The 59974-nt window shown below is 50.8% G+C and overlaps 1 protein-coding gene across 4 annotated transcripts; it reads right to left on the bottom strand.

The window, feature by feature from the left end:
- Positions 1–3893: 3893 nt before the first annotated feature.
- On the bottom strand, positions 3894–59253 carry AKT2 (AKT serine/threonine kinase 2). 4 transcript variants are annotated; one of them, XM_066348210.1, is made up of 14 exons: positions 59065–59253; positions 39554–39683; positions 32571–32699; positions 30901–31012; positions 14127–14280; positions 13576–13707; positions 12041–12106; positions 10960–11028; positions 10105–10227; positions 8903–9031; positions 8508–8722; positions 7926–8013; positions 7713–7815; positions 3894–6626 (listed from the first exon to the last, which is right to left on the bottom strand). In XM_066348210.1, exons 2-14 carry the CDS (start codon positions 39597–39599, stop codon positions 6397–6399), a joined length of 1596 nt encoding a protein of 531 aa, XP_066204307.1. In that variant the 5' UTR covers positions 39600–39683; positions 59065–59253; the 3' UTR covers positions 3894–6396. The 4 variants fall into 4 exon arrangements, with proteins under 4 accessions (XP_066204307.1, XP_066204308.1, XP_066204309.1 ...); XM_066348211.1 differs by lacking the exon at positions 59065–59253 and adding an exon at positions 58746–58849; XM_066348212.1 differs by lacking the exon at positions 59065–59253 and adding an exon at positions 58689–58819.
- Between the last annotated feature and the right edge of the window lie 721 nt (positions 59254–59974).

Genomic DNA, 59974 nt, shown 5'->3' on the forward strand with positions numbered 1-59974 from the left:
GAGTCTGTGTCCCTGCTTCTAACTTTGGAAAAAGTACAAAAATAAAAAATAAGGAAGGCCTCTGTGTTCCATGCAGTGGCGATTCTGGAGTAAGCAAATCCCCTGTGGCCGCTGCCTTTACACCCAGAGCTGGGCCAGTTGATAGGGGCAAGTCACCAGTGATTAGGTCTGTCTGGACTAGTGCAGCAACCTCCTCACTGCTCTCCCCGCTCCTACCCCCTACAGTTCGTTCCCTTCACACTGCCAGAAGGGATCCTGTGCACACCTAATAAGTCAGATTGCACTTAACCTCTGCTCAGAACTCCATTGCAGCTCCCATTGCCCTCAATGAGAAAGTTCACAAGGCCCTATATTATCTTCCCACCCCCACCCCCCGCATACACACCTGTGAGGTCTCCTATCCCAATCTTCCTCCCTCACTCCTTCCTCTCCCAATACACTGGCCTCCCCACTCATGCTCACTCACAACTGCCACGATCCTACCACAGGGTCTTTGCACTGGCTGTCTCCTCTGCCCGATATATTCTTACCTCAGATATCCCTCAATTCCTTTAAAGTGTTTACTCAGATGTTACCCTCTCCATGCAGTGTCATCCTGAGCACTTCCTGTCCCCATTCTCCGTACTTACTCTCGTCTTAGCACTTAACTGCCTCACTTATTGTCTTCCTCCTGACTAGAATGTGAACCCTGTGAGGGCATGGCTTGTATGTGTTAATTGCTGTATTCCCAGTGCCTAGAACAGGGCTGAGCACATAGTACTTAGAAAAATATTTGTTGAATGAATGAGTGCAAGGGCTAGATTTGTAATTTAGAGGTAGTAGTCCGGAAGGACCTCTCTGAGGTGACACTGGAGCTGAAACCTGGAAAAAAAGGAGCCAGGAAAGCAAAGACAGGGGAGAATATCTCAAGTGGAAGGAACAGCCTGAGCAGAGGCCCTGAGGTAGGGAAGAACTTGCTATTTTCAGGCATTGAGAGGTCAGTGAGGCTGAAAGTGAGCAGAGGAGTGAGATGTGACCAAATGCTTCCTGCCACATTTCCAGTAAAGCCTCTTTATCACAAGGCCTCGTTGTCCCATTGTTCCCTCTAACCTCATTTCCTTCTGATCCCCCCTCACTCCACTGACACTTTGTCCTCTAACTCATCCTTTGTCCCTAAACTCATCAGGCACCAGCCTGGCTGAGTTGCACTTGCTATCCCCTTTTCCTGTGCACTCAGTGAGAATCTGGATATTGGATACCTACATTATCCAAGTATCTCTACATGAGATACTAAGTACAAAGATGCGGTAACTTTATAATGGAGAAACCTGACAGACACCATCTTAACCAAGGGATCAGTCACCAGCAATGGGATGTCTGGAATTCTCCTGATAAGTTGCACTGAGAAGGGCACATCATTTCTGGAAATTCCTGCCAAAAATAGCTTGAATGTAGCCACAAGGAAACATCAGGCAACAATCACTAATTAAGGTACATTCTGCAAAATAACTGCCCTGTAAGCTTCAAACCTGACAACTGAATTCAACCTGTGAGCTTAGACTGAACCACTAGCCAGGAAATTGTTTTCTATTTTGTATACAAGGATATTAGTGTGACCATTATAAAACCTGATTATGGTCTAAGAAGGGCATCACTTCAATGTTAGTTTCCTGACCTTGATCACTGAGCTGTGGTTAAAGAAAAGAATGTTCTCATTATAGGACAGAAAGTAAATTATAGGGAAGAAAGTCAATGTAAAAATTGTGGGGAACTTGTGTGAAGGGGAAATGAGAATTATTTCTTAAATTAAAAAAAGTTTAGATTCACGAGAAGTTGCAGAAATAGTAGAGTTCCCATGTACCCCACACCCAATTTCTCCTATCAACATCTTATAATTAGTGTGGTAATTTGTCACAATTTAATGAACCAATAGAAATATGTAATTAAAGTCCATGCTTTATTTAGATTTCCTGACTTTTTAAAATAAAGTTTGGCTCCTGGTTTCTTTCTTTTTTAGATTTTATTTATTCATTTTAGAGAGGAGAGAGAAGGCGGGCTGGGGAGGAGCAGGAAGCATCAACTCCCCTATGTGCCATGACCAGGCAAGCCCAGGGTTTTGAACCGGCGACCTCAGAGTTCCAGGTCCATGCTTTTATCCACTGCACCACTATAGGTCAGGCATAGATTTCCTGACTTTTTATGTAATGGCCTTTCTCTGTTCCAGGACCCCATTCAGGATATATTATAGTCCCCAGGCTTTCCTTGGCTGTGACAGTTTGTCAGACTTTTCTTGTTTTGAACCTCGACAACTTTGAGAACTAGTGGTCAGAATTTTGCAGAACATCCGTTGGTTGAGATTTGCCTGATGTCTGTTTTCTTAGACTGAGGGCATCTGTTCTGGGGAGGATGGTCACAGAAATAAAGTACCGTTCTAACTGCATCATATCAGGCACATACTGCCAACATGACTTACCACTGTTGATGTTGACCTCAATCACTGACTGATGTAGTCTTTGTCAGGCTTTGCCTCCTATCTATACTGTACTCTTTGGAAGAAGTCACTGCAGCCCACACCTAGAGTAGGGGATATATGCTACCCCTCCTTGAAGGAGAGTACCTAGAGAAGTATCTGGACTTCTGTACAGATGTCTGTTCTCACCATTTATCATTTATATCAGCACAGACTTTTTTTTAGCGAGACAGATACAGAAGGACATATAGGGACAAAGATGAGAAGCATCAACTCATAGTTGCAGCACCTTAGTTGTTCATTGCCTTCTCATACGTGCCTTGATCCGGAGGCTGCAGCTGAGCCAGTGACCCTTTGCTCAAGGCGAGTAACCTTGGGCTTTAAGCCAGAGACCTATGGGCTCAAGTCAGTGACCATGTGGTCATGTCCATGATCCTACACTCAAGCCAGCGACACTGTGCTCAAGCTGGTGACCTTGGGATTTCAAATCTGGATCCTCTGCATCTCAGGCCGACGCTCTACTCACTGCTCCATTACCTGGTCAGGCTGGACTCATTCCTTTTATACCTTGGGTATAACAAATATGCTAGTTATTTGGCACTCAAATTGCATTCAGCTTTGAACACTAGAAGCTCTTCCCACTGACTCCTATGTCCCTTTACATGCCATTAGTGAGGTGTTTTTGTTTTTAAGCAGGTCCTTACTTCCAGGCATAACCAGATGTTTCAGGCTCATCTTGTGTAATTCCTGCTCCAGTCCTAGAATGATTTCAGCACTATTTTCTTTTCAAAGTTTTCTACCAGTCTGCAATTATTTCAAATCCAAGTTAAAAATATGTTGAGTCACACTTTTTTGGAAAGCTATCTGACATGTTTAAAATGCAGCAACCCTGGAATGTAGGCCACAAAAATATAAGCACAAGCACAGTAAAGATGGGTTGTTAAGGATTACTACAGCAGGAAAAGCAAACAGAAAAGCCTGGAAACGAAGTAAATCCTTGTCCACAGGGGGCAGCTGAATCAGTTGAGGTCCGTCCACCCTGAGGAACCTTGTGAAGCGACTGGGAACCATGACAGTGATGGCCATGAGCTCTCCAAAAGGCAAAGAAGTGGCTTAAACAGGGTCTCATTTTTACATGATCCAACACGCCCTCTGGGTGCACACATGGCGGTAGGAGTGTGGGGAAGACCTGGCAGGTCATTGCCCAGGGGCCTGGCATAATTAACTGGGAAGAGAGAATTGTGTGTAAGAGGGACCAGCCTTTTCATGCTGCCATGTCCATTTGCAGGGAGGTCAAGTGAGCACCAAATCAGGGCCTTGGGGCCTGGGATCTTGGTAATTTTTACTTTCTTCTGCATATTGTTTTGCTTATTATTCTTTACATAAACACATTAAAATTGTGACACTTTCCACATGCACATGACAAAAAACAGGTATACCAAACTTAATTTTTCTAATTGGTAAAGTTTTATTATTAAAATTCTTCCACCTAAAATTCCGTTTGGAAAAGTTCCACAGAAATTAAGAAGCACCACTGCATCTAAGGACATTATGTTCAACAGAGGAAAACAGTTGATTAATCTGCGGAAGCCCATCTGAGGAATGTGAGAAGAGGTCCCCAGGGACAGACCCACACAGGAGAGCTGAGTGACCGTGTGATGTGAAGAGACTCTAGCGGGTCACCTCTGGGCTGTGACTAGAGGGGAGTAAAAGGCTTTTCTTTATAAGCCCATATGCTGTTTACCTGATTCCCACAGGACATGCTTTTGTAATTTAAAAAATAATATCCATATAAAATTAGAAAAAAAAAATCCCAAAATTCCTTGAGTCTTGGCCGCAGGAACACAGATCTCTAGAAACCGAATTCAAATTTTCTGCTAACCTCACATAAGATCTCAAAAACTCCATGAATGGGAAGCCCTCTTCTGACAAAATCAGATATTAAATTCACCTGTGTGCAGCAGGGCAGTCATGGTCCCAAGGTCTGGGAGGAGTGATTCGGGCATGGGGACGTCAGGGTAGAGGGGACAGCAATCAGGGGATTCCCAGAGCTGTGAGGGCTGCAACCCAATCCGAGATGCTCCCAGCTGACAGCCACCACAAATCCCAGTGGTGAACCAAAGAATCTGTATGGAAATCGGGCCTCAGGTGCCCCAGCTTAGCATAAACAAGTTGGAGGGATGAGCAGCAATGCTGGCTCTAGGGCTCAAGCGCCATGGGAAACACCGCCCGCCATGGGTTCCCTCACTCCTGCCAGGGCCGTGACACTTTACTCACCCTCCTTGTTCAGGGCCACCCAACTCTCCCACCCCTGGCCCTCCACCCCACCTTTCTGCCTAAGCAGCTTCTGAGGGCCTGGGATGGTTCCTGTCCACTAGACCACCACCCAGGCATCTCCCGGACTCCTCAGCAGCTTCCACCCCCAGCGGCCCCTCCCACTCCAGCGTGAGCCCGACATCTTCACCCAGGACGCCTTCTCTGCCTCAATGATTTGAAGCACTCTACCTAATGGAGCAATAGGAGGCGGCGGCTGGTATCTGGGGCTGGACACTGTAAGTAAGGGAAGGCCCAGGGTGGTGGGCCCCATTCTGAAACGAGTGTCTTTATTGCTTGTACCGTACAAATACGAGGAACAGGGAAAGGCCAGTGGAAAAGAGAATTGTCAGATAAAGGACATACACACACAAAAAGGAAGAGACTCCCACCCTCCCCCAAACCAACCCCCCATGTCTCTCTGTGAGCTACCTAGTACAGGAGATGGGGTCTGGAGATCAAAACCTCAGAAACTACATTCCAAACACCAGAGATGTTGGTGGGAAGGGGGGAGACAGGGCAGCAAGTGGGCCTCAGCTGTGACTTCCCACTAGGCCAGCAGCCCTTCCCCTGGGATGAAACGCCAGGGCCAGGGCTGGGGGCCCAGGCCACAAACACCACGCATACTGGAGGCCGGGACACACTTGCCCTCACACACATACCCGACACACATGCACACATTCCTGCCACATGTCCGTGTCTCAGACACACAAGGACACCGACAGAAACACACAGTCCAAGGCACGCACGCACACACGAGTGCCCACAGCACTGACCCATGTTCACCTTAAGGCTGTAGAATGTGGGGCTGCAGGAGGGGAGGGAGGGGGCCTGGAGCCTGCCTTCTCAGAGGCCCCCACCCTAGCACGTACCGCACCGTACCGTACCCAGACACCCACCCTGCTCCCTCCTCAACCCAAGTCCCCAGGGCCCAATACTGTCTTGGTGTGAGCTGTGTAACAGCCGAGGCTGCGCCCTTCCACCCCCGGTAGAGAGAAGGGGCTCCCGGCTTCCATCCTGGGAGGGTCTGGGGCCAGGCCCAGGACCACATGGGAGGTAAGGCTGGCTGGAAGGAAGCCCTGGTAAGGCACGGGGCTGGAGGGCAGGAAGGCTAGCCCCAAATGTTCCTCCTGCCTTGTGCACAGGGTCAGGAGAGCAGCACGGGGTGCAGGGAGACAGTGCCCACCTCCTTGGCCCCTCCAGGTTCCCACTGAGCAACTGACCCCAGCCTCATGACGGAGCCCTAACCTCTGCTCCCTCCACTCAAAAAGTCCCTGTCTGGCCCTGGACATTATTGCTTTTCTGCCCCTGTGGGGGAGGGGCTGAACTGTCCCCTCACCAGGCCATTCAGAGCCTAATGACAGGCATGGAAGGCAGCCCCAGGGTGCTGTCCACCCTCCGAGGGCCGCACAGAGCAGAGGCAGGCAGCTGTGGGCCTCCAGTTGGAAATTCAGGCAGGCCCCCAACTCTACCTTCATTCCCCACTGGGGCTCGTGTTGATTAAAAACCAAAATCTTCCCAACCACCCAGTCTTGCGGCAGGTGGTGGAGTCTCCCCAGTCCTGATCTGGGCACAAAAGTGAGGGCACGATGGGACCCCGGAGGCCCGGGCTGCAAGGGCCGCTGAGGGCAGTTTCACAGAGGGCTGAAGAGAAAACTAGAGGTGGAGGTGAAGGGGTGAGGGATGGAGATGCAAACAAAAATGGCCAAAAAAAAAAAAAGGACAAAGCCCCCCGGCGGTGATGGCAGCCATGTGTGTCCCATGGTGGTGGCGGCGGGCGGGCAGCACGGCTCACTCGCGGATGCTGGCTGAGTAGGAGAACTGGGGGAAGTGAGTCCGCTGGTCCAGATCGAGCGAGCCCAGGCTGTCATCTGTGGGGGTCAGTGGAGGTGGATTGGGGAGAACGGGCCTGCAGAGGGCCCCGCACCCTGCCCAGGCTCCTGGCAGGAGGCAGAGGGAAACCAGCCCCAGGACTCTAGGCAGACACTGCAGCTGATGAGGTGTCCACAGGACATCCTCCCTGACAGAGGCCCCTTGGTCACAGCCCCACCCCAGGCCAGAGACCTGGCCTCAGGGAGCCAAAGCTGCTCACTCAGCCACCTGAGCATCCCGCCAGCTCCCCTGCTCTGTCTCTCCTCCCCTCCCACACCTCAGTCCACCTCGAGGTCCTCCCAGAACTCTCTAGCCCAGCTGTTGCCCTGGCCACTCCTGCCCCCAACAATCCTTCCTCCACATGCAGCCAATGGTCTTCTAAAGCTGTGATGCAACCCTGTTCCTCCTCTGCAGAAACCCTTCCACAGCTCCTCACACAACTGCCCACTCCACCCAGCAGCCCCCAGGCCTCCCTGCCCTGGCCCTCATGCCCTCTCCTCCTCCTCTCTCCCATCTGCTCTGACCTCTGCAATGCTCCCAATTCTAGGCGTCCACATGCAATTCCTTCTGCCAGGACTAGCAACTGCCATGTCTCCCCCTCCAGGAAGCCCTCCCTGACCTGCAGGTCCAGCCAGGCATTTCCTCTGGGCTCAGTCCCCGTGCTCCTGTGCCCTAGCACTGACCACTCTGGGCTATCACCCTACCTGGACTGGGAGCTCCCTGAGGCCAAGGCCTAGGCTGTCTCCACTACTGCTAAGTCTCCAGCAGAGCCCAGCACTGTTTGCATAAGAACTCAAACAGCTACAGTCAATGAACTAATCCAGCTCCAAAGACCTGGGCGGTTTGGGAATACAACGATGGACTTGCCAACTTAGTACTGACAACTCCCCAGTGTGTCCTGCCTAGACTCTGCCCAGAGCACTGGAATGTGCTGTACCCAGTGGCTTTTAGTGACCCTCACTGGGTCTGCAGAGCCTAAGAGCAAAAGCCCGGTAGGCGTCCTCCTGGAGGACTCTGTCAGGAGCAGGCCCCTCCACCCTTGGCCTGGCCCACTGGGGTCAGGGCCTCAGATACTCACAGCGGTCTGGGGGTGTGATTGTGATGGACTGGGCAGTGAACTCGTCGTCAAAGTACCTTGTGTCAACCTCAGACGTGACCTGAGGTTTGAAGGGTGGCGGGAGCTGTGGAGGAGAGGAGCCCAGGCTCAGGACCCTGAGGACAGGAAGCTTTGGCCAAGGTCACTCACAAGGGGCCAGGCTCCTGCTGAGAGCAGGTGAGTGGTGGCACTCACCTTCTTCTGTACCACGTCCTGCCAGTTGATGCTGAGGAAGAACCTGTGCTCCATGACCTCCTTGGCGTCACTGGGCCCCCCGCCGAGCCTGGGCAGAGACGGCCGTAAGCACCCGCCTCCCGGGCAGCCAGGTCCTGGGAGACACTCTCAGTGCAGGCCCTGCACACCCTTTAATAATCCTGTCCCAGCCACACAACCACCACCTCACAGAGGAGGAAAGCGAGATGAAGAGGGAGCTCACGTGCCCAGGGTCCGAGCCAAAGCACTGCAACCTGGCCGCCAGCCCAGAGCGAGAACTGAGAGGGCAGATGACCACCTCCCATCCTGGCTCTGCCACACATGGCTGGGCCACCCAGGCCAGGCAGGGCTGCCCCTTTACTCCTCAGTGTCTCATAAAACACGGTAGTGCGGGCTGAGGCCTAAGGACAGGCCTGGCCTCCAGATGCCAGCTCGGGGATGGTCAGAGGCTGTGTGGGGAGCACACACTACACACCCAGCACATGTGCCCGTTAACGCTGCCTCTCTAGGTCGGGGGGAGAGTGGGAGTGGGTGGTGCTGGGCAGGGCAGCGGCCAGCCCTCACCTCTGCTTGGGGTCCTTCTTAAGCAGCCCAGCAAGCAGGGACTTGGCCTCGGGGCTGAGTGTGCGTGGGAAACGGATCTCCTCCATGAGGATGAGCTCAAAGAGGCGCTCGTGGTCTTGATTGTAGAAGGGCAGGCGGCCGCACATCATCTCGTACATGACCACGCCCAGCCCCCACCAGTCCACAGCCCGGCCATAGTCATTGTCCTCCAGCACCTGACGGGGAGGGACAGGGAGGAGTGATGAGAGGCCTGGCCCACCCCCAGGGGCGACAAGGCCCGGCCCAGGGCTGGGGTGGGCGATCTAAGGAATTGGAGCCTGGTCCTCAGAGCAGCTGGGTGGGGGAAACACAAGGACCCAGGGCCCCTCCTCCCTGGGCATTACAGTCCCAGACACCTCAGGTGCCAGATATTCAGGGGTCCCGCAGAAGGTTTTCATGGTGGCCCCGTCACTGATGCCCTCTTTGCATAAACCAAAGTCAGTGATCTTGATGTGGCCATCTTTGTCGAGCATGAGGTTTTCCAGCTGCAGGAAGAAGTCAGTGTATCAGGTCATGTACTCCTGGGGCTTCCTGTCACCTCCCTGAAACCCCAGAGGGGACTATGGCCTGGGACGGCAGATATCACATCAGGGGCTCCAGGCTGAACCATGGGGCAGACCCGAGCACAGGGTTAAGCCCTCACCCTCTGAGGGTCAACATCTCCCCAGTCCTGGCCGCCCCTCAGGAAAGCTGGAGGAAAAGCAGGGCGGAGAGGTGGAGCCCGGCCTTGCCCCAGCCTGCCCCCACTGTGCACTGCAGTTTCCATCTTTGGATGTAAGGGTCAGTATCATTCTATTTTTTCCTAAACCTCACATAAATGAGCCATTTAGTGGGCCTTTGTATAACCTCCCCCAGGTAAAGACAGAGTATTTCCAGGCCCTCAGATGCCCTCCCACCATGCGCCCTTTCCCTGTTAGTAACCATCGCCCTGCTCCCAACAGAGAAGTAATTTGACTTCCTTGCTCTTTTTTGCAGTTTCCCCCCCCCCCACACATACACCTGTAAACAGAGCTGTCCTGTCTGTCCTGCCTTTTCCCCTCCACATCAGTGTGTGAGATGTGTCCACACTACTGCGTGTGGCTGGAGTGCGTTCTCTTTCACTGCTGTGCCATCCCAGTGTATGAACACGCCACACAGACGTTATCCACTCTCCAGCAGCAGACACTTGGGTTGCTCCCAGGCTGGGGGTGGGGTGAACAGTGCTGCTAGGAGTGCATGTCCACATTTTGAGGTGCACACAGGTCCCTGTTTCTATGGTGCATACGCTCGAGTGCGCACATGTTCACTGTTGGTGAATTCTGCACACTGTCGTCTAAGGTGCCTATACCAATTCTTTGCTCACAAGAGGCTCAGGTGGGCCCTCATGCAGGGCTGCTTGCTGTGGGACTACCACCCGGGGCCAGAGTGGGAAGATTTAAGACCCAAAGGGAGCTGGTCACAGGCACACAGACAAGACAGACCCTCCCTGCAGTGCGGAGCTCAGCCTCCCTGGTGCGAGTCCTGTGAGTGTAGCAAGGGGCCAGCCTGGGCCCTGGCCAGGCGGCAAGCGCACACTCACCTTGATGTCGCGGTACACCACATCCCTCGAGTGCAGGTACTCCAGGGCCGAGACAATCTCTGCGCCATAGAAGCGGGCTCGCTCTTCTGTGAAGACGCGCTCCCGGGACAGGTGAAAGAACAGCTGCCGGAGGGAAGGAGGCGTCAGACCTCTGGCCAGAGAACCCAAGGACCCTGCCTGGCGCCCCAGTGACAGCGTCACACCTGCTCCATAAGCTGGCAAGTGAAAGCAAGGACCAACTGAGAGAAGAGTTCACGTGAAGGACTGACAGTAGGCGCTCAGGGGAGAATCAGAGGGGCCAGCAGGAAGGGGACGGTGAATGGACTGACAGCAGGAAGCAGAGGAACACAACATCTTGAGCAAGTGACAACAGCCTGAGACCAAACGGGTTTCAGATGAAGCCCACAATAATGAGCCAGTGAGTTACATCCACGTGAGACAGAATGTGGGGGAAATGGAGCAGTGACAGAAAGTGGCTGACTGTTCCGCATCAGGAGGGCTCGGGAGAGCAGAGGACTGGTGGCCCTTGACCTGCACATGCTTTCTCTGCAGGTCACCCTCGAGAACAACCTCTGCAGCACGGCCGTCTGGCCACCCTCCCAGCCCTCTCCACACCGCACTGGCCTTGGCTTGTACCCTGCCCAGGAGTTCACTAGCTGTGTGCACCTGGGCAGCCACTTAACCTTTCTGAGCCTGTTTCCCTACCTACAAAAGGAGACGAGGATGCCTGCCTCAAGGGGCGAGACTATGCACCAAGCTGGCGCCTAGTATGTCTCCCTCTGTCCTCCCCTCACTGCCCCACACTGGGAATGGGAAGGCCAGAGCCAGGCGGGAGTGGGGGGGAGTGTGGCTCACCTCCCCACCGTTGGCATACTCCATCACGAAGCACAGGCGGTCATGGGTCTGGAAGGCATACTTCAGGGCCTGTGGGGAAGGAAGGTGGCGAGGTATGCTGACTAGCCTGGACGCTCCCCACCCTGGCCCAGCTGCGGGAATCAGGCAGCCAGATCCAAACCTCAGCTTTGCCTTTTGGGGTATGTGAGTGGGCTCATGGCTCTGAGAGTCAAAGAGGGTTCCTGTGCTGAGCAATCTGTCCTGCCTGCCAGTGAGCTTCCAAGAGGCATGGCCAGGACTATACTCTGAGCAACCAGAGCCATTTCACATCTCTCTTCCTCCTCCTATTTTACAGTCAAATGTGTTCCACTCTCCCTGCCCCCCCCCCCCCCATCTCAGGCACAAGAGGTTTGTTTGCTGGGAGATGAAGCCAACCTCAAAGACAGCTTGGATAAGGGATCTGCTAGCAAAGAGTAGTTCTCAAACTGTACTCTACAGAGGGTGCCTCAGAACCCTTCACTGATCCCTCTGCTCACTACTTCACTGTTCTGTCTTCTCCATGGAAGCACCTTGTGAGATTTTCATTTGAACAAGTACAGTGGTTTTATAAAACACCCGGACAGCAACTGTGGTAAAGAAATGACATGTAAGCCATCCTCAACATGGCCCATTTCACTGATGGCTGTAGCCCAAAGAGGTGTCTGCTCAGCCTCCACTGACAGGCAAGCATAATACATCTGCTTCTAGAATTACATTTTAAAATAAAAACAAAACAAAAGAATAATGTCCCCACTTTGACCAGCTGGGCTAAGTGCCATAAACTCATACAGACAGCAGCACTGCCCTCCTGGGCCGTCCTGTGACATGATTTCATTGTTGGCTGAGGTGCTGACATGAAGCCACTGTCTACGAAGAAGCTGCCACCACTGGGGTTTCAGTTCAGGCCACCTGAGGAGCCCAGCAACACTTGGTCCCAGCCACTTGGGCGACACTAAGTCTGTGCTTTGTAGTGGCAGGGTTGGGCTCATTCACTGAGCTCCGTCCAAAGGAGCTGGCCAAGAGGCCCCACATGGCACACAGGCCTGAGGGGAGCGCCACTTACAGTGAGGAACGGGTGCCTGGTGTTCTGGAGGACCCGGCTCTCAGTGACCGTGTGGGCAACTTCATCCTGCAGACAAAGGCCAGGTAAGAGGCTAGAGGGAGACAGCAAGCCTGCCGACCCCCCAGGGGTGGAGGCAACGTCTTGGTGAAATGCAATTTCATCCCTACTTGATGCGCAGAGAGAGAGAGAACAGCAGAATGGCACATTGCCATCTACAGCCCTAATGAAGTAAGGAACCCAGGTAAGAACATTCAGTGGTTTGATCTCAAGACCATGACGTGAGAAGTTGATGCGGACTTTACAATGAAGGGATCAGGCTATCACCTCCCGAACCCACAGGCCAATTTTTAACATCCCTAAGAGGGAACAAGCAGACATTATGAGACCTGAGATGATGCCATAGGCTGTGGAAAGCACCACCTATAAATATTCTCACCAGAAGAGGAAATTGGATCTAGAATCAGGACTAGTATGTGGAGCTGCGGTTCTGTGTGTGGTCCCCACATGGGCAGCACCAACGTGACCTGGGAACTTGGAGAAAAGCAGATTCTCGGGCCCTTCCCTGAACCCACCAAAAACAGGAGTGGGTCCAGCAGCAGTTTCACAGGTCCTCCCACTCTCTCTAATGCGACTCTGCCATCTGAGCGCACTGCAGTCATGCAAGAGCTGCTGACAATCCTGAACCACCTGCAGATCCAAACACTGGCTCTCCTCCAGGGCAAGTCTATCCCCAGGGGACATTTGGTAATATTGCCTGAAGATACTTTTGATTATCACAACTCGGGGGAGGTGAGGACCTTGCTCCACATCCTCCACTGCACAGGATGCCCCACAGCAGAGAACAATCTGGCCCAAATGTCCAGAGCTGGGGCTGAGAAACCCTGCCTCGGACCAATGACATTGGCACTGTTCATTTTGTTGGATATGATCACAGTACCACAATTATAGTCTTTAAAATCTTTGCTTATTAAAAATACATATCTAAGTAGGTATGTGTAAATTATACGCTGTTTTAAACATGCCTTAAAATACTCCAGAAGAAAGAAGGGGGAGGGCAGAGCTAACAAAACCAGATTGGCCAAATGTTGACAATTGTTGATGCTGAATGATAACTACATGGAGTCCATTTATTTTTCTTTTCAAAACTTTGCATATGTTAGAAATTTTCCATTTAAAAAGCTTAAAATAAAGAAAAAATAAAAAGGAATAAAATTCCATTCCTGGCCCAGCCTCCTACTGAGACACCCTGAGCCACGCCCCCACCCTCACAGCCTATGAGACCCCTCCTCTCAGGTCCTGGACAGTGCCAGGCGGGGGCTCCCATCACTCTCCACCTCCCTCCTAGGTGCCCGGAGGGTTGGGTGGGGCTCAGCATGTAGGCGGGTCAGCCTGGGGATTTATAGGACTGAGCCCAGGGGGATGCCTTTGGTGGGAAAAGGAGACATTAGCAAAGGAAGACAGAGTAGGTGTCCCAGCCCTGTGCATTTCCCCACACTCCCCAGAGACCAGCCCACGGCAGCCTGGGGAGCACCCACCTTGGCGATGATAACCTCCTTCCGCAGGATCTTCATGGCGTAGTAGCGGCCGGTGGCCTTCTCCCGCACCAGGATGACTTTGCCAAAGGTGCCCTTGCCAAGGAGTTTGAGATAGTCAAAGTCATTCATGGTCTGCCAGGCATGGGAAGAGAGCAGGGCCATTAGCACAACTAGGCACATGGCCCGTGGGAGAAAATTTTCACAAAGAAAATGGAAAATCAAAGGACACTGTTGCCAAAAGGCTCTAGTATGAGCAGGAAGGGAAGCTCTGGGCAGCAAGTGCTGGTTCTGAAGTGGCCTTCAGACCAATGCTTTCCCTCCCACCACTTAGCTCCCCTTGGAGGGCTCAGATATGGGAGTGGACGGGTCTTGACAACCTCTCAGGAGGAGGTGAGCAGAGCCATGCTGGGCATATACACCAGGAGATCCCCCACCTACGGGGAAGCACGGCAGGACTGGGCACCTGCACACCGCATGGAAACTAAGGGCAGCAGGGTCAACGCTGTAGAGGAGTGCTCACAGACTGGCAGTCCTGCCCCCCAAGCACTTACCACCTTGGCCCGCGCCTTGCTAACCGCCACTTCCATTTCCTCAGCTGCAGAAGAGTCACTAGGGGAGCCACACTTATAATCCATGGGGTCCTCATTCGGACCCCGCTGCTTGAGGCTGTTGGCAACCATCTGGATGGCCCGCATCCATTCCTCCCTGTGTGGGGACAGATCAGGGGAGCCATAAGTCCTGGGTATAAATGGCTGAGCCTCACCCCTCAAACAGCTGGGCATTTTGGCAAGATCTGTCTGAGCTGGGGCGGGGGGGGGGGGGGCGCTGATGAGACTAAACTGAAATTTTACAGGCCCTCGGGGTGGGAGAGTGCAAGAGTGGAATAAGGACAAAGACCATCCATGTCCCAGGAAAGGGCCACTTGAAGTCAAGCAGCAGTTAAATAATCAAAGAGGTGGCAACCACCTTTCTTAGCCTCTTTTTCTTTTTTTTTTTTAGCAGAGAGGGGAAAGGAAGAGCGATGAGAAACATCAACTTGTAGTTGTGTCACTTTAGTTGTTCACTGTTTCTCACTGTGTCTTGACTGGGAGGCTCCAGCCAAGCCAATGACCCCTTACTCAAGCCAGTGACCATGGGATCATGTCTACAAGCCCATGCTCAAGCTGGATGAGCCTGCACTCAAGCCGGCTATCTTGTGGTTTTGTACCTGGAACCTAAGTGTCTCCGGTCAACTATCCACTGAACCACCACCAGTCAGGTTCTTCTTAGCCTCTTAAAAATGAGCTGCCACCCTTGGCCTTGAATGAAGAAGAGACAATGCTCCTCCAAATTCTTCCAAAACAAATGACAAGCTCAAGAGTGCAAGTGACCAATGTTTTCATAATGAAAACCAAGAATAAAAGAAGGATTCATTAGCCAGAGGAGCTTAAGATCTTAAGAGGCAAGTGCCTCCAACATAATCACTCCCTGGAGGGGCAGTCTGCCCAGAGAAAGGGTCAGGGACAGAGGTGTCCAATGGGACTGGGGCAGAGGCCGGGAGGAGGGTGAGGACGTGGCGGACAGGGAAGCAGGTCCCAGCAAAAGGGAGTCTGGTTGCAGAACAATAAGTCAGTCTGGCCTGTGGTGGCGCAGTGGGTAAAGAGCCAACCCAGAATGCTGAGGCTGTTGGTTCAAAACCCTGGGCTTGAACATATGGGAGTTGATGCTTCCTGCTCCTCACCCTCCTCTCTCTTTCTCTCTCGCTTCTCTAAAATGAATAAATAAAATATTTTTTTTAAAAAACAATAAGCTAGTCTGGCACTCATGATTTAGGATTCGCTGGGGAAAAATTTGCTTCTGATACTTGCAAGCTGTTGTTGGGAGAGAGGGAAAAATAAGTAAATGTGACCAGACCAAGAAAAAAAAAACATGAAGCTGAATGATATGAAATTGCTCATACCTCTCATTTTTGAGGCACTATGCAATTTTTTAAGTGGTTCAACCCACTATCTGTTGAACCCCCTGTGGATTTTGCTGATATGCCTCTAAAACAGGCATGTGAACAGTGGGAAAAATAAAACATTTGCTAGGAATAAAAATTTCAAAGAGTGTAAACAGGCAACTTCCAAAATCACAGCAATTTAAATAAGCCCCAGTGAGTACAGTGTCTTCCAGAACTGCCCCAGCCACAGGCATCAGAGTTATTACTGTTTTACATTCCTGAGGCCCCTATTCAAGTTCACACAGGGAACAAGTGGCTGGGCCACCCTGCTGTACCTCCGAGTCTCCATTTCCACACACACCAAATAGCACTGCTGTTGACTCTTGACTGACATGTGTGTGTGAGGGGCACCTCCTGAGCAGTTGAAAATCTGTATATTAACTTTTAACACCCCATAAACTTAACCACTAATAGCCTATTGTTGACCAAAAGCCTTACTAATAACATAGTTAATTAAAACCAATTCTGTATGCTAACATGGATTACAAAAATTAGAGGATCAGGGAATGTGCAGATACTCCAGTACTTTCAGCCTTTTGTATAGTGCATTTTCATCAATGAAATGAAACTTGGTTTTGCATCTCATTTGCAGAATCGAACAACTTTCTTTGACTTGTCATTTGCTTTTCTGATGTTCTTGTTTAATAAAAAAATCAAGTGCTTTTATTGCTTCGTACTCATTTTGAAATATCCCCTAATTTTGTGAGCAGTATATATTCATACAATAAAGTAAACTACAGAAAGAAAAATATTAAGAAAATCATGCCCTGGCCGGTTGGCTCAGCGGTAGAGCGTCGGCCTGGCGTGCGGGGGACCCGGGTTCGATTCCCGGCCAGGGCACATAGGAGAAGCGCCCATTTGCTTCTCCACCCCCCCTTCCTCTGTCTCTCTCTTCCCCTCCCGCAGCCAAGGCTCCATTGGAGCAAAGATGGCCCGGGCGCTGGGGATGGCTCCTTGGCCTCTGCCCCAGGCGCTAGAGTGGCTCTGGTCGCGGCAGAGCGACGCCCCGGAGGGGCAGAGCATCGCCCCCTGGTGGGCAGAGTGTCGCCCCTGGTGGGTGTGCTGGGTGGATCCCGGTTGGGCGCATGCGGGAGTCTGTCTGACTGTCTCTCCCCATTTCCAGCTTCAGAAAAATACAAAGAAAATCATGGCCCTGGCCAGATGGCTTAGTGGATAGAGCATCAGCCCAGTGTGCAGATGTCCTGGGTTCAATCCCCAGTCAGGGCACACATGAGAAGCAACCATCTGCTTCTCTTCCCCTCTCCCTTCTCTCTCTCTTCCCTTCTCTCAGCCAGTAGCTCAACTGGTTCAAGCATAGGACCTGGTGCAGATGATAGCTCAGTTGGTCCAAGTGTAGACCTCAGGTGCTGAGGATCACTCGGCTGATTAGAGCATTGGCCCCAGATGGGGGTTGCCAGGTTGATCCTAGTTGCAGCACATGTGGGAGTCTATCTGCTCTCCTCTTACTTAAGAAAAAGAATTAAAAACATTTTTTAAAAAAATAGATAATCATAGCCTGACCAGGCGGTCGTGCAGTGGATAAAGCGTCGGACTGGGATGCGGAGGACCCAGGTTCAAGACCCCGAGGTCGCCAGCTTGAGCGCGGCTCATCTGGCTTAAGCAAAGTTTACCAGCTTGGACCCAAGGTCGCTGGCTCAAGCAAGGGGTTACTCCAAGGGGTTACTCCGTCTGCTGAAGGCCCGCGGTCAAGGCACATATGAGAAAGGAATCAATGAACAACTAAGGTGTCGTAACGAAAAACTGATGATTGACACTTCTCATCTCTCTCCGTGTGTCCCTATCTCTCCTTCTCTCTCTCTGTCTCTGTAAAAAAATAAATAAATAAAATAAAAAATAGATAATCATAAAGAAGAGAAAAACACTTACAAATAGTATTTACTGGGGAAAAAAAGCATGTGAGCCCTGGCCGGATGGCTCAGTGGATAGAGCGTTAGCTGGGCACGCAGGTGTCCCAGGTTTAATTCCCAGTTAAGGCACATATGAGAAGCGACCACCTGCTTCTCTTCTCCTCCCTCTCCCCCTTCTTTTCTCATTCTCCAGCAGTCAGTAGCTCGACTGGTTTGAATGGCAGCCCCAGGTGCTAAAGATAACTCAGTAGGTCTGAGTGTTAGCCTCAGGCACTGAGAATAGCTCAGCTGATTTGGCCCCAAATGGGATGCAAGACGGATCTTGGTCAGGGTGCATGTGGTAGTCTATCTCCCCTCCTCTCACTTAAAAAAAGTAAAAAGAAAAAAATGTGTTTGTGGAACCATGCTGTTCCAAGCCATGCTGTTCAAGGGTCAACTGTACTTCTGTAATTCCTCAGTCCTGCAACACATGTCCTGATTTAACTGGGCACTGCCTTTTCATGGTATTATATAAAATAATGGTGTGTTTACAGGTGATGGTATCTTAAATTTGAGGAAACATGGCAAGAGCACTGAGCTCACAGAGCTCTGTGAGGTCCAGAGGGGATAGTTTGCAATGGAAAGAATGAGGCAGATCTATTTGTGGACTTGGAATGATCTGAGACATCTTAAGTGAAAAAAGGAAGGTACAGAACAGAGCACACTATCAAACTATCAAAGTCAGAAACAACAGGAATTTATGCACACTCAGATAAGCACAAACACCTCTGAAAAAGATGGTCTTGACACAGGGCCCTGGTGGCCTGTGGGGAGAGGGACTGGAGTCCGAGGCAAAGTACAGTCTAATTACACTATCCTCTAATAATATTCACAGAGCACTTAACCCTCCTCCTGCATTACAGATGGAGAGTATACCAAGGCCGCACACACAGTCAGAGGAAGCACACTGAGGCCTGACACACAGCCAGATGGAGCACACCGAGGCCCCATGCAAAACCAAATGAGAGCACCCAAGCTTGATTTAGCACACTGAGGCCTGGTGCACAGCCACAGGGAACACACCGAGGCCCGGTGCACTCTCAGAGGAACACACTGAGGCCCGGTGCACTGTCAGAGGGAACACACCGAGGCCCAGTGCACGGCAGAGGGAACACACCGAGGCCCAGTGCACGGCAGAGGGAACACACCGAGGCCCGGTGCACTGTCAGAGGGAACACACCGAGGCCCGGTACACGGCAGAGGGAACACACCGAGGCCCAGTGCACGGTCAGAGGGAACACACCGAGGCCCGGTGCACGGTCAGAGGGAACACACCGAGGCCCGGTGCACGGTCAGAGGGACACACCGAGGCCCGGTGCACGGTCAGAGGGACACACCGAGGCCTGGTGCACGGCAGAGGGAACACACCGAGGCCCGGTGCACGGCCAGAGGAACACACTGAGGCCCGGTGCACGGCCAGAGGGAACACACCGAGGCCCGGTCAGAGGGAACACACCGAGGCCCGGTGCACGGCCAGAGGAACACACTGAGGCCCGGTGCACGGCCAGAGGGAACACACTGAGGCCCGGTGCACGGTCAGAGGGAACACACCGAGGCCCGGTGCATGGCCAAGCAGAACAGCAGTGGCTTCTTCCCTCCGTGATCCAATGCCTCAGGCTAGCATTACTCAACTTGTTCTACCCTGCGCCCTCTTTGGAACCAATTACAACATAAATCCCTGTGCCTACATTAATATTCCTGTATTTCAAAAAATGGGGATGGGAGCACATATCATGATTTACTATAAATGTCCTAGAAATTTTTTAGTGCTGACTTTGGGTATAAGACGACCATAGATTTTAAAAAATTTAAAAGTCACCTATCTCCTAAGGGATATGCTAATATATTAAAAATATATACATACCCTAGCTAGATAGTTCTGGTTGGTTAGTGTCGCTCAGAAGCACAGAGATTACCAGTTTTGATTCCACAATTAATGTTCCTATCTCTCTCCCTTCCTCTCTCTCTCTCAAATCAATTTTTAAAAGTATATAAACTATATCTCATATACTGAGGCTATCACATGAAAAACAGCAAATTGCAGACTAAGATGCATGGCATGCTCTCATCTTTGTTTACAGGGAGAACAGTCCATCGACAGCAGCCTGAATAGACCAACGCTGGTGCACCCCCACCCCGGGAGCTCTGGAAGCAGCTCCAGGGGGCTCTCTGGAGCAAGCTCTCTGGGCCACAGAGCTGCTGATCAGGAGCATGGGCACCAGGGCCACGTCAGCTGGGGCTAAAATGGCACCTCTATCAGCTTGGCAAACTCACCACCTCCTCGGTAGGGTGGGGACACTGTGATGCTGGTGAGCTCCTCTGTAAAAGCACCTCATACATAGATAGTGCCCCACTCAGGAAAGATGTTAACAACACTGGGGGAGGCCTGCGCCTATTCTATCCACCTTGACTCAGGTGCCTAGACCTACGGGCATGTGCAGAACCTGCAGGGATGCCACAGGCTGGATGGGGGTAACTAGGACTCTCCTAACACCTGATAAGCCCCCAATCCTGTTCCAACTGGACCAAGGTTGCAAGGTTGCAGCACTCAGAATTCAGAGAAAAAGCAAGGGCCTCAGTCCAGGATACTCCTCAAGGGTTTGCAACATGGTGTCTGGGGCAGAGGGTAGCTCCCACCCAGAGCTGGGGATGACATGCCTTCCATGCCTCAAAGGGGAGCTCCCAAAGCAACCAAACTCTTTCCCCACAAGAGACACAATGAGAACAGTAACAGCTCCACAGATACTACCTCATTGCATCTCCCTTAAGAGCACGGGAGCACGGGAAGAGGAGCGGGTTTCTGATGTGGAAACTGAGGTGTAGTCCCCTGTGGTGGTCACACAGCCAGGCCGTGGTGGAGCCACCTGACTCCTGGCACCCCACCACCACTCCCTGATGCAAGCTACAGCTTCCTTCCCAGGTGAGGCCCAGGAAGATGACGCAGAGTGCTCTTCCAAAGGCTCAGGGAGTGAGGACTGCCATACCACACAGCCCAGGAGCCAAGTGAAGGACAGCATCCCCTTGGGAGTTGACCTTTTTCAGAGGGACTCCCCCTCTAAACAGCAACACCAATGCCCTCCATGTGCACAAATACAGTCTATTTCTCTAATCTATGGTCTCCCAAAGTTAGTATTTAAAAATTTTATTTTAAAAGAACTTTTTTTAAAAATTATTTTTATTTATTTATTCATTTTAGAGGAGAGAGATTGAGAGAGAGACAGAGGGGGGGAGGAGCAGGAAGCTTCAACTCCCATATGTGCCTTGACCATGCAAGCCCAGGATTTTGAACCAGCAACCTCAACATTCCAGGTCAACGCTTTATCCACTGCGCCACCACAGGTCTGGCTAAATTTTCTTTTTTCTCTCTCTTTTTTTTTTATTCAGTGAGAGGAGGGAAGGGAAGGCAGAACAGACCCTTGCATGTGCCCCAACTGGGATCACCCAGCAAGCCCACTAGGGGGTGATGCTCTGCCCATCTGATGCATTCTTAGCGCCTGAGGTGGAGGCCATGGAGCCATCCTCAGCATCCAGGGCCAACTAGCTCCAATTGAGCCATAGCTGGAGGAGGGGGGGAGAGAGAGAGAGAGAGAGAGAGAGAGAGAGAGAGAGAGAGATATGGGTGCTTCTCCTGTGTGCCCTGACCAGAAATAGAACCCAGGACATCCACAAGCCAGGCCAATGCTCTACCACAGAGCAAAACGGCCAGGGCTGTTTTAAATTTTCTAAGAGGACAGTTTACTCACATAAAGTAATCAGATGCTTTACAGGAGGTAACCCCATGAGTCCTCCTGACAACCCTATGAAAGGTAGCTATTTATGTCCTATAAACAAGGAGACTGAGACACAGGCAGACACGTCCCCAGGTACACAGCCAACAAGCAGAGGCCCAGAGAACCAGGTGCACGTCCCCAGGTACACAGCCAACAAGCAGAGGCCCAGAGAACCAGGTGCACGTCCCCAGATACACAGCCAACAAGCAGAGGCCCAGAGAACCAGGTGCCCCTATGGTGTAAACCACTTCTTCCCTGAGGGGAACTTTCAGGAGCCTTCCTATCCCTCACTTGGGCTCCAGGGCCAGGAAGGCACATTTGGTGGAGCCATGCTCCCCCAGACAACACCAGGTTGAGCATGGCACTGGCTCAGGAGCCAGAACCTGGAGCTCAGCCTCACTGGAAACTGGCTGTGAGGGGTCTGGGTGGCCTCACAGCTCCAGCCTCTGTCTGCCCCCCACATATACTGGCCATCACAGAGTGGCTGGTGCACACGCTCTGAGTCAGGTAGCTTGGCATGAATATTAGCTCTGTCCTTCCTAAAGACAATGCTGGGCAGGTGATATAATTTTCCTGTGCCTCAGCTGGCTGCCACATAGAACAGGGACCAGAGAGTCATGTAAGGGTGAAACGCAACCCCAAATATAAAGCATTCAGGGCAATGTGTGGCACAGAGTGAGCACCTCAGGGGTGGTTGTGAAAATTCGCCCGCCTGCCCGCCCAGCCAGCCAGCAATACTTCCCAAGTACCTCCTGTGCACCAGGCCTGGGTCTGGGCACTGAGGCTGCAGCAAGAATGAAGCCCTACGGGGCTCCCAGCCTAATGGAGAAGGTGAGTGTGTAAAGTTCCCAAGGCAAGGATTGGAGCAGGAAGCCCCTTCTCAGAGGATGGTCTGAGGGGGCCTCTCCAAGGAGGTAGCATGTAAGTAAGGATTTGCAAGATGTCCCTGGAAAGTGGACTATCCCCAGCACCAAGAACAGGCACTTGGCACACGGCTGTGAAGTAAAATGAAATGAAGGGGAGGAGGCAGCCATGCAAAGTGCTGGGAGGAAAAGAAATCGGGCAGGTTTTCTCTCAGCACAGCAAAGGCCTGAGCAGCAGGGATCCTGGGTGTCTGCAGAAGGCCCAGCGGGTATACTGGAGCCAAGTCTGACAGAGAGAGGAATGGAGGAGATGAGGGTAAGAGGGAGGACAGGCCCAGGCCACACTGGGCTGCATGTTCCACTGAGTTAGGGATTTACATCTTAACATCACGGGAAGTCACTGAAGGATTTACATAAGGGTGACAGGATGCTATTTCTGTTTCAATTCAGCAGCTGCTGTGTGGGGTATGGACTGGGGGCAGCGAGAGGAAGCAGGATGAGACACTGGCAGTCCTCCAGGCAAGAGGTGCTGGTGGCAGAGAAGATGGAGGAGAGAAAAGGTGCCAACAAGCAGGATTCTATGGGGGGCCAGACTAGCACTTTCACATTTACTTCCTCCTATGTTCTGCGTGACAGTCAGGGAACTGAGCTCCAATGAGAAGTGGCACAGTGTCTGTGACTCCAGAGACGGGGACCCAGCTCTTAGGTACCTTGCTAAGCAGGACCACATACACCCCAGAGGGAAGCCTGGTAAACCAGAGGCAGCAGGGTTGTGCTCGATGCATAGGCCTGTCCTTGTCAGCTTCAGGAGTAACAAGTGACTGCGGGTCTGATAGCAGATGGGGGACCTTTCTCTGTAATCAGGGCTGTCCTCCAACCCAGAGGACTGTTTGCAGCTGGAGGGCATCTGAGGTTCCCCTCTGTTCACAGATACCCTCGGATGGCTGACGCAGACCCAGCCTGCCTGGGGAAGGAACCCCCAGGCCCTTCAGACCTTTCTTTTTTTCTATACTTCCTGTGCCTCTGTTTCACTGTGTCATCCCCATTTAACAGGTGAGGAACTATCTCCTAGAAATACTGTGACAAAATTAGAGTTTATATATACAAAGATCTTAGAGCAGGGTCTAGCCAACAGAAGAGTATTTTTAATTATTCTTTTATTCATTCAACAAACATTCACTGAATATCTATTTATGTTACCAGCACATATAAAATGTCACAACTGGTCAATAGATGCTATGAAGAAAAATGGTGCTATGGAGAAAAATAAGCCAAGATGAGAGTAACAGAGATATGGGGACACAGCAGAACACTCCAAGAAAGTGACATTTGAGCAGAGCACTTCATGAAGTTAAGTAAAGAACCATAATAATGCCTGACCAGGTGGTGGCGCAGTGGATAGAGCATCAGACTGGGATGCCGAGGCCCCAGGTTTGAGACCCGGAGGTCGCCAGCTTGAGCGCGGGCTCATCTGGTTTGAGCAAAGAAAGCTCACCAGCTTGAGCCCAAGGTCGCTGGCTCAAGCGAGGGGTTACTCGGTCTGCTGAAGGCCCACGGTCAAGGCACATATGAGAAAGCAATCAATGAACAACTAGGGTGTTGCAATGTGCAACGAAAAACTAATGATTGGGCCCTGGCCAGTTGGCTCAGCGGTAGAGCGTCGGCCTGGCGTGTGGGGGACCCGGGTTCGATTCCCGGCCAGGGCACATAGGAGAAGCGCCCATTTGCTTCTCCACACCCCCCCTCCTTCCTCTCTGTCTCTCTCTTCCCCTCCCGCAGCCAAGGCTCCATTGGAGCAAAGATGGCCCGGGCGCTGGGGATGGCTCCTTGGCCTCTGCCCCAGGCGCTAGAGTGGCTCTGGTCGCGGCAGAGCAACGCCCCCAAGGGGCAGAGCATCGCCCCCTGGTGGGCAGAGTGTCGCCCCTGGTGGGCGAGCCGGGTGGATCCCGGTCGGGCGCATGCGGGAGTCTGTCTGACTGTCTCTCCCAGTTTCCAGCTTCAGAAAAATACAAAAAAAACAAACAAAAAACAAACAAACTAATGATTGATGCTTCTCATCTCTCCGTTCCTGTCTGTCCCTGTCTATCCCTCTCTCTGACTCTCTCTCTGTCTCTGTAAAAAAAAAAGAAAAAAAGAACCATAATGATATCTTGGAGAAGAGAATTCTAAGCAAAGAAGACAGCAAGTGCAAAGGTCCTGAGGTAGAAAGTATGTTTGGCATGTTTAAGAAACAGCAGGAGACCAGAGTGGCTAAAATGAGGAAACTAATGGTAAGAAATGATTCTGGAGGGGAGGCCACACCATGTAGAACTTGATAATCAAAATTGACTTTGGAGTTTACTCCCAAATGGGACTAAAAGTCACTCAGAATTCTAAGCAGAGATATTACGAGATTTACATTAATAAGCTCACACTAATGTAATACAATATTAAGTATACCTGCCAAGACCAGAGGTTTGCAAACTTCTCCTATAAAGGACCAAACAGTAAATGTTTTAGGCTTTGCAGGACACAGGTCTCTATCACAACTACTCAACTCTGCCACAGTAGGGAAAAAATCATCATGGGCATGGTCATGTTCCAATAAAACTTTATTTAAAAAACAGAAGGCTGGGCTATAGTTTGCCAACCCTGCTCTAGATCTAATTTCTGGTTTATAGGAAATACAGGCACAGAAGACCAAAGTATATAGCCACCAAAAGGCAGTAATATGATTCATCAATAGTGTGGAACATTCTATAGGACAATTAGTCTGGTATATCTAAAAACCAATCTCAGTCCTGGACAGTTGGTTCAGTGGATAGGGTGTCAGCCCATCATGTGAACATTCCAGGTTAATTCCCCGGTCAGTACACACAGGAGACGTGATCATCTGCTTCTCTTCACCACCCACTCCCCATTCTCTCTCTCTTCCCTTCTCACAGCCAGTGGCTTGACTGGTTTGAGTGTCAGCCCCAGGCACTGAGGATAGCTTAGTTGGACTAAGTGTAAACCCTAGATGGGAGTTGCCAGGTGGATCGTGGTCAGGGCGCATGCAGGAGTATCTCTATCTCCCTTCTTCTCAAAATAATAAATAAATAAATCAGTCTCATGGTGGTGGTGGGGAGACAAAGAGCTGAAGTAGATTAAAACAGGCCAAAGAAACAACATGTACCTTGAATAAATTTTGGTTTGCAAAACAGCATTTTGAGGACAACTGGGGAAATTTAAGAATGGCACAGGTATGGGGAGGAAGTTACTAAAGATGTATTATAAAGAATCACTTCAAGTGTGATAATATTACCATGATTTAGTAGGAAAAGTCTTTACACTCAGGAGATGCCTGCTGAGGTATTAAGGAGGTAAGTGTAATGAATACGAATAGAAGTTCAAAATTCAGCATAAAACACAGATGATGAGGCAAACATGACAAATGCTGAATTGCTGAATGGCTGGATCGGGGTGTGGGAACCTGGACCTTCATTTACTATACTACATGTATGTTGGAAAGAAGCTGGCAGGACGGAGGTCAGGGAATCCCTCTAGCTGCCTGGGAGAGCCTACTGGGCAAGGAAGGAAAAGCTACTAGGAGCAGCGAGCAGGCTGCTGCAGCATCTAGGCAAAGACCTGTCACCAGGGTGGCCCCCGTCAGCCCTCGCCCCCCATCCCTAGTCCTGGCTCAGGCCTATGTGGGTCTCTGTGGCTCAGGGAGATGAGGACAGCCCAGAGCAAAGCAGGCTTCCTCTTGCTGAGTGTCTAGCTCACACTTCCCTGAGGTGAAGGTCAGGAAGCTGGCATCAGCCTCAGAGCAGCCCTTGCAGATTTCTCCCTAGTGACAGTGGCAGCTGCTAAAAAGAGATAGAAAGTGGGGCTCACTAGTCATCCACCCCCCTCCGCCAGTCTTAAGAAAGGGACTCTTGCCTGACCAGGCGGTGGTGCAGTGGATAGAGCGTCAGACTGGGATGCGGACGACCCAGGTTCAAAACCCCAAAGTTGCCAGCTTGAGTGCAGGCTCATCTGGTTTGAGCAAGGCTCACCTGTTTGAGCCCTAGGTCGCTGGCTTGAGCAAGGGGTCACTCGGTCTACTATAGCCCCCGGTCAAGGCACATATGAGAAAGCAATCAATGAACTAAGGCAGGGGTCGGGAACCTTTTTGGCTGAGAGCCATGAACACCACGTATTTTTGTTGTTGTTGTTGTTTGTTTGTTTTTTACAGAGACAGAGAGAGTCAGAGGGAGGGATAGATAGGGACAGACAGGAACGGAGAAAGATGAGAAGCATCAACCTTCAGTTTTTCGTTGTGACACCTTAGTTGTTCATTGATTGCTTTCTCATATGTGCCTTGACCGCGGGCCTTCAGCAGACAGAGTAACCCCTTGCTCGAGCCAGCGACCTTGGGTCCAAGCTGGTGAGCTTTTTTGCTCAAACCAGATGAGCCCTCGCTCAAGCTGGAGACCTCAGGGTCCCAAACCTGGGTCTTCCGCATCCCAGTCAGATGGCTCTATTCACCGTGCCACAGCTTGGTCAGGCCAATACCACGTATTTTAAAATGTAATTCCGTAAGAGCCATACAACGACCCATGTATGTTATGCATTATCCAATAAAAATTTGGTGTTGCCCTGGCCGGTTGGCTCAGTGGTAGAGCGTCGGCCTGGCGTGCAGAAGTCCTGGGTTCGATTCCTGGCCAGGGCACACAGGAGAAGCGCCCATCTGCTTCTCCACCCCTCCCCCTCTCCTTCCTCTCTGTCTCTCTCTTCCCCTCTCGCAGCTGAGGCTCCACTGGAGCAAAGATGGCCTGGGCGCTGGGGATGGCTCCTCGGCCTCTGCCCCAGGTGCTAGAGTGGCTCTGGTCGCAACAGAGCGACGCCCCGGAGGGGCAGAGCATCGCCCCCTGGTGGGCGTGCTGGGTGGATCCTGGTCGGGCGCATGCAGGAGTCTGTCTGACTGTCTCTCCCCATTTCCGGCTTCAGAAAAATACAGAAGGAAAAAAAAAAAAAATTTGGTGTTGTCCCGGAGGACAGCTGTGATTGGCTCCAGCCACTCGCAACCATGAACATGAGCAGTAGGAAATGAATGGATTGTAATACATGAGAATGTTTTATATTTTTAACATTATATTTTTCATTAAAGATTTGTCTGCAAGCCAGATGCAGCCATCAAAAGAGCCACACCTGGCTCACGAGCCATAGGTTCCTGACCCCTGAACTAAGGTGTCACACGAAGAACTTATGCTTCTCATCTCTCTCCCTTCCTGCCTGTCCCTATCTGTCCCTCTCTCTGTCTCTGTCACAAAAAAAAAAAAAGGGAGGGAGTCCTCAAGGAGCCGAAATAGCTCAGTTGGAAGAGCGTTAAACTGAATAAAGGGACTCTCCAGCCCTGGCTGGATGGCTCAGAAGTAGAGCATCAGCCTGGCATGTGGATGTCCTGGGTTTGATTTCTGGTTAGTGCAAACAGAAGAAGTGTGGGTCTATGTGGCTCAGGGCAATGAGGCCTACCATCAACTTCTCCACCCTTCCCCCTCCTCTCTCTATCTCTCCTCCTCCTACAGCCATGGCTCAATTGGAGCAAGTTGGCACCAGATGCTGAAGATGGCTCTATGGCCTCTGCCTCAGGCACTAAGAAGAGCTTGGTTGCAAGCATGACCCTAGATAGGCAGAGCATTGGCCCCTGATGGGGGTTGCCAGGTGGGTTGCCAGTCAAGGTACATGCAGGAGTCTATCTCACCTCCTCTCACTTGGAAAAGAAGAAAAGAAAAAGAAAAAGGGATACTTCCTCACACTGAAGGACATGGTATCTTAATAAAATGAAAACCAGAGTGGGTCCTTTGCCCAAGAAAATACTTGCTGGCTCCTCACTGCTCCTTTTCCAGGCTTGGACAGTGTGTGCCAGGTTCTGTTCAATCAAGGGCTTCCTGTTTGTCATCTCCCTGAACCTTATAGCAATTCTATGACAAACCCCAACTGATTCACCGCCTGCCAAGTCCCTTTGGGGATTTCCATTAGAGTCTAGGCCCTGGCTGAGCTCACCAGCTTCAAGGTTCTCTGCTTCTCCTCTTCTAATACCCCTGGCCCTTGATTCTTTGGTGATGCAAAACCCTGTATCATCCCTGGAATTATGAGCTGTCTCACCTCCAGGCCTCTGCATATGCTGGTCCTGTTTCCTGGAGTCACCTTCTCCTTCCTATCTCTGGCCAACTCCTTTCTACCTATACTTCAAAAATCAGCCCAACGTCCTATGCATGTCTTAACTGGCTTTTAATGGCAGTCTACATTTTGGTCCCCAGTTTTTACCTGAGTAACACCTCAGCTGGCCTGAAATGCTAATTCTGTCCCCTTGGTAGGGTGAATACATTTTTAACCTTGGGGAGGTATGCAATAATTAGAGCACAGAGTGTGGTAAGACATCTTGTGATATTATTTTGTGTATGTTCTAGAAATACACTGTCCAAAAGAGCGTTCACTAGTCATATATGGCTATTTAAATTTAAATTAAAAAAAATCCCATTCGTCAGTTGCACATTTCAAATGCTCAATGAACACCCTCTTGGGCACTACAAGTATAGAACTTCTATGATGACAGAAAATTCTCTTGGATGGTGCTATTTTAGAGTTCAGCTGAATCTTCAACCCATAGACAAGCTAAAGGAGTATTTGCTCAAGGAGAGATGCAAAGGGATAAAGTGTGAAAAATATATTGTCTACTCACTACAAAGGGCTAAGCTTTCTAATACACTGCTCACAAAAATTAGGAGATCAGGGAACATGCAGATACTCCAATACTTTCCACCTTTTGTGTAGTGCATTTTCACCAATGAAATAAAAGTTGGTTTTACATCTCACTTGCATAATCAAATAACTTTCTTTGACTTGTCATTTGCTTTTCTGATGTTCTTATTTAATAAAAAAAAATCAAATGCTTCTTATTGCTTCATATTCATTTTGAAATATCCCCTAATTTTTGTGAGCAGTATATATAAAGAGCTTTCAGAAATAAATAAGAAAAAGACTACCCAACAGAAAAATAGGCAAGAAATATGAACAGACAGTTCAAAAAAAGAAATTCACACAGCCCCTAACCATATGAAAGGAACTTACTCACCCACAGGGGAGAGGCCAATGCAAACTACCCTCAGGTGTCATTTCCCACTGATCAGATTAGTAACAATCCAAGTATTTAAAAACACAAAGCTGTGTGGACTCAGCCTAATAGAAACATTTCTCAACATTACAAATACATATTTCCTGTAGCCCAGGCAAGCTTCAATCTAAGAATTCATCTTACAAATTTACCTGCACCTATGCCAACGAGACAAACACAAGTACCACATTATGGCATTGCTCGTAACAAGCCAAAGCTGGAAACAACCCCAGTCACCAACCATAAAGAACCACTCTAAAAACTTGGGAACATACAAGTACAGCTGTTAAAAAAATAAATAAGCCTAGGCCCTGGCCGGTTGGCTCAGTGGTAGAGCGTCGGCCTGGCGTGCAGAAGTCCCAGGTTCGATTCCCGGCCAGGGCACACAGGAGAGGCGCCCACCTGCTTCTCAACCTCTCCCCTGCTCCTTCCTCTCTGTCTCTCTCTTCCCCTCCCGCTGCCAAGGCTCCATTGGAGCAAAGATGGCCCGGGCGCTGGGGATGGCTCCTTGGCCTCTGCCCCAGGCGCTAGAGTAGTTCTGGTCGCGACAGAGCGACGCCCCAGAAGGGCAAAGCATCGCCCCCTGGTGGGCGTGCTGGGTGGATCCCGGTCGGGCGCATGCGGGAGTCTGTCTGCCTCCCCATTTCCAGCTTCAGAAAAATACAAAAAATAAATAAATAAATAAAGAAGCCTGACCAGGCAGTGGTGCAGTGGATAGGGCGTCAAACTGGGACATGGAGGACCCAGGTTTAAGGCCCCGAGGTCACCAGCTTGAGCGCGGGCTCATCTGGTTTGAGCAAAGCTCACCAGCTTGAGCCCAAGGTTGCTGGCTTGAACAAGGTGTCACTTGGTCTGCTATAGCCCCCTGGTCAAGGCACATATGAGAAAGCAATTAGTGAACAACTAAGGAGCCACAACAAAAAAATTGATACTTCTCATTTCTCTCCCTTCCTGTTTGTCTGTCCCTATCTGTCCCTCTCTCTGTCTCATAAATAAAAAAATAAATAAATGCAGCAGCTCACTATAGACTGAAGTAGAAAGGTTCCCCAAGATAAATTAAGTAAAAAAGCAAGTTCAGAACAGTTTGTGTACAATGCTACCTTTTGTGTGAAAAGAAAAAACAAGGGGGGTACAGCGTGAAAGGCTCTCTCTGAGCGAGCCTGTCCCTGCCAGAGGAGCTCTTGGAGGACACGAGAAGCGCAGTTAGCGTGGAGGTAGGACAGAAGGGAGAGGGAAGCTTTCCCTAGATGCCTTCCTTATACTGTTCGATACCTGAACTGGGCAAATCTGTATCATATCATCTCTTCTGATAATTACATTTATCTTTTTAAACTCTTTCTGGACCACCTGCCTTAAAAATCAATGGAGATGCTCATTAACAATGCAGCTCCCTGACCCTCCACAGATCTCCAGACAGAAGCCCTGATGCGGCCCCACGCTCCATTCTGTTAGTAAAATCTGCCTGTGATTTCCAATACACACTCTAGGTCCTCAGACTGTGTAGAGAGGGGGCTCCGTAGAGTAAAAATCCCTGCTCCACCCAGCTCAAGTGGGGGAGATCCCCACACTAGAAGAACTGGGACAGAAAACTGCTAAGTAGGGACCCAGGGGAATCTGTCCATCTAGACCCCTTCTCCTCCTAGGTCTGACCACTTTCAAAGGGCAGATACACAGAGCTCAGACTCACCTCTCATCTGGAGAGTCTACATGGAAGGTCCTCTCAATGACTGTGGTCCATTGCAGGCAGCGGATGACAAATGTGTTGGGCCGCGGTCTCTCAGTCTTCATCAGCTGGCATTCTATAGAAAGAAGAAGGATGATACAGGGAAGTAAGGGGACAGTCCCACTGGCCTGCAGTCCACATTCCCCAAGCCACCTCCTGTGTGCCAGCCCCATGCCAGGGGGGACACATTAGTGACATAGATGGCCCTGGACTTGCCCCCACGGGGCTCAAGATCCAGTGTGTGTAGATGGAAGAAAGACCACTTGACAATGATAGCTCAGTGGTCAGGGGTGTGATGAAGAGGAAACCCGGAGTCATCTCCTGGAGGAAGGGACATCTCCACACTGAGCCCTGAAAGAAGTGGTCAGTTAGACAGAAGGGTACATTATGTACAGAGCCTGGACGTGCCTGAAGGACCAGCACATTTAGGGAATGACAAATTTTGTTCTAGGTGTGAGGAGTGGCGATGAACACGCTGGAGAGGGTGGCAGGGGCCAGCATGCAGGGCTCAGGGGTGTGGTGAGAAATCTGGACTTTGTCCTGAGGGCAACAGGAAGCTGTGGAAGGCTTAAATACGGAAAGAGCATGGACTGATTTATACAGATTCATCTGGCTGCCCTATAAAGGGTGAGGGAGGAGGCTGGGCTACACCAGAGTGGAGCCACGCAGAGGGGAGGATAAGGCAGGCAGGCCAGAAAGGAGGCAGAGAGAGGCTCCTAGGACGAGGCCAAGGCTAATGGCCTGAGGACTGGAGGGCAGTGGGGCGTTCCCCAAGATGGAGACAGAAAGTGGGAAGTTGGGGGATAAAAGGGGAGATTAGATGGTCAGTTTGGGACATGCTGGGTATGAGGGACCTAGAGCTCACCCAGGGAGTAATGTAAAGGAAGACAGGCTGGCAGTCAGGTACAAAGCCAGGACTGGGAGCAGCTATGTCAGAATCACCAATACATAGGGAAAGCAACCAGGACAAAGCTTTAGCAGGACAGAGAGCAGGTAGAAGGAACACTGGGCAAGAAGTTGGAACAAGAAACTAGGTAGGAGAGAATGGTGGCGTGGGCTAAGGAGTGGCAGTAAAGATGGGGGTATCTTTGAAATGTTCTTAGGAGGCGGGACACCAAAGATGTGGTGACCGATCAGGTCAGAAAGGAAGGAAGGAAACAGGGGTAAGAGGGTTGGAGGCAGGACTGTGGTTCTGCAAGATCCAGGCAAGGACTTCGGGCCTGCCAAGCTTTGACTGGCTGGGGCCTAGCTGGAAGGCACCACTTGAGATACCATGGAAGGGATGGAGGAGGTGAGGTTAGCCTTGTGATCAACTGAGAGGGAGGCCAGGGTTGCCTCTAGGTTAGAGGGACAGAGAAGCAGGCTGTTACCAGAGTGCAGAGGCACCTGACACCAGCCAGAACCCCAGGGCCTGGCCAGCAGCAGCTAGAACTAGAGGCTGGTGTCGGAGGCTCAGGAAATGTCTGGCTTCTGTCTGCTTCCCACTTCACCTCACCCAACTGACACACAGGCGAAGCAGGGGAAGGGTGGGAAACAGGGAAAACAGCCTGGTCAGACCCACAGCCCATGTGCCCCCAGGACCTGCCAGTCCTCTGAGCACCCAAACTGGCCAACCCTCCTGCCCCAAGACTTACCTGCAACAGAGAAATTGTTTAGTGGGGGCAGGGTCTGGTCAGGAGCCTCGGGCCGCTCCTTATAACCAATGAAGGAGCCATCACTCTTCAGTAGGAAGTACCGGGGCCTCCAGGTTTTGATGTATTCACCTGAACCAAGGCAGAGTGGGGGGAGAGAGATCAGGGCAGACAGCCCAGTGTAACAGTGCCTCAAAGAAGCACCTGGGTGGGAGGAGAGGATGAAAGGGTGGGCAGGAGAGTGCCTTTCCAAGAGAAACCCCTGAGGCACAGCCCCTGCTGCTGAAGGCTGGCGCCAAGCTGGCCCCAGTGATTCAGAGGGCATGCCTGGCAGGAAGGCACCTACTGCAGTGCCCCAGGGCACCAGCTGCCTCAGCGTGTGGCCTGCAGCAAGCCACCCTTGCCAGCACGTGGCACAGCCCCAGGAGAGGCCCAGCCCTCCAAACACACACGCCCTGTGGCCCTGTAAGGCCAATCCCATGGGCTGGTATCCACCAGTACTGCCATGCAGGTGGATCAAATGTCAAAACACTGTGCCAGCATGGGTATAACTGTTGCTGTGTCCTCCAAGTATCCCTTGACCCCTCCTATTTGTTCTAACCATGAATATCCAAGCACCTTGTATATGCACATGCATGCACGCATAAACACACACACATGCACACCCATTTACAAGGATCCACTCTTCATTGCTGCTGAAGAAAATGAGATGCTGCAAAAAGGTGAAGAAAATTAAGAGGCACAAATTTCCAGTTATAAAATAAGTAAGTCATGGGGATGTAAAGTTTTGTAGCACAGAGAATACGATCAATAACAGTATAATAATTTTGCAAGGTGACAAATGGTAACTAGACTTATGGGGATCACTTCATAATGTATATAAATATCAAGTCACTGATGTATACCTGAAACTAACAGGATACTGCATGTCAATTACATGTCAACAAAATAAATAAAAATTTTAAAATAGCCTGACCTGTGGTGGCGCAGTGGATAAAGCGTCGACCTGGAAATGCTGAGGTCGCTGGTTCGAAACCCTGGGCTTGCCTGGTCAAGGCACATATGGGAGTTGATGCTTCCAGTTCCTCCCCCCCTTCTCCCTCTCTGTCTCTCTCTCCTCTCTCCCCCTCTCTGCCTCTCTCTCTCCCTCTCTCCTCTCTAAAAATGAATAAGTAAAATAAATAAATAAATAATAAATAAATAAATAAAAAATTTTAAAATAAAATAAAATGCTATTTAAGTTCTCAAAACAATAGAGATGGTGAAACAAAAATTTGTACATAAATGTCCATAGCAACATTACTCATAATAGTAAAAAGTGAAAAAAACCCAAAAGTCCAAAAACTAATGAATGAATAAACAAAACATGGCATATCAACACAATATATTATTATTCAATCATATAAAGAAAGTAAGTATGGATACATGCTACAACATGGATGAACTGTAACGTGTGGTTAGTAAAACCACCACAAATTAGATGATTCCATTTACATAAAATGTCCAGACTAGGCAAATCTATAGACATGAACAAGGGGGTGCCTCACAGGAAGTACCTGGGTGGGAGGAGGGTGGACAGGAGAGCAGGCAGGAGAGTGGTAGTGAAATGTGTTAAAACAGCCCTGGCCGGTTGGCTCAGTGGTAGAGCGTCGGCCTGGCGTGCAGAAGTCCCGGGTTCGATTCCCAGCCAGGGCACATAGGAGAAGCGCCCATTTGCTTCTCCACCCCCTCTCCTTCCTCTCTGTCTCTCTCTTCCCCTCCCACAGCCAAGGCTCCATTGGAGCAAAGATGGCCCGGGCGCTGGGGATGGCTCCTTGGCCTCTGCCCCAGGCGCTAGAGTGGATCTGGTCGCGGCGGCAGAGCATCGCCCCCTGGTGGGCAGAGCGTCGCCCCTGGTGGGCATGCCGGGTGGATCCCGGTCGGGCACATGCGGGAGTCTGTCTGACTGTCTCTCCCTGTTTCCAGCTTCAGAAAAATACAAAAAAAAAAAAGAAATGTGTTAAAACAGATTGTGGTGATAGACGTACAACTCTGAATGCTAAAAGCCATTGAGCTGGACCATTATCTCCATAAAGCACCCAGCTTAGGGCCCACCCAGAATACCACAGGCACTCAATAAATGCTCTTAATCATCATCAGCCCCCTGTACAAAGAGTGTGCCAAGCCCTCAACTCACATAGCACATGTGAGATATGATGGCAGAGTGGGCTCTGAGCTGTATTTGCTGTGTGGCCATCAGTAAGTCCCTTCACTTCTCTGTTTTGTTGGGTTTCTTTGTATTTTTCTGAAGTGAGAAGCGGGGAGGCAGAAAGACAGACTCCCACATGCACCAGACCAGGATTCACCTGGCATGCCCAACAGGAGGCGATGCTCTGCCTCTCTGGGCCATTGTGCCTCCGTTGCAATCAGAGCCATTTCTAGTGCCTCAGACAGAGGCCATGGAGCCATCCTCAGTGCCCAGGCAAACTTGGCTCCAATGGAGCCTTGGCTGTGGGAGGGGAAGAGAGAAATAGAGAGAAAGAAGAGGGTGAAGGGTGGAGAAGCAGATGGGTGCTTCTCCTGTGTGCCCTGGCCGGGAATCGAACCCAGGACTTCCACACGCCGGGCTGACACTCTACCAATGAGCCAACCGGACTACCAATTGATACTGATGATGATAATGAATAGATAACACTATAATGGTACTTTGTGCCACATACTGTCCTAAGTATCTTACAAGTTTTAACTTATTAAATTCTTTCAAATGTAAATACTGAATGACTTCATGCATATAAAGTTCAAAAGTTAGCATAACCCCACATTTAATAACAGAGTAAAAGGATTATACACTGTGACAAAGTGGGTTTTATCCCAGAAATGCAAGGGTGGTTCAATATATAAAAAGCATCAAGCCTGCCTGACCAGGTGGTGGTGCAGTAGACAGTGTTGGCCTGGGATGCTGAGGACCCAGGTTCAAAACCCCAAGGTCACCAGCTTGCGCACAGGCCCATTCCACTTGAGCACAGGCTCACCAGCTTGAGCATGGAATCATCACAATGACTCCATGGTCACTGGCTTGAAGCCCAGGGTTGCTGGTTTGAACAAGGGGTCACTCACTCTGCTGGAGCCCCTCGGTCAAGGCACATATGAGAAAGCAATCAATGAATAACTAAGGAACCACTACAAAGAATTGATGCTTCTCATCTCTCTCCCTTCCTGTCTGGCTGTCCCTGTCTGTGCCCCGCCTTCCACCAACTTAAAAAAAGAAAATTAAATACTGATGACCCAGGTCTGAAGCCCCGAGATCACCAGCTTGAGCACAGGCTCATCCAGCTTGAGCGCAGGGTCATGGGCTTGAGCGTGGGCTCATAGACATGACCCTATGGTTGCTGGCTTGAGCCCAAAGGTCACTGGCTTGAAGCCCAAGGTCACTGGCTCAGCTGGCGCCCCTGGTCAAGGCACATATAAGAAAGCAATCAATGAACAACTAAGGTGACGCAACTGTGAGATGATGCATCTCGTGTTTCTCCCTTCCTGTCTGTCCCCATCTCTCTCACTAAAAAAAAAAGAAAGAAAAAGAAAATCAATCAATATAATACACATTAATAGAATGAAGGAAAAGAGACACGTGATCATTTCAATTGAAGTAGAAACAGCATTTGACAAAATCTAACACCCTTTCATGATAAAAATACTGAGCAAACTAGGAATAGAAGGAAATGTCTTCCATATGATAAAGAGCATCTATGAACCTGACCGGAGGTGGAGCAGCAGTTAAGCACTGACCTGGAATGCTCAGACTGCCGCCAGTTCAAAGCCCAGGGCTTGCCAAGTCAAAGCACATATAAGAGGCAACTACTACAAGTTGATGCTTCCTGCTCCCCCTCCCCTTTATTTCTCTCTAATCTCTCTCTAAAATCAATAAATTAAATCTTTATTGACCAGAGTTTCAAACTGGTGACCTCAGCATCCCAAGTCAATGCTTTTATCCACGGCACCACTAACATAAGGGTCAATAAATAAAATCTTAAAAATATATAAATAAAAAAGCAAAACAAAACTAGAAAAATTCACCTATGTTTTTGGAAGTTAGGGGAGTTACTGTTTGGGAGGGGTGGGGGAGCTTCTGGGGACTATCTTGTTCTATTTCTTGATCTGGAAACTAGTTTTGGGGAGAGCTTATGATCCAGGAACTTAACAGTGGCGTTTTATGCATCAGTTACAAGCTAAGAAAACAAAATAAATCTAGAAGGAAAGGAAAAACATCCTCACAACAATCCCATTTTACAGATGAGGAAATTGGGGGACACTGTTGTTGACAGAGAGAGCTACAGCGGAACCCAGGTTTGCTCTGTCCATGCTCATGCCCACTACACTGTATGTCTCTAAACTGGCGAATGGGACTAGGCCCAGTGAGGCTGTGCTGGAAAGGGACCAGCACACAGCACAAGCCACTCCGACAGTGGTACTCTCACTTCACCATTCCTTGAACAGACCTTGCTGGGCGAGAGACAGCATGCGGGCCAGGCCTTGGAAGCACTGGTTCACAAGTCAGAGGACACAGCACTGCCATCGCCTTGCTGGAACCACCAGCAAGTCAATCTTCCTGCCGAGCGTCAGCATCCTGGTCTGCAGGAGCCCATCTCACAGGGCGGCTAGGAAAATGCCAAAATCAGGCTTGCCTACAGCACAGCTAGTGCCTGGCGCGGAGTGAGAGCCAAGTAAACTGGCACTGCTATTACTGTAACCACCAGGGGTGGGTGGGGTAGAATGGCACAGGTGCCAAACCAGCTGCAGTCAGCAGGGGCCACCTTACCTTGCCCACCTCTGCCAGCTACTGCTCAGAATGGCAGGCACTGGGAGGCCCAGGAGTGACACAAATACATGTGTGTTGTGTAAACTCAAGGCAGGTGCATACCAGCTAGGCCATCTCAGCAGCTCATCACCCTCCACCCTCAGAATAAATGAAGACACTGAAAGCCTGAGAGAGGCTGAGATCCATTTAATGCTATCAGCAGCCCTGGACCACAGACAAACGCCTGCCCCTGCTACAGTCCTCCAGGTACCTCCAGGGTCCCCACACCCCCGCCCAGAGAGCCGGGGGCCTTGGAAAACTGAAAAGCCCGAGACCCTGGCCCACCCAAACACACCACTTCCAGACACAATCTCAAGCATTCATTCAACAATCTGAGCACCTACTGCATGTCAAGCACTATTCCAGGCACTGGGGCTACTACAGCGAACAAGCTGGATCAAATCCCTGCTCTCGAAGAGCTGACAATACCACAGGCCTGGGTTGTTAACCCATTTTACAAATGTAAAACAAGGCTCAGAAAGGTGACAGCTTGCTCATACTCACACCAAGAAGAAGTGGCAGCGCAATGGTTAGAACCATGACATCTGCCAAGTTTCGGAGAGCTCCACTGACAGCCCCAAACACAGGGCCCAGTTTGGGGGCAAACCAACACCATCTTGAATGATTCCTGTCTTTAAGGGCAATAGGAACAGGTGTCCCCTGCTCGTCTGATTGGAAAGCTGTGCCCCTGGGGAACTGCCTCTGTCCCTTATCACTGCTCTGTCTGCAGGCCGAGATAGGGCAGGATGGGTGAGCAACCCTCCCTGTTTCTGAAGGGCTAGCAGCATCAGCCTCCCTGCCCTCTTCAAACATGCCAGTCCACTCCTCTCACAGGCTGTCCCCTTGGCTCTCATGCTCTTGTCCCAGTTAGCCAAGGGCTCGCTCCCTTGCCTCCTTCAGATCTCTATTCAAATGATCAGACCACCATGTTTGTGACAGCTCCCCTGCCTGCCTCACAGCCTTTCCTTCTCATGCTGCCTGGTTTTTCTCCATGGCGCCTGCCACCACTGGACACATATGCTTACTCCAGTGCCACCACCTCCCCATTAAGTGTAAGATATCAACATGAAGATGGGGATCCCCAGTGCCTAGATCCATGCCTAGAACACAGCAGCTGCTCAATAAATGTTTGCCACGTGAACAAAAGTGCACAGAGAGCAACCGTCAGCAGGCCTGACACTCTCCCTCCCTAAAGGAAGACCCATGGAAGCCAGGAAAGTCTGCCTCCTTCCTTCTCGGACTGTAAAGCCCTTTCTCAGCACAGCGGCACACAACAACAGAGCTGGTAACTGCTACAGTTCTGGGGACAGGCAGCCGGGATAGAGGTCGTTTCTTAGTTTCTTCGCTGTAAATGACTCGGCTGCCCACCAGTACAACCAGATCAGGTCACACCATGGCTCACAACAGCCTGGGCTTCCAATCACCTGCAGCGTTCCAGCCCAAGTCCTTCCATCCCTGCTCCACTGAGTCACTCATCCTTGCTCACTTTACTCCAGCCACACTCCCACCTTTGTCCTCGCTGTCACCCTGACACAGCCCTGTGTGTCGCCCACTCCCTTACCTCCTCGGGGCCTCTGTTCATTGTCATCTCCTCAGAATGACTTCCCCTAACCACCTCATCTCTCTCCAGCCCTTTCCCCCTCAGAGTTCCTATTTTTTCACAACAGTACTTATCACCACCTACCATCACATGTCCACTTACTTCTTGTCCACTGGCATACCACACACTCAGTATTTGCCGAATGAATACTGAATATCACCTCAGTGAGTTTATTCAGTTATGTGCTTCCCTTTTCTGAGCATCAGTTTCTTTACCTATAAAATGGGGCTAAGAATGAAGTCACTAATGCAGAAACAGAACGCCAGGCCTGGCCTGTATGCTTATGCAGATGTCCAGGCAGGCCTAGAGACTCCAAGTGGGCCCTAGGCAGAGCCTCAGCTCCCCAGCCCAGCCTCCTGCTGAAGGATCCCATGAAATGGGCTCATAAGGAACAACTGGCCTGGGGCAGGCTGGCTGGGCAGGAAAGCCAGCTCTGGGAGCTGTGAAGACCCTGCTCTTCTGCTTCACACCGGCTTCTCACACCAGCTGCCAGAAGGGTGTGTGTGTGTGTGATTGTTTTGCGCAATTCACACGGGCATACCAGCCCCTTACCACGCTTGTGAAGCCAGCCTTCTTTGATGACAGACACCTCGTTCATGGTGGCAGCGTGATACGCTGTCACCTAGCGCGGGACAGCTCAGGGCAGCAGGACATGCAGAAGGCACAGTGAACAGAGCACAATCTGCAAGACAAGAGAGGAGCTCATCAGAGTTGGAGGTGGAATCGGCTTCGACCCCAGCCCCTTCCCTCTGGACAGTCAAGCTCTGAGGCCCCTGTGGCTGCTCTGTTTGCTCTATACAGGGTGGAGCCAGCGAGAGTGGGAGAAGAGTGGGGCCCACTGTGGGAGGGATATGTAGCTGAGGGGCCTCAATCTGGGAAGAAATAACACAACCCTGCCCTCAGAGCCCTACTCTGCAGGGAGCAGAGCTTGCTGGCCTATGTGCAGACCAGACATTGCCCTTGACACCCAGGACACCCACCCTTACCCCAGGCTGGAAAGATAACAAGGGAGCTATAGCCCCCCCCCCCCATCACTCCCATGTTCCAAGCTGAGGTAACCTGGGATGAAATCAGATAGGCCTGGGCACCTGAAGGAGTACTCAAAGCCACCAGCACCTGCCTGCCACCCCCTCAACACATAAACACACATCTCTCTCCTTTCCAAATCAGAGAGCCAACATCCTGCCATCTTTAGCAAACCAAGTACCCCCATTCCCTTGCAATAGGCCACCCTATTTCACTCCCTCATCCTCAGGCCCCTCCTCACCCCCACCAAATGACCAAGAAAAGACAGGTCTCAGGTGCTCCAGAACTTGAACAGGAAAACAAACTACTGCGCAGACACTTGTCTGAAGCCCAAGAGCCAGTCCTGGGGCTCGATCAAGGCCCTAAATCCTTCCCTGAGACCTCCGCTCTGTCCTCAGGGACCAGCAGCTGACAGACTGACAGACGCCAAGGCTGCTGCTTCTGTCTCAGGTTCCCGGGCGGGTGGAGGGAAGAAGGGCGGGAGGCAGCCACCAGCTGGGCCCCTACCTGGAACCACAGGCCTGGACAGGAGCCACAGAACCCAAGGCGCCTTTTGCCTTTCCTGGGCTGGGGTTATTTGTGGACAGCGGGTCAGGAGCTACAGTGGCCCCCAGAGAAGCGGCAGCTGGCTCTGGGGACACTATGGGCATCAGCTTTCTCTCATACCCAGGGGAGCTGGTGGGCTGGACACACTACTGCCTGGCATGTGACTGTGGCAGGCTGCCTGGCCGGGCAGAGGGAAGGAGGTAAGTGGGAGGAAGCAGAGGGGGTGGGGGAAGACAAGATGAACAGGGACGGGGAAGTCAATGGCAGGGTGAGAAACCATGTTCTGAACTCCAAGCTGCAAAAGCAGGGCCAGAAGCAGCAAAAGAGGCTCCCCTCCCCAGTAGTCATGACAGGTACCTCAAAGGGCTCACACCCATGAACCCAACACCCAGGACTGCCAGACCTTCAATCCTAAATGTCCCACTAGTCTATGCTTATCGCTAATGTGACCAGTCTCTGCATCCAGCCCTTTCCTAAGCCTGGCTCAGGGCCAGAACTATCCTCCCCCAGCAAGGCCCTGCCCCGCTGCCGCCCTTCCGATCTGTCCCCCATTCAGCAGCTATGGGGACTCTTAAACCTAACCCTGTCCTTCCCTCGTTCAAAACCTTTCTGTGGCTTTCCATTGGCCTCACAAAGGAGACAAGCTTCTAGGCTTGGGAGTCAAGGCCCTCAGTACCTGGCCTCTGGGGCCTGTACTCCACTGCCTCTCACCCCGGCTGACCAGGAAGAACCCCACTGCTCAGCCACCTAGCCTGACCACCTCCCTTCATGCCCACTCACCTTCCCTCCGCGACCCTACCACTACAGCCTCCTCCCTGCACTCCCAGCCTCTGCACTCAACCCCTACAACCCCATCTAAACCTGGCCCCGTCTCTCCCTGTGAGCCAAGAGGCACCTAGAGAGCCCTCAGTAAAGGCTAGTGACCACGACAAAGATTATAACTGGCACTGCCCACCCCTCCAATACCTCTTCTTCCCACCCCCAATCTCTGCCCACTTCTGTCGCTTAGGCCCTCCCTCTGGCTTCCATCACCCATTCCTTTGTGAGTTCTCCCTCTTCGTGAGGTCTCAGCTGAACCAATTCCTCCTCCAGAAAGACTTCCTGAATTCAGACTTCACTGGGTACTCTCTGTGCACTTCCTTAGCCAATTCTCCCCATACCTATAAATGCTAACACAGCGGACCAGTATAATGTCTGGGTATCTGCTGAATACACAAAGAATGAATCCAAGTCTCCCCAACAGAACCAGGCCCAGGACCAGACACAGCCACGAATACAGTGTCAGAGTCTAGTCATGCCACCAATATTTTTTAGTGTGTCCTAAGCTCCAGACACCATCCTGAGTACCAGAGACAGCATCACTAAGGCACAGCACCTGCCCTCATGAAGCCCACATTCCAGTGGGAGAGACAAACAGGCACCAATACACACAGAACAATGGCAGGTGGTGCAGAGGTACTGAGAAGAAAAATAAAGCAGGGGAAAGGACGGAGCTGTGCTAGCCACGTGCTGTGGGGGATGTGTGAGTAGGGCATGAATCTTGACATGCAGAGGGTAGAATTTCAGGCAGGACAAGAGTAAGTGCAAAGACCCTGAGGCAGAAAGGAGCTTGGTGAGCATGGAACTGCTGAGGGGTCCTTGTGGCTACAGGGTCAGGAGCCAGGAGTTGTGGACAGGAGAACACTAGGGTTTAGGAGCTATGGTGGGGACTTGGGGAATTCCTCCCCAACACAGGGCAGACACATACTTACCCAGGTAGGAGCTTAGTTTGGAATAGTTCCCAAAGGGCTGGGATGGACCCAGAGTCCGAAGGAAAGGCAAATGTGGAAAGCAAAGACGGGGCCTGGTGTCCAGGCTCAGCTCTCCTTTCCCTTCCCCTCCAGGCCTAGCGACTTCACCTGAAGGAGCCTCTGTGATTCAGCAGCACCCAAGCGCCCACTATGTGCAGAGGTTCAGCCTGCAGCTTTATCCCCCCAAGAACACCTAAACACATGGCTGCCATGATCAGAAAGAGAGAAGTGAAGGCAGGCAGGTGTGACTGACAGTGGTCAGGGTTGAGGAGTCCAGGAGCCACGGCTGGCTAGATAGCTTTGAGCAGGGTGCGAGCGTTCCCATGGAGTCTCTTCCATGCTCCCAACCACCCCATCACAGGGCAGTGACCACAGCGAGGCAGGGCAGAGGCACAGAGTGAAAGCCGGTTACCTGGGGTCTCCCAGCTAAGCAGTGGTGGAGGCCCTGGCTGCTGCTCAGCACACCAGAATCACATTTTACACTCTCATTTTAGCCGCTAAGAAGCCAGCAGTAGCTTGGGCAAGGGCAGGGGGAGGAACTGAAAGATTCCCTGTGCCCCGCCTGGATCTTGCCCTGTCTTCCCACTGAGGGTGGCGCCTCAGCTGAGGTGTCTGTGACGCAGTCCTGCGGTGATGAAACACCAGGCACCTCAGCCAAGAGGATGGCCTGCTCTCTGGGGAGCTGCTGATGGAGGACGCCTAGGCGGAGCACAAAGACTAGCCTCTGGAGGCCAGTGTCCTTAAGCAGAGGTCTGCCCTGGCCACTGGCCTGAAGGCAGCACACCCCACAGCGGGGAGTACCTGCATGGCCACACACCCCCTCGCTGCTGCTCCCTCGGGTGTCCAGATCTGAGTGTGCTGAGGCCTGGGCCACAGCTGTCAGCTAGAGGTGAGCCACCTGGAAAGCAAGTGAAAAGAACAAAGGCACCTCACAGAAGATACCTATACAACCAAGGAACATACACAATCTCATTGGTTATAGGGAGATGCAAATTAAACCAATCACCACGATGACTGAACTGTTTTAAATTGACAATGTCAAGTGCTGACAAGGATATAAAGAATTCGCTACCAGGAGTATCAAATGGTCAACCACTATGGAAAACTAGTTGGCAGTAAGAATAAAAACTCAAAATATGCCTATGCCATGACCCAGCAAGTCCGGAGCCCCCAACAGAAATAGGTGTAGCTGTCTACCAAAAGACATCTACTAGAATATTCACAGCAGCATACAGTAACCCCAAAACTGGAAACAGACCATCCACAGAAGAACAGATAAACAAATGGAGGTAAATTCATATGGCAGAACACTACTGGGCTATAAAAAGGACTGAACTGCTAACACATACAACAGGGATGAAGTGTAAGAATATGACTCTGAATGACAGAAGCCAGACACAAAATACACATCAAGTATGAGTCTATTCACAGCAAATTCAAAATAGACAATGCAACAGTATTTGTTTGGGGATGCTTTCCTGCTTGTAAACTGGGCAAAAAAATCAAGATAACAAATATGCAAAAGTCAGGAGAGTGGATAGATTTGGGAGTAACTAAGGGTGGGTGATATTTCTGGGAGTCGACGATGTTCTACAGTGATAACACTGGGCTTTGCTTTATAGTTATTTGTTATACCATAATGTATAATGTGGATTTAACATATTTTTAGTATTTTATGACAAAAGAAGTAACTATAAAAAAGAACCCAGGTTTGGGGGTCCAGAGGATATAGAGGAGTCAAAATTGGGTCTCCTGCCCTCCAGGGCTCCCCTGACCCCCAAGGCTGGCCTGCCTGGATTTTCCCCTCAAGAAGGCTGGAACACCAATGAGTAAGGAGAAATCCAGGGTCCACAGGGTCCAAATTTCAACCCTGGGCTCTGATGCTTTTTGGTGTGTGGCTGCAGGCAAGCGTCATCCTCTGTGTACCATGTGCTTCTATCTGTACAACAATCCTGCTGGAGGAGGGAAATGCACCCAGGAGGGAGCAGAGCAGTCCAAAAAGGGATGGGGCTGGAGTTTTAGGGGTTCTGACTGTACTGGCAAAGTTTTACTTTTTAAAAGTCACTGAGTACATGGTATCACTGACTTTATTGTTCTGTTTCAAACTCTGTATTAAATTATTTTTAATTTTCTTTAAGACATTTTTATGTTCATCTGTCTTATTCCTCAATGGTTTCCAAACTGTAGTTCCTTCAGGAGCTGCATCTCACAGAGCTGGCGGTCAGATCCAGGAAAGGTGATGTACAGGACAGTGCAGGGCCCAGTGGAGAGAGCTCCTGGATGACAGCCTTGTCCTAGCTGGCAGCCCTGGGAAGGGTCCTTTCAAACCTGTTTCCTCATCTGCAAAATTAGTCAGACAGTTCCTGTCACTTAGGGCAGTTATGAGGCCTAGATGAGTTACAGTGCTTCTGTCCTCACCCCCTACAGACTGGGACCCTGTGAACATGCGTCAGAGCCCATTCCTCCTCTGCTCAAATCCTCCAGTTTCCCCATCTAACCAAGAGTGAAAGCTGAAGTCCCTAAGCCTTATGAGGTCTGCACTGTTGCCCCTTTACTTCTCCAAACACTCCATTTCAGTGGTGCCTGCTCCTGCAGCCCGTATGACATACCAGCACACCCTTACCTCAGGGCCTTTGCCCATGCTGTCCCTCAGCCAGGAGGCTCTTCTACAGGGCCCTACCCACTTTCTTCAGTCTCTGCTCACATGTTACTTTTTCAAGACGCCTTCCTAACCTCCCTAGACAAAGTGCATTCATCCTACTTCTTCTTACCCTTTATATTTCTCCATAAACGCTTACTGTCACTCACATGACTATACATATTAACCAATTTATCAGTTTTCTGTTGACCTCTCCCCACTATGATGTCAGCATGTAAGGGCAGGGGCTCTGGCCTGTCTTGGGCAGCAATGGATCTCAAAGCCTTGCATGTGCTGGGTACACAGCAGCCACTTGATAAATATTTGTGGGATGAATGTGTACTGAGTAAAGCCCTGTGCCCAGAACAGGCTCAAAATAAGTTAAATTCCTTTCCTTGCCATTTGTCAGGTCCATTTTCTCTCCCCCCTCTCACTGACCTGGTTTCTACACCAGACAGGACATATGGGATGAAGGAGGCAGGAGGAGGCCGAGGCTCTGCATCTCTAGGCACTTGACAGAGTAGGATAAGGGTTCCTTCTTGGCACTGAGACCGCTCCAGGAGCCTCTATCACTGGCCATCTAATCTGACCTCACCTACAGCTCTCAGAGGAGGACTTGCTCAGCAGATAAGTTCAATGATCAGCATAGCTGCTTGCAAGAATTTGGGAGAAAAAGCATACAATGGGCAGAGAGAAACAGCTCCCTCATTTACCATCGCAGCTCTGTGCGTTGCTCCCGTGCTTTATGAGAGCACTTTAGCAAAACTGATAATGTGGAAACACATATGTTCTTGGAGGAACTGCTGCAGAAAATGCTTAAGACAGTGCACAGAGGTGTTTATCAGCCTCAGCACAAGTGCTGTTTGGAGCTGAGTAATTCTGGCCGTGGGGACTATTCTGTGCATGGTAGTAGGTTGAGCAGCATTCCTGGCCTCTAAATGCTAAAGCCAACAGCACACCCTCCCAAGTTGGGACCATCAAAAATGTATTCAGATAGTACTAAATATTCCCTGAGAGGGGGCAAGCCACCGCCTTTCAGAACAGCTGTTCTGAGGGTTTTCTTGCTGGACTCATGAGATCCTGGAAGCAACATAATGTCCACAACAGGGTCCGGTATTGTAATAAGTTAATATAGCAACACTATAAAGAAGGAATGCCTATACCGTATAGCACTTACCACACATACCAGGCACATCTAAGTTTTTTGTATATGCAAATTCAACCCTCACAGAAACCCTATGCAGCAGGCACTTATACTGTTCATTCCATTTTTTTTTTTTTTTGTATTTTTCTGAAGCTGGAAACGGGGAGAGACAGTCAGACAGACTCCCGCATGCGCCCGACCGGGATCCACCCGGCACGCCCACCAGGGGGCGATGCTCTGCCCCTCCGAGGCGTGGCTCTGTTGCGACCAGAGCCACTCTAGCGCCTGGGGCAGGGGCCAACGAGCCATCCCCAGCGCCTGGGCCATCTTTTGCTCCAATGGAGCCTCGGCTGCGGGAGGGGAAGAGAGAGACAGAGAGGAAGGAGAGGGAGATGTTCATTCCATTTTAATGAAGAAATTAAGTCACAGATGTAAAATGACTTGCTCCCATCACCAGATCAAAAAGTACAGAGCTGGGATGGGACCCCAAGCAGCCTGGCTTCCCCACCACAATGCACCACACAGCCTTTGGAGTTAGGCAGACTCGGATTCAAGCCCTTGCTCCTCAACTTATAGCCTAAATCTCAGTTTCCTCTTCTGCAAATGGGGCTAAGAGCAGTGCCTCCATAGAAGGCTCATTCATGGACAGAGCTCAGCACAACAACCAGCCCTTGGTGAGGGTTGATCCAGCTGACAGAACACAATGTAGCCATCCTATACACAAGAACCACTCAATCGGCTAACATTCACAGTGTTCATGGACCAACAGAACATTCCACCTGATCTTTTCTGAAACACACACCATGTCATCTCAACTCTGATATGCTCCTTTTTTCACATGCTGACATTACAGAGACTGACATGCATCTCACAATCCATGTATAAACTTCACCTAAATCATTCTTTTCAGAAAAGGAGTTGTACGATCAACAATGGATGTTAACGGGGAATACTGTCACAGACTGAGGGCCAAGAGGAGGTATATGTTTAACTGCCACGTGCATAGAAGGAATTGTGCCAAAGAGCCAACAAAGGCAGAGTAATGGATGCAGGAGTCAAGGTGGCCTGAGGAACAAGATGCATTTCAACCTCAGCTGTGAGGTTAGGGCTGTGTGACTTTGGGCAAATCATTTCCCATTTCTTTGCCTCCGTTTCCTCATCTGTATATTAGAAATAATAATAGGCCCTGGACGGTAGGCTCAGTGGATAGAGCGTCAGCCCAGCATATGGACATCTCAGGTTTGATTCCCCGTCAGGGCACACATGGGAAGTGACCATCTGCTTCTTTCCCCCTTCCACAGCCAGTGGCTTGACTGGTTTGAGTGTCACCCGGGGCACTGAGGATAGCACCTCAGTCTCAGGAGCTAAAAATAGCTTGGTTGATTAGAGCATGGGTCCCAGATGGGGGTTCTGGGTGGATTGCAGTTGGAGCGCAAGCAGAAATTTGTCTACCTCCCTTCCTCAAAAAAAAAAAAAAAAAAAAAGGAAAGGAAAGGAAAGAAATAATAACAGTACATACCGCCAAAGCTGTTGTGAGGATTAAATGAGTGAATCCACTTTAAGTCCTCCACACAGAGCCCAACACAGCAACTGCTCAACACCTGTCAGATATCAGTATTTCCTCTGGTGGGTGGAGACATGGGAACCTTCACTTCCTACATTACACATTTCTGTAATACGTGAATTTTTTACCTATTCCACCTCCTTGGTAAGAAAGAGGCATTAAAGATGCCTTTTTCCCTCTTAAACACCACACAGTCCCCCCAGCTGCACCATCGAGTCTAACTGGGGCAGGTAGGACTGGAAGCAGGCGGAAGACGTGGGTGGGCTGCAAGAGATGCTAGGACAAGAATAAGCACTGAAGCAGACTTCTTGTCTTCCTTGTCACTCCCAACACCTTCCCCCTCACCCTGCCACCCAGGGCCTTACAGCACCTACAAAAATCATGTCAAATATTTGAGTCTGTCTGGCTGTGGGCTCCAAACATACTGAGAACACCATGCCACAGCCAGAGGGATCCTCCAAACACAGCTGACCCTGTCCTTCCCCTGCTCAGGGATCACATCCAAGGTCCTATGGAGGCTACAGGGGCCCACCTGAGGTGGCCCCTACCTCTTCTCCAGCCTCATGAGTCAGTGTGCTTCCCTCACACAAACTTCCCCTTCTCTGTCCTTTGAACGCTCCTTGTCATTCTCTCTCTCAACCCAGGGCCTTTGCACATGCCAGTCCATCCACCTGGCACACTGCTCACCCACCTTTACCCAACCCCTCATTTCCTCAGGGACAATAGCCCTCTATAACAATTCACAGACCCTCAGGCTCAGCCTTTCTGTACCCTCACAGCACTAACCTTCACTGTGTTCAGTCACATATACTATTATCTGGGTAAAGTGCCCCTTGCCACCACTGGACTGAGAGCTCCACAAAGCAGGGATGGGGCCTATCCTGGTTCCCTTCGTGTCCCTAGCCCCACCCTGCACGGGGCCAGCCCAGAGCATTCATTAATGCAAGGTGGGCGGGGAGCAAACAGAAACACAGCTTTTGAGTTCAGATTTCTGCCAAGTGAAGGTGAAACAAAAAATCCTGCATTCATTCATTCCAAAAAGATGGCACCCATACTATGTCAGCACAGCTCTGGTCACCACGGAAGCAGCAGTGACTAAAACAAACTCTTTGCCCTGGGGAAGCTTACAGGGTAGGGGATGAGGGTGGAGCATGGAGGGTGGACAGGCATGAATTAAGTTAAATAAATATAGAATATCAGAAGCTGACAAATGCTATGGAGAAAAGCAGCATATGGAGAACTAGGTGTTGGGAAGGGGGCAGGAGCTTCTAATTTTGTATAAGGTTACAGGGGTCACTGAGATGTTGCAATCTGAGCAGAAACCTGAAAGAGACCAGGCAGCCATGCTGAGATCTGCGGAAGAGTGCACCGGGCCAGGAAGAGCAGTGCCCAGGCGTGGCCTGTGGAAGACAGTCAGGAGGGGGCAGGAGAAAGTAAGGCACAAACGGCAACAGAGGAAGCTGCAGGCCTGGTTGGGCAGGGACTGCGAGGCCACTGTAAGGCCTGTGGCTATATCTTGTAGAGAGATGGGGAACTGTTGGCCTGAGGAGGAGCAGCATACGAAATCCCCTGGCCCTAGTGAAGCAGGGGCACAGCCTTCCTCTCAGGAGCTGTACCCAGAAGCCCTGTGCAGTGGCCTGTCACTCCCACCACCTGGCTCACTTAGGGACTATGAGGACCCATACTCAATAGATTGGGAAACTAAGACCAGGAAGGATTCAGTGAGTACCCAAGGCCGGGCAGCTAGGACACAGCCAAGAAGGCTGGAGCACGTCATCCTAGATGAGACTCTTCCACCTCCTCCTGCCCTTGCTTCCAAGAGACCAAGCTCTCCCGTCCCACAGCCAGCCCACCCTTAACACCCTGCAGAACCGGGCTGCCCCCAACAAACACATGTACGCGGGTACATGCATACACACACATGGCCCTCCAGCCTGGCCGAAGGGCTCCTCCCTCACAGGCACTGCTTTACATCATTACCCGCTACCTCCCAGTCCGGAGCTCTGAGGCAGCGTCTGGTGGCCTCTGTTCCCACCTCATTGCTAGGACACCTAGGAGCAAACAGGCAGGGTCCCATCCTCATCTAGCATTTCCTGAGTGCTTACAACATGCCTGGCCTGGATTAATATCAACCCTCACACAATCCTGAAAGGTAGATACTGTTACTATCCCATTCTTCAGAAAAGGAAACAGACCCAGAGAGACTAAATCACTTGCCCAAGATCACAGGTGAGTGCAGGAGATGAGTGATTTAACCAACAAAACTTTTTGTAATGATGAAATGTGGCTACTATGGCTAGTGCAACTAAAGAATTAAATTCTTACTTTTATTTAATTATTCAAAATTTAAGGCCTGACCTATGGTGGCGCAGTGGATAAAGCGTCGACCTGGAATGCTGAGGTCGCCAGTTCGAAACCCTGGGCTTGCCCAGTCAAGGCACATATGGGAGTTGATGCTTCCTGCTCCTCCCCCTTCTCTCCCCCCCCTCCCCCTTCTCTAAAATGAATAAATAAAATCTTAAAAAAAATTTAAATGGCACCCTGGCCAGGTATCTCAGTTAGTATTGTCCCAACACGTCAAGGTTGCAGGTTCAAACCCTGGTCAAGGCGCATACAAAAATCAACCAATGGCCTGACCAGATGGTGGCGCAGTGGATACAGCATTGGATTGGGATGCCGAGGACCCAGGTTCAAGACTTCGAGGTCGCCAGCTTGAGCGTGGGCTTATCTGGCTTGAGCTAAAAGCTCACCAGCTTGGACCCAAGGTCACTGGCTCGAGCAAAGGGTCACTCAGTCTGCTGAAGGCCCACGGTCAAGGCACATATGAGAAAACAATCAATAAACAACTAAGGTGTCGCAATGCGCAACGAAAAACTAATGATTGATGCTTCTCATCTCTCTGTTCCTGTCTGTCCCTGTCTATCCTTCTCTCTGTCTCTGTAAAAAAATAAAAATAAAACAAAATAAAATCAACCAATGAATGCATAAATAAGTTGAACAACAAATATGTGGTTCTCTCTCTCCCTCTCTCTCTAAAAATCAATAAATTTAAATAAAATTTAATAAAATTTAAATGGCCACATATGACCAGTAGCTAGCAGATTGAAAGTGCACTCTACAGAACTTCAGCTAATGAAGCAGCAGGAACCTGAAGGCAAGAGGAGGGATGGGGTGAGGTGAGTACCATGATGCTCACAGGCCTGAGGGGCCAAGGAGAAGCTCTGACATCACTCCAGAGCCCTGACCCACTCAGCCGAGAAAGTTCAAACAGGGCTCAGAGTTCCAAACCCACACCTGGAGTCCTGGTTGACTCACATCCTGGCTACTACTTGTAGGCTGCATGAGTCGCTTATGTGGAACCTCAGCATCCTCATCTATGAAATGGATCTTAACACCAACCCAACCAAACGTATGCTTCTTATTTCAAAAGATGGTTTTTCTTAACAACCCAGGGTTGTCATGGGGCCCCAATGAGATGTGCTTCACACACAGCCAGAGATTTGGGAGAACAGGCAGCAATTACACGAAGGAAAAGGGCAAAGTCAAGGGCTCGCCTGAGCTTCAATTAGTCGGAGCTTATGGGAGTGGCACCTATGTGAATATTGTCACTAGTTGGCTAAAAGAAATGATCCTGACCAGATAGCTCGATTGGTTAGAGCATGGTCCCAATTCTCCAAGGTTGCCAAGGTTTGATCTCTGGTCAGGGCACATACAAAAACAGATCAATGTTTCTGTTTCTTTCTCGCTCTCCCTTCCTCTTTCTCTAAAATCAAGAAAGAAAGAAAAGAGAGAAATGATCCAGATGATTCATGATATGCCTACATTAACTTTCTGAAAATATCATCTAAGGGAAATGGGGAGAACAGCTGTGCCCAGCTCCCTGCTTGTGGTAGAGCAAGCACATAAAACCACGGAGCAGTGCCTGACCCAGAGGGACCACTCTACTGGCTATCAATAACAACACAGGTATTCTATATAGCTTTCTATGCCTCAGTTTCCCACCTACCAAATGGAGGTGATTACTACATGCTCACAGGCTACTATGCATCTGAGCTAACATGCACAAAGTGCCAGAGCCATGTCTGGCCCAGCAGGGTATAAGCAATGGGTGTGCTTACTTTTTCTGTCTGGAGCCTTCCCAGCAGAGATCCTCAGCCAATTGACCTGTCACCCCCTCCCAAGGCTCTAAACACAAACCCACTGTGCCACCCAGCAAGCCCCATCTGGCTGAATCCAGAGCCCCTTCTCTGTTCCCAGATGCCCAGCCTGAAAATCTCCAACAGTAAAATCAGCAGCAGCTCGGGTCCATCGAGCACCTTCCCAGGAGGCCCATGACAAGCACTCTCTAACATGTTAGCTCCCTGAGCCCTCCCTACAGCCCTGCCAGGGATCGTTCCATTTCAGCTGAGCAAAATACACATCAGAGATGAAATAAGGTCTCCAGGGTTCCTTGGCAACCAAGGGGGGGGGGGGTGCCAGGAGCAGGGATCACACCCAGGCCTGCTGCTCCCAGCCATGACCACTTCACAATGACCCACCAGGTGAAGAGGACCTAAAACCAGGGTGAGAGGCGCTAGAGAGGGAAACAAGGGAGTGGCAGTCACCCCAGTCCATTCATAAAGGGCCCACAAGGTGACAAACCAAGACAGGCTTTCTGGCCTCACCCTTAGAAACATCTGTGGACGAGCTTCCTGGGCAGGACAGCTGAGCTCCAGAACTTCCTGTAGGGACCTCAGACATGCAGTCTCCCCTCTGACAGCCCTGGCTTGCTGTTCCCTGTTCCACGAACCCAACACAGCTAAGCCTTGCTGTGGGTGCTGAGGTGGCAGTGGGTCCTGCCCTCAAGGGGGCCAGGCTGAGATCCTACCCCACCGCCCCTCCCACGTCCACTCCCATGCTCCCTCCCTCCTGGTCCTGCTCCCACCGCTGTCTCCCCCAGCTGGGCCTCTCACTGCTTGGCTGGTTGTCCAGAAGAGCCTGCCACGGAACCACCCCACCGTGCAGCCCAGAGGCCTGATGGTTGAAAAAGCCTTCCACTTGGGAAATCAAAGAGAGGCCCAGGGAGGGGCGTCCCTGGGTCCCTCAGAGGCTTTGAGATCAACTACAAAGGACACTCCTTTCCAACCTCCCAATCCAAAGAAATGCTGGAGACCCTGAGAGCACGCTCTGAGGGGCTCTGCTTCTTCCAGGAAGACACTCCAGAATGAACATGGGAAAATCAACAGCCAGGCTCTTGCTCTCTGTGCTAAACCTCAGGTTTGAGGCTCAGGTGAGGAATTAGAAGCGACTCTCACCCACGGTTAGAGTGTCTTCCTGAACTGGAGAACTCCAGAACCATACTGTCTAAATCAGGGGTCCCCAAACTGCGGCCCCCTGAGGCCATTTATCCAGCCCCCGCCGCACTTCCGGAAGGGGCACCTCTTTCATTGGTGGTCAGTGAGAGGAGCACACTGACCATCTCATTAGCCAAAAGCAGGCCCATAGTTCCCATTGAAATACTGGTCAGTTTGTTGATTTAAATTTACTTGTTATTTTAAATATTGTATTTGTTCCCGTTTTTATTTACTTTAAAATAAGATATGTGCAGTGTGCATAGGGATTTGTTCAGTTTTTTTTATAGTCCGGCCCTCCAATGGTCTGAGGGACAGTGAACTGGCCCCCTGTGGAAAAAGTTTGGGGACCCCTGGTCTAAATTCAGAGCTTGGCCCAACACTGCCAGACTAGGGGACCCAGCCCAGGTTACTGAGGCTCTCCAGGCCTCAAGTCTCACCACTGTGAGGTTAGAATCATCGCTGATTCCTCTTTGGTCTCAGGGGTCTTCCTTCAAATCCTCCCACAGCTCCTTCACCACTCCAGTTCCTACCTACATGTCACTTCCTCTGGGAGGCCCTCCCTGACCATCCCTGCTAAAACGTACTAACATCCCCACACTCTTTTCTCTGACCCCCACCCCCTCTGCTTTCATAACATTGTTTCTGACTTGACATCCTATGACAGATTTGTTTGCTGGGAACCTGTCTCCACTAGAAGGCAGCCCACAAGGCCTGGTCTTCCAAGTTCTAGAGCAGCACCAGGAATGGTGCAGGTACTCAGGCACAAGCTGAGCGGAAGGCAAAATCAGCAAGTATGCTTTTTATCAGGTATTACTATTGTTCTGCACTGTTACTTGATATTAGCCAACTATTTGGGTTGGGGATGGGTTGGCAGCACATCAGGCCATTGAGCCCCCCTCCCCAATCTGTCCCTAAAGGGAATACTCATGGGCCCTGGGGGAACACAGTGTGAAAACCACAGAGAAGGGAGTCAACCATCAGGCCTTCAGCATTTCTAAAACGGGAGATTCTAGTCAAGGGGGAAGTGGGAGACATGTGAAACTCCCTGACCAACTCTAAAATCTACTCCCACCCCAAGCAGAAGCCTGAGAACCTCTCTTATAGCAAAAGGCACCTATTAAAACCCTAAATCTGACCAAGTTGCTCCTCAGGGCAGGCTACAAGGCTCTGAGTGACCCAGCCCCTGCACCTCACCAAGCCCAGCCTCCTTGGGGCTTTTGCACTGCTGTCCCCCTACACCCCAAGGCTCTTCCTTCTCATGTCTCCTTGTCCGTCTCCTAGGCCTGCCTGACAGCCCATCTAAAGGAGCACCAGTCACACCTGATTTTTTTTTTTTTTTTTGTGACACAGAGAGAGGGACATATAGGGACAATAGGGAGAGAGATGAGAAGCATCAATTCTTCGTTGCGGCACCTTAGTTATTCATTGATTGCTTTCTCATATGTGCCTTGACTGGGAGGTGGGAGGGGGCTACAGCAGAACTAGTGACCCCTTGCTCAAACCAGCGACCTTGGACCTCAAGCCAGAGACCATGGGGTCATGTCAATGATTCCATGCTCAAGCCAGTAACCCCTCACTCAAGCCGGATGAGCCCACAATCAGGCCGGATGAGCCTGGGCTCAAGCCGGCTACCTCAGGGTTTCAAACCTGGGTCCTCTGCATCCCAGTCCAACGCTCTAGCCACTGCACCACTGCCTGGTCAGGCATATCTGATTTTAATTCACTGCCTAGACCCCTTAACCTGCCGCTTGTTTATCCACCAGGTTTAGGGTTTGTCTTTCTTCGTTCCATGGGGGTAGGGCCTTTGTCAAGTACATGCCTATATCCCCAGCACCTGAAGCAATGCCAGGCATGCAGTGGGTGCTCAATGAATAGTGGTGGATGAATGAAAACTTTTTCTCAGCCCTGCAATGCCTTCAGGGTTAAATCTACACTTCTTGGCCAGGTCCACCAGGCTCTACAAAGCCTGGCCCAAATCCATGAGCACTTCTCCAACTCTCCCTGCCCACCTGGAAGGCCTTGCAGCTTTCAAAAGGGCTATTCCTCACCAGGGTCAAGGCCATTCCCACCTCCTGGGGGCTGTGGTGGAGATGCAATAAAAACACACATAGGAAAGAAGAGCAGGTTTAGCAGAGGCTAACATCTGGAAAGGAGCTGGAATTTTTATCTTGAAGGGTCTCCGGGCAGCAATTGTGTAGACAACAGATGGGTCTGGGCACTGCTTTTGCCAATTTTTATTTGATTGTCCCTCCCACTCCCAACCCTCATTGGGAAACTGGAGGTGCTAATTTTGGCCATTTCTTCCTCCTGGTGTTATCTGACAAGGTTCTATAACCTGAAAGGGCCTTCAAAATTCTAGCAGAAATAGTAAGAACTATAGTTGCCAGGATATCCTATGATGCACCATGTGTCAGGCACTCTTCTTAAATAAAGTGAGAGCAGGACATACTTATTGTAGGCTTACTGTTACACCTTCCCAGTTATAAATGCTTCCCACAAATTAACCCATTTAACCTTCACAACAACCTGTTAAGAGACGGTTATCATCATCCCACTACACATACGATGAAAAGGGCTCGAAGAGTTCAGGAACCTGCTGAATGTCACACAGTCAGTGAGTGAAGGGGCTGGATTTGAACCCTGTGCTCTGAGTCACTTCAGCGCAGCTCTTTAAAAAGGTTAGAGACCAGGACACCAGATTCCTGGATCCTGGCTGGACACCAGATTCCTGGATCCTGGCTGGACACCAGATTCCTGGATCCTGGCTGGGTCAAGCTGAGAGGCTGGTTAGCAAGACTGAGGGTGCGGGATTGATGCCCTCAGGACTGCTAAGCATTTACACAGTGCCAGGCACTCTTTGAGGAACCTCTCATGAATTAACTAACTCATTTAACCCTCATAATAGCCTGAGGCGGGAGCTCCTTCTGAGCCAACTGCACAGAGATGAACACTGGGGCCCAAGGTTACACAGCCAAAACATGAAAGCACCAGAACTTGCATGCATGCCCCCTACACCATCCTTGTGTAGAAACCTCTAACACGGGTGCCCTGGTAGCTGTGACACCCCCTACATGTCGCTCTCATTGTCTTCTCCCAGCTCCTAGTATATGCTCTACCCTGGGTTAAAAGATGCCCTGGCTCAACTCTGAGGATGGACCAAGTTCCACCAGCAAGCCAGAACTGCTGGACTGACTGCCTGCAGAGGTGCTCACAGTAGTCACAGGTTCTGTGGACAAGAGAAGGAAAACGGCCAAGGGTGCAGCTAGCAGGGCAGGGGCTTTGAGGTGACAGAGCCTCACTGCAGCCTCACTGGACCCAGAGAGCTGGGAGTACATGCCACCAGCAACAAGCCGACAGGCATTCAAACCCCAAGTTGGCCCCCTAAGTCTGAGAGTCCCAATTTCTGACTCTGCAAAATGTATAGAAACACCACATCCATACCTGGGTGAAAATAAACCATTATCACAGTTACTTGTTGACATGAGGTTCACTCTAAGGCCAAATGAGGCCAGGGATTCATATCCCAACTGTACCACCCCTGGCTGTAAGAACTGGGACAAACTGCCTGACCTGTGGTGGCGCAGTGGATAAAATGTCAACCTGGAATGCTGAGGTTGCCAGTTCGAAACCCCAGGCTTGCCTGGGTCGAGGCACATATGGGAGTTGATGCTTCCTGCTCCTCCCCCCTTCTCTCTAAAAATGAACTTTTTAAATAATCTAAAAAAAAACACAAAAACTGGACAAATCGTTTCACTTCACAGGAAGTGCCTAAGTTTCCTCACCTGTAAAACAGGTATTACACTTCTTACCTCATTGGGATCTATAAAACGGGCCCAACCAATACCCACCTTATAGGAGTATTTTGAGATTTAAATGAGATAATGTGTGTAAGAGGCCTGTCACATGACTGACATATATTGGATGTTCAATTAACACTGGCTATTCACTAGTTCTGGAAATTATCTGCCTTTCTGTGCCTCAGTTTCCCCTTCTAAAATGGATCATAACAGTACCTACTAAAGGATGTGAGTATACAGTAAGTTAATCCATGTGAAGCATTTTAAACAGTATGTGGTACAAAGAATGCACTCAATAAATGTCAGCCATCAATCTCATGATTATTGTTTTTATTGCTGCTGTTAAGCCCATCAGGCAAACCCTCTAAAACTAGCAGAAGGAAACCAGCAGAACAAACCCCTAGTGGAGAAAAATTCTACAGAGCCACCACAGCCACAAAGAGACTCAGGGACCATTCTCTCCAGGAACCACAACCTATGGAAGCCCACCAGCTTGGTAGCTGATGCTGTGGACCAGAAACAACCATTCTCCCTTTTGACCACATCCCCAGCCCATGTTAGCTGGGTAAATCAGGGACTACAGCCTGCCCTCTGGGAACTCCAGACCTGGGGCAGAGGTTACCAGGCAAGCCAAGGTCACAAGCTGGCCTGGATAGCAGGGCAGTGGCTTCCCATCTGGATCTGGCTGCTCCTAACACCCACCAAGCAGCCATAGTGAGAAACCAGATCTGTGGGGAATTTGGCTGTTGCAAGTCCTTCAGAAGAGCAGTCTTCCTCTCTGGATCAGGCTGAGCCAGGGGCAGCTCTCCCACCTCCCGCCCCCCAAGTCCCCTTGGCCTATGCAAAGAGGAACAGCTGGGAAAACAGGGTTTAGCCTCATTGCTGCCTAACGGTGAGGCCAACTGTTATGGCCTGATGGGGAGCGTAAACAGGACAGGCACCTGGAATGCTAACCATTCCAAGAGACACAAACAGCCACATGGAGGACAGAAGGGCCTGTAGTGGGTGGTGCCTGGTCTCTTCACACCCATCGTCAACAAAGGTCAGGCACCTGACTTACTGTAACTCCCCATGCTTGTATGAGACAGGAAAAAGAAACAAGGCTGAATGGCAGCCCATGATGGACCTAATTACTTCAGTCCAGGCTCCTGCTGAGCCCAAGCAGCCTCCAAATCCGAGGAAGGGGGTCCTCAAAATCCCAAGTATCAAGGTGTCCCCAGCCACTTTGCCCTGGAAGAGACATGTCCCACACCAAACAGTCCCTCCAAACTCTTCAGCAGGTCCAGAAGCACACTCCTTAAATTCAAGCTCACTACCCCTTCTCCCTAAATTTCAAACAGTGGCTTCTAAGACATCTCCCCCAGACCCTGTGGAAAGAACCTGCCACACACAGAGGTATCTGTCCCACATACCTTAAAATAGACTGTAATAATATGAAAGAATTCTGGGGTACAAGGGAATCCAGTGTCCATCCAGTTCCCCCCAAAGTCATTAAGTTTAATAAAAGATGATACTCCCCTCCAGCTCCCTGTAAATCCCAAGTCCCACCCACTAAACATACGAGGCAGAAGCCCCTCTTGATCACTAGTAGTATAGCCCTCCCAAAACACTTCCCTTGAACACCCAATTGGGTGGGCCCAGTCTCTCAAAGACCATAAACATCACAACTTTCCCACTCGGATACAGCGCTACGTTCTAAGGATGGCTCCCCCACCATGCACCTCAGTGGTACAACCCAGACGGGGCTACTCTGACCACACTTGGTACAGCTCCCTCCCCAGAAGACCCCACCCCTCTCAATGCGTTATAGGAACTGCTCCCACGACCCCAAATAAGTACAGCCTCCTACACGTCGTAAGTCGCGCCCCCTCAACCGCTTAGCACTCCCCACTAGGCACGCTCTCACTTCACACCACACGAGTTCAGCCCCAAGGCCGCACATGCTGGCGTCCGCGCCTCCAGCCCTGCAGTGGTTCGGTCCTCTCACTTTCGCTGGCGCCTGCCTCCCCGCCGCTTCAATGGTACGCCCCGCCGCCCCGCCCCCTCAGGGCTAGAACTACCGCCCCCGCTCAGCCACCCCTACTAAGTCCCGGAAGGGGGGGCTCGAGAACCGCGGCCCCCACCCGGGAGGCACTGGTGGTACGACCCAACGAGGCACTGCGGGTGGGTCCGGACGCGACCACCGCGGGGGGGGGGCATTCGGGGACAAGCCCTGGCGCACTCACCTGTCACCGGCAGCTGCCAAGCCTCTCCGGCGGGGCTGTACTCCCGCCCATTGCCACGCTGTGCTTGGTCCCGCTCCTGTGTTTCCTGGTGCTTGGTCCCGCTCCTGTGTTTCCTGGCGGCAGTGGTGGCGGCGGCAGTGGAAACGCCTCCTTCGAGCCAGACCCAACGGCTCGCGCGGCGCGGCCCCCCCGCCCCCTCCCCCCAGCCCCCGCTTACCGCCCTGTCCCACCCTCTGGCCGGAAATACCGCCTTCTCCCGCCAAACAGGAACTGACGTAAGAGCGACCGCTCTACTCGGAGAGTGCTAGGACGCAGGCGCAAGGAAAGGGAGGAGGCGGACTCAGAGCTGAGCGACTCCGTACAATAGTCAAGTTTGGGCGGTGTGGGTTAGGGATGTGCCTCGCGCAGGCGCCGGACGGAAAGAAGAGATAGGAATGAGCAGGCGCAGTAGGACTCTGACTGACGCCCGCTTTCCCTAGAGGCTAGCCGCAGCGACGTTTCCCGGCAGCCTCTGTTTGTATTTGCATACGCTTTGATGTTCTACACGGCTCTAGGTTTTCCTCCGGGTCCCTAGGCTCTTAAAGAGCCTTGGACCTGGGGTCAGTCAGGGTGGCTTATTTTCAGTTTGTCCTTCGTAGTTGAGGTAAGGCTCTAAAACCACACAAACCCAGCTTTGTATTTTCTTGCTGGTGGCTGAGTAGAAGGCTCGCCTTTCCTTCTGTGCCTTGGTATCCACAGCTGCAAAATGGAAACAGTCATACCTGCGTAACTGGGCTATTGGACTGTTTTATGTAAACAGAACAGTTTATATAAATTAGACATTCTATGACTCCAAATTATTCTTATCTTCTCATCACCTATGTAATTAAATATGGGATATAACTTTGCTGGGTAACTGGGGCGTACAAAG

Source organism: Saccopteryx leptura, chromosome 9 (assembly GCF_036850995.1).
Source record: "Saccopteryx leptura isolate mSacLep1 chromosome 9, mSacLep1_pri_phased_curated, whole genome shotgun sequence".
NCBI lineage: Eukaryota > Metazoa > Chordata > Mammalia > Chiroptera > Emballonuridae > Saccopteryx > Saccopteryx leptura.

Excerpts from the sequence above, each read along its gene's own strand:
- AKT2 (XM_066348210.1), bottom strand. The coding sequence starts at position 39,599 with ATGAACGAGGTGTCTGTCATCAAAGAAGGCTGGCTTCACAAGCGTG. Across the intron at positions 32,700-39,553 it reads AGGCTGGCTTCACAAGCGTG|GTGAATACATCAAAACCTGG; the intron begins GTAAGGGGCTGG and ends GCCTTGGTTCAG. Across the intron at positions 10,228-10,959 it reads AGTATGCCAACGGTGGGGAG|CTGTTCTTTCACCTGTCCCG; the intron begins GTGAGCCACACT and ends TCCCTCCGGCAG.